We start from the raw sequence: 72089 nt of genomic DNA, 5'->3' as shown, positions 1-72089 counted from the left end.
TGTGTTAATCTTATTTGGTTCGAAACATTTAGGATTTGCATATAATTGGTGCTAGATTTAGGTTAACGATTCACCTAATAGTTTTGTAACCCTAAATCGAAAGTAGTAAAGGCTTTGGATAAGAGTCGAAATCAATTGAGGAGGATTGCAAGTAGATGAACTTATTCATACTAGGTTGTGCACTCAAGTTGATAATCCTTTCTATATGCTTATTGCGTTGAACATGTCTTGATTAGCTAACTTTTTAGACTTTGATTGCATGTTTAATAGGATTAATTTAGGTGCTATCACTCAGATTAATTTCAGTTTAGTACCCTGTGGTTTGGGGTTAACATCATGTCAGTCCCTGCTCTTTCAATTTGATCAGCAACACCCCTGTGCTTTCAATTTCAATCAGCTGTGCCCAAATTTTACTGTTCCGTCCAAATTTTACTTTGTCAATCCAGTCAAAGTTAACGTTCAAATTGGACGGAACAGTAAAATTTGGGCACGGCTGATTGAAATTGAAAGCACAGGGGTGTTGCTGATCAAATTGAAAGAGCAGGGACAGACATGATGTTACCCCCAAACCACAGGGTACTAAACTGAAATTTATCAAGGAAAGTAAAATATGGAAAATCGTTTTCTTTTAACGTTTCACATGATCAACTTCTCTCTCATGACTTAGATGATGAACTATAGGATTCTAATTGAATTCAATCGTATGGATTTGGTTTTGATCTTTGTACCTAACGTTCACCCTATCTTGTACATGTATTTTATATTTTTGTTTTATTTCTTTTCAATTTTCGAATTCCTAATCCTAAAACCCCCTTTGTTGCGTTTTCTTGTATATATTCTTGTTTTATTTTTTTGTAAATTATACTTATAATAATTCTTTATTTGTTTTACAATTACAGGTGTACCCTCAATCCCTGGTTTGAACTATCCCTATTTACCGCATACTCACGATGATATTTTACAGGGTTAAGTTGGGTGCTACTTTAGCATATTAGTCGACGTTTCAGTCCCTGACTTTTCAATTTCACTTAAAAACTCCCTAAACTCTCTAATTTCACCCAATAAGTCCTTGCTGTCAATTCTCCGTTGAAATGTTACGTCTCCTATCTTAATCTACCGGTTTACTAGCCATTTGGACGGTAAACGACAATTACTTTCACCTTTTACTTTGTTTCAATACTTTTAGTGGCCCTAAAAGTTGACTTTTTGTTCGGATCAGTTTTTGAGAAAATTTTCTTCATGAAAGTCGTAGAGGACATTAAACCGAGTCTGTACATAAGTGGTACGCAAAAATTAGAGTTTGTATGCAAAAGTTATAGATTAAAAACTAAAGTTACTGTTCATGGTAATTTGATTTAAAAAGGAAAGTTACTGTGGTAGGTTTTCATTTCCAGAAACCTACCCACTTGATAACTCTCCCTCTCTCTCTCTCTCTCTCTCTCTCTCTCTCTCTCTCTCTCCCCCCCCCCCCCCCCGAGCTCTCTTTCCCCCTCCCTTCGGCCTCTCGTTTTTCCAGCGTTTCTTCGCCATCCGGCCATCAATTGACACGTCACTAGAGTTTATAGGACCGCCTCCTTCTCTCACACACGTTCATAGTGGTGGTTCACGGCGATTGGCTGAATAATTGCAAATCGAAGCGAAATACGATCACTGTAGCAGTTTGACATTTCCGGCGATTTCTTCAGATTCCGGCCACCATCTTCGACGAAACCGGCCATTCTGGAAAGCCCATCCTCCACTGGTGAATCCCTCCAAGTTTCATCATCCAATTTGAGCTGTGAAAGGAGAATCGAAGGATTGAAGATTTCACTGTTCAAAATCGTGTTCTTATGGTTTTGCCCCAATTCCAGCCAACCAAGGCATTTTCAGACTTTGTGATATTGAGAAAAGTGTTGGGCTTGTAAAGATGCACTTGCAAGTGAAATTTGGTGGCCCAGTTTGAAGTTGTCCATGCGTCGCCACTGTTGGTGGCGTGTGGAGGCGTGTAGGGCAGGATTTCGCCTTCTATTTTTAGTTAGATAAATTACTTGTGAGTTGTAGAATATGTAAATGTAATTTTGGTGGAAATTGGAGAAGTTTGTTATCGATTGTGAATTTCCAAAGTTTGGAGTTTCGGATGTCAATTTATGAGAATCCGACCTTTCGGATTTCCCTTGTTCCGCTATGGAATACTTGAATCAACGGATTGATATTAGTGGTGAAGTTTGGGTTGAATCCGGAAATTAATGGAGATGTTGGTTTACGTGGGGTTTTCGGATTTCATTTTAGATTCGTATTTAATTGTCGAATTGTCGTTTACAGAATATAATTTTGTACAGGACGAGGTACCGACCCAACGCTCGACGAGGATCCTTACGCTTGGCCACGTTAGCTGGATACTGTGAGTGGACCTTTGATTTAAATGATGCATGCAAATATTTTTCTGAATTTGATTTATTCATTTATCGTTTCAATTATCGAGCATATATTTTGATCTCGGATTATAAATTGATCAATTTCAGAAATGAATTGGTTTCATATTAGAATTTTGGCATTGTTTTTCCGTATGAATTTCGGATATGAATTTGTTATGCTCGGATTTGGATGTATGATTTATGACGATTTTATTTTCCGATATGACTTCCGGAATTAAGTATATCTTTATTCATCAATTTTGAGATTTTTGGAAGAGTTTCAAAAATGGGATTTTCGATGGGACTATATCTATCTATTATTTCTCACTTATTGGTTTATGGATTCGTGAATATATTGACGTATGGGACACATCGTTGATTCATTTTTTTTCTCATGAGATTTTTCGAGTACGGTTGGGAATCGTACTTGTGATTTCATTTGCGATATTTTGGGGAAGCTTTACTTGCTTTCGGTTTTCTATTGTTTTACTCCACCATACCTGGTCGATTTATTTAGTTCTCCTCCTCACGTGGGTGTAGTCGAGCATTATTAGTAATCCTCCCTGCTTACTATGTGTTTATGGGTGAGTTGAGCATAGAGCCTGGAAGGCTCCAACCCGAGCCTGGGAGGCTCCCTTCATTGCATGGTGATATTTTCTTCTCCATATCCTTCTGTTACTTGACTAGTGGGACTAGTCCGATCTTGTTTAACCAGCGGGGCTGGTCTTATTTTCTTGAGTACCGGAGTTTCAGTCTTTTTACTTGGTTGTTTGTGACTAGTGGGGTTAGTCGGTTTTCTTGAGCTGAACATCATTCGGATTGTTTTTCCTTAATTATTGCATGCATCGGGTTTTTAAAGGAATAAACGTGGGAAAATATAAAATCTCTTTTTTTTACAATTACTTTTTTTTTTTGGTCCACTCACGCTATCGTTTTTATGTACTTTCCCCCTAGGCCCTTCAGTTTCAAATGCTCAGTCTATAGAATAGCTAGTTCGACATAGTAGAATTCGGGGCATAGCATCTGCTGCTGTTGTTTTCATATTGTAGGTTAATTGTTGAACCTACTTGTATTTCGAATTCTTTTCCTTTTAGACTGCTCTGATAACCTCTAGGACAATTGTTTTAAAGTTTGGAAGATACCTTTATGTATTTGGAATATATTGTATTTCAATTTTCAGTTTCTTTTGTGGAGTTGTTGTGTTTTGGGGAGCAGGGTGGCTCCAGGAGATTAAGGATGTTTGTTTAGAAGTGTAAATTTGTTTTAACAGGTTTTGGGTTGTCAACTTTTAGGGAAAGTTTTGCCGAAATTTTTTGTAGGATTTTTCTCAGAAAGTGGGCCCCGCAGGGCCACCTTGGATTTCAGGGTAAGATTTCGAGGCGGTCCTATCACGAAATCTCTGTTAAATAGCTGACGTGACATTCCTTACACGCTAAAATGTCTATTCTACCCTCACTTATTTGTTTTGGGCTAAATACTGGTTAGTACCATGTGGTATGGGTCAAACATCGATTCAGTCCCTCGACTTTCAATTTCATCAAAAACACCCCCACAATATCATCTTCTCATCCAATAGGTCCCTCCGTCGGGATTCTGTCAATTTCAGACGTTAACCTGCTGACATGACATTCCAACTCAGCAAAAATGAGGCCTACATGGAAGTCAAATTCCCAAAATGACCCTGGCCAACCAAAATGGAAAAATCCAAAATAAACTCCAGACTTTGAGGTTGGGGAGACTCAAACCCACCCCAACACATATGCAAATGAAAGCCCAACCACCAGACCACTTGCATGGGATCGGTATATTGTAAACAGAAATAACATATTTTGGGTGTTTTAGTAGGAATCGAAAATGCAGTCGAAGCATCTGCTTCTGGAGGAGCCGATAAGGATGGCTTCGATTCTGGAGTCGTCCAAGGCTGTGAGATTCTCAATCCCTAATTCGATTTTGGCGATGGATCTAAGACTGGAACCAATTTGAATTGATTTGTGGTTTGGTTTGTTTTTGCAGAGTTTTTTTCCTGCAATGACGAAGATTGTAGGGACGCTGGGGCCGAAATCCCGATCTGTGGAGGTCATCTCTTCTTGCCTCAATGCTGGAATGTCTCGTATGTAATTTTCGATTGCTTTTGTTTGGTTTGGATGAGTGATTGGGGGTTTTGATGGATTGAATATGTGTGGATTGGAATGGCCCGATTCGATTTCTCGTGGGGCGATCCGGAGTATCACCAGGAGACTTTGGACAATCTCCAGGCGGCTGTTAAGAGCACTAAGAAGCTTTGCTCGGTACGAATTTGATGTGGATATGATGAACTGTTTGAATTTCATGCATGGTTTTGTTTTTATTGCTATGGAAGTGTCAAGAACAGAAAAAGAAAAATATGAGAATGAAGGCCTTCATTTTTGTCTGCGCATTCCTTTTTGTTGAAACAAGATATTGGGTCAATCTTCTACTTCTCTTTTGTTTGTTTGTTTGTTTGATTTTTAGTTTTTGAGTGTCTTCCAGGTGTTGTTTGATTACCAAAAGAAACAAAGTTGTGTTGTTTGATCAGCATTTTGGATTTAGCCATGAAAGACCCAGAAACCAACGACCCCATCTCCCTCTCCACCTATCTCCTTATTTCCCTCTCTTCGGAAATCCCGCTCGTCCAAACCTTCAAGGGCCCAGCTCACCGACTTCGCCGACTTCCCCACCTCCACCTCCAAACCTCTCGCCCTCGACCTCCTCCTATCCGTCTCCCACACCCTCCGCGACGCTGTTTCGCTTGCCCGGCGCTACCAGAGCCCGGATTTTTCAGACGGCAAGCTCCGGACTCAGAGCGACGACGATGACAAAGTGTTTTTAAAAAAAACTATTATACAGATACAGATATATGTTATTTCTGTTTGCAATATACCGATCCCATGCAAGTGGTCTGGTGGTTGCAGCTTTCATTTGCATATGTGTTGGGATGGGTTTGAGTCTCCCCAACCTCTAAGTCTAGAGTTTATTTTGAATTTTTTCATATCTGGTTGGCCAGGGTCATTTTGGGAATTTGACTTCCATGTGGGCCCCATTTTTGCTGAGTTGGAATGCCATGTCAGCAGGTTAACGTCTGAAATTGACGGAATCCCGTCGGAGAGACCTATTGGATGAGAATATGATATTGTGGGGGTGTTTTTGATGAAATTGAAAGTTGAGGGACTGAATCGATGTTTGGCCCATACCACAGTGTACTAAACAGTATTTAGCACTATTTTTTTCTTTTATATTTATTTATTTTTTTCTCTCTGTTTTTTTTCTTTTTTTTTTCTTTTTTTTCTGTTTACCTATTCTTCTTCTAGCTCTCTCCTCCTCCTCTGTTCATCTCCGTCTTCTTCTTCCAAAAACAAACTCAGCTCTCTCTCCATCTCCAAACCTTCAATAAAGAAGAGAAAGATTTAGAATTTTCAGATCTCAAACACCCACCTTCTTCTTCAACATGATCACCCTCCATTAAGTTTTCATATAATTCCACACCTGCCCCTCCAGATCCTCCGTTGTTTTTACCCAAGAAGACCAATTCAGGATAATAACAAGAGACCCAAAAAGCATAGACGCCATGAATGAATTCTCAGGTCACCTAAAGCTCCGATTACAGCTTCAAGCCCTTCGGCAAATCGGCCCCAATGTCTTCATCTTCTTCTTCAAAGACCACAGCTTTCGATCTCAGATCTACCAGACCCTTCTCCAGAGCAACTCGCACCTTCAATTCCTTCAATGGGTCCTTCTCCGACAATCGCGACTCGATCTTCGGAGCCTCGAAAGCCTAAGCCTTTGAGAACATCTTCGGCGGCTCGGCCAGGTTCTCCAGCAATTTCGAAGCTCGAGGATTTCGGCCCGGTTTTCAACAAGCCGGTTTAGGACGACGTTGCCGGTCTAAAGAGCTCTGCTGCGAACGACATTTTCTCCTCGACGGTGATGTCGCCATCGCCGTCGTGGACTAGTGATAGCAGTAGTGGGTTTGATGACCTTGTTACCAGGGTTTGGAGCTAGTAGCAGCCCCCAAACTGAAAAGTATTGTTGCTTTCTCTCATTGCTATATGTGTTAGTCGAATTGGATTCCTTTACATGTACATGATGATTTTTTGGTTTTGGGCAGTACTAGTGTGGAGGTTGAATTGATGGTTAGTTATGTGAATGTTGGAATGTATATTGTGCCTTTCATGGGCTACGTGTGGTTGGATTATATCGGAACAAGAGTTGGGTTTATTTTTGAAGAGAGAGAGATGGGTTTCATTTTGGAAGAAGAAGACAGATAAACAGAGGAGGAGAGAGTTGGAAGAAGAAGAGGTAAAAAGAAAAAAAGAAGAAAAAAAAAATTAAAAGAAAAAAGGGAGAATATCACAAATTGTCACTCAACTTTTACCTATTCGACACTTTAGTCACTCACCTTTTAAATATATCACTTTGGTCACTCAACTTTAACTCTATTATTTACTTTAGTCACTTCGTTAATGTTTTTCATTAAAAAAAATTATTTGAGTAACCATTTGTGGAATTCTCTCAAGAAAAAATGAAGTGAGGGTAGAATAAACATTTCGACGTGTAAGGAATGCCACATCAGCAATTTAAAGGAGATTTTGAAAGAGAATTGACTGCAAGGACCAACTGGGTGAAATTGGAGAGTTTTGAGAGTTTTTAAGTAAAATTGAAAGGTCAGGAACTGAAACGTTGACTCCCTATAAATATAGGGAGTAAACAGTATTTTATCCATAATTATAACAACATATCGGAAAATGGGATAGATCCAACAGTCGGATCTTGCCAAATCAAAAATTGAATTTCTGAAACTTCAGAAATTCCTATCGATCCCAAAATGCATCATACGGCTACCAAATTAACCTACATGTCCGGAACGTCAAGCTCTATCCGAATCATCAAACCAGAAACCCTGAAGTGCCGGACGCGCCCCCACTCGCCGTCACCTCTGACCCCGAACTGGATATGAAATTTCATCATCATGATCCTCTCATCATCCCCAACAACTTCTCAACTAACACAAAGTCTAATTTTAAGCGTAGAACCCGGAATTTACCTCAAAAGGATTTGGGGCCAAAATCACTCAAATCCGAAACTCATATTCCTCGAGTTGAATTGAGATGTGAAACTTGGTGGGTTTGTAGAGCATTGCAAGACGAACAAAGCTTAGTTAGTCTCAACATCCAATTTGGCCGGAGTTTGCCGGAATTTCAAAAATACACTGGAAAAGGATCGTACCTTCTTTTCTTCAATTTGTCGTGTATGGTGAACTAGAGGATGTAAAGCTTATACGGTTGGAAAGATGGTTCGAAGACGAAGAGAATGGGACCGACTTCATGGCCTGAGGTGGGCTGAATCGTCGCCGGCAAGGCTGAGAAATTTGGGCATGAAATTTGGAAATTTCTAGGTTTTGGGGAAGGCTTTCCATTTCTAGAAGGTTCCCAAAATGGCTTCCGAAAATAGAAGCTGCCATTTATAGTATCAGAAATTCTAGAAAATTATAAAATTACCACTGATATTGAAACCTTATAACTTCTTCGTTACAACTTCGATTTTAGCGTGCTTCATGTCTCTAAACTCGTTTTAAGATCCTCTACAATTTTTCAGAATGAAGTTTCCTCAAAAATTCAAAAACTGACCCAAACAAAAAGTCAACTTTTGATCCCCTGAATGATCGAAACGAAGGTAAAAAGTGAATATAATTGTCGTTTATAGTCCAAATACTAGTAAACCGGTAAATTTGGTTACGAGATATGGAAGTAATGTCTTATGCAATTTATGTTCTGGTGTCTCATATGGAAGTAAGTTTATTGGGAAACCACTCCACTAAGAAGCATATTTTGAGAAAAAAGAATATTGAATTGAGAAAGTTGTCAAGTAGAAAGTTTGTTTAATATGTATTATGATTTTTTTTTCTTTTGAAGAGAACGACAACAAGTTATATTAATTGAAACTCAGGAGTACATGAAGCAATGCTGTCACGCACCTGATTTTACACACATATTGATGCCCTGAACCCTCAAAGTTAATATACACTCACTCCAAAGAGTTATATATTACACAAGCTTACGAATTAAATTGTCAACAACAAGATAAACGTAAATGCTCCTCAGAGCTCACTACAACGGAAGTCCAAATAACGATAAAGTCACAAAATTTGCTTCCTACCGTAAGGCTGCAAAGGCGCTACCTCAGCTTTAGCACGATTATCCTAACCTGCAGGATTAACCCCTACACCGTTGGAATGGTGCACCGGGTTGTCACACAACAAACCCGGTAAGCTTTTGCAAGCCCGTATGAGTAACTCGAAACAACTCACACCAAATCACAACCACAACCACACTTAAAATCAAGTTAAGTAAAATCAATAATCCCTGCATTTAAACTTAGTTCAGGAGATCACATCAAAAACAACAATCCAAAAAGCAGTAATCCCTGCATTTAACTTAGTTCAGGAGATTACATTAAAACAACAATCCAAAAAGCAGTAATCCCTGCATATAACTTAGTTCAGGAGATCACATCAAAACAACAATCCAAAAAGCAGTAATCCCTGCATATAACTTAGTTCAGGAGATTACATTAAAACAACAATCCAAAAAGCAGTAATCCCTGCATATAACTTAGTTCAGGAGATTACATTAAAACAATCGATAAAATCATAGTAATCCCTGCATAGAAATTTAGTTCAGGAGATTACATTAAAACAAACAATCTCAGTTTAAATATTACTCTCAAAACAACTCACACTTGAATTCTATCAAAATAACATAGAAAGCAACTCACACCTTGATTTCTATCAATCGTACCATAACGTACCATAGAAAACAACTCACACTTGAATTCTATCAAAATAACATAGAAAGCAACTCACACCTTGATTTCTATCAAAATAACATAGAAAGCAACTCACACCTTGATTTCTATCAAAATAACATAGAAAGCAACTCACACCTTGATTTCTATCAATCGTACCATAACGTACCAAAACGTACCAAGTCGTTAATAAGGAAAACAACTTACACCTTGTCCCCTTAAAAACCGTTAATAAGGAAGCAACTCACACTTTATTCCCTAAAAACACGTAATGTCATGAGTTATCAATAACCAATTCCCGTTACCCCATGAATTACCTAGATGGCAGACAGACTAGAGCTCTAACTGAACGTAACCACTCGTCCGGCCAAAGACGTGATTACCTGATATTCTGCCCAAGGTCATAGACCTTCGATCCTCGGGCCGCACTGTCCCTTGGAGCAAATCATTAAAACAGTCGCACAAGACTCAAAAACATTACACATATCTTACGCTTTTCAAAACAATCGAAATCGACATTTCCAAAATCATTGTTTTCCGAAAAGCCACAAAACAATAAAAAAACATCATTTCATGCATATTATTTTCATACACAAATCTCAACGCTTTTCAAAACAAATCGAATCAACAATTCCAAGTCATTTGTTTTCCAAAAGCCACAACCCAAAACAATAAAACGCATCATTCATGCCTATTGTTTTCATAAATCCACAACCCACTAAAACATATAATTTGCAGTTAAATCAATAACTCACAAAACGATAAGGTGTTCCGTTCCAAAATGAACCTTGTGAGATTACTCACCTCGAAACTCCCGCTGCGTCTTCTATACAGAACCGAACCAAAACTATCACCAACAACTCGTCGAATTCACCTTTAGAAGCACCTAATCACCAATGACCTCAAATCAGTAACGATTCACAAACGATTTAAGTCCGAAACCCCTGTTTTGAACTAAAATCCCCAAAGTGGTGCCAATCGAGGCAAAACCACATCCGAGACCTCCCAAAGTCTCCGGAATACGTCCATGATCGATGTGACCAAACCACATGTCGACCGGACGCTCGAATCCTCACGGATCGAATAAATCGATCGGTATGAAACTGCAAAAATCATAACAATTCCATACGAACTCCAAAATTTGCATATTATATATCGAAACGCTCGTATCAACGAGTAGAACATATATAATACCACAAACAGTTCCTTAAGTGGCCGGAACACCGCCAGAACGCCACCACAGACGGTGGAGCACCGCCACCGGCCAAAACTCATTATTTCACAAAACTCCCAACATCAAAAAGCTTCATCTAAGCATGCTTGTGGATTCTCATAACTAGCTCGAAGTCAGAAAACAAGCTTAAGGGATCGAAAACTACCTCAAAGCCGTGAACAGTAATCCCAACTGAGTTGATCGAAGTTTCACGTGAATCGATCCAAACAAACACCAAGGATCGATCGGCGAGGCTGCTCTGAGCTCAACCAAGAAAACTCGAAGCCTTGCCGACGTCGGAACAAGGATTTCCGACCGGGTCCGAAAACTCCAATCTGCACCGCCTTCTATCGCCGTCACCACCGAGAATCGGCGCTAGAGAACACCACAGGGAGGAGCGCACGGTGGAGGCGAACTGATCTGGAAAGTCTCGTCGCCGGAGATGGCCGGAGCTCGCCGGAAAAGTCGGGTCGGATCGACCGGGTTCGGGTCGGGTCAGTCGAAGATTTTCGTTTCTGAAGGCGCGGACGAGAGAGAAGAGAGAGAGGAAAATTATTTCCGGAAATGGAAATGAGGAAAATGAAATAAAATTCTGATTTTCCATATTTATACTAAAACGGAAACTTCTTCCGATAGCCATAACTTTCTCATACAAACTCCGATTGACGCGTTTCACATGTCCACGAACTCGTATCGACGCGCTCTACAACTTTTGTGAAGGAAGTTTTCGGAGAATCTCAATGCTTCGAAAGTCAACCTTTGCAACCCCCCCCTAAAGTCATACTTCCCGAATAAAAATTCGTCCGAAACACTTCCACTCCATCCACGAGCCACAAAACCGTCCGATAACCACAATTTAAATTCCGGAAAATCCTCGGAAAATAAATACGAATTTCCGGGGCATCACAAATGCAAAGTTGCAAACGCATCAAAAGAAAAGTAATGACACAAAACAAGATGCACAAACGCATCTAAAATTGAAGAGTAACTAGAACATGACTAAATGCCGAAAGGCATCGAACTGCATTGCATATGTCATTTGAGTAGTGCAAATGTAGTAGTAACCGTGACCGGGATCATAACTGTAGCCAGGGAGGTACACTCCAATAGAATTTCCAATACCAGAGCGAGGTGAGACTCTGAGAGAACAAAGGCGACCAAGGGTGTCAAAAACTTAGGTAAGCAATTGAACTCTCAAGAACATGAACTAGGAAAACGAGATCGTAACCCAAAAATGAACTGGAGACCGCTACTCAAGCAGAAGCCTCCTGGATCCCAAATGCGAACCCAAGATTCTTTTTTAATTTTTTTTTTATTTTTTTTATGGACCACAATATAAATCCTCACCTCACCCCTAATGTCAGTGAGATTTGAACCCATGACCTCCACGGTATTAGTTAGTCTAGCTAACCAACATGCCACGACTCACCAACTGCGAACCCAAGATTGAGTGAGCCTAAGAACAAAATCCACACCCAACAAAAGACTAGTATTATTTCTTCTATGTGTTCCATTAGTTATTAATTATATATTTGTTGGACCTAAATGATTTTAAGAAAAGACATTATCTTATACATTTGAGGGAAAAATTCTTGAATAGTACCCGAAGTAAGGCCTACTATTAATTCAGTACACCAAGTTCCAAAACATAAACTTTGGTACATCAGATTCCAAACCCGACCCAGTAAACATACACGACGTCAATGAAGCCGTTAATTGTAGTGACAGGTGTCATAATATGAAGGGTAATTTGGTCTCTTTAAACTTTTTGCTCAGAGCACCCATTTCTCTTCTCTTACTGTGGGCACCTAGCACCTAGTTCTATCTTTTCTCTTAATCTGGGCACCCAGTTCAATCTCTCTCTCTCTCTCTCTCTCTCTCTCTCTCTCACACTTGCTTGCACAATGCAGCACCACCACCCTTTCATCATCAGTTTCTCCAACCCCTAACAGAACTCAACCCACACCTTTAACCGCTGACCACCGCTCGACATTCACAACTGATCTCGAACATGATCGCCGAATGTTAGCTTCGCCGTGAATGTCAGGTCTGCCGGGAATATCATGACGCTGGCCTCCGATGCTGCAACACCCAAACCAAATGCAAAACCCATATAAAAAAAATACAATCTTGCGCAAGATTCAACACAAACAAAAACCCCCAATTGAAAGAAAAAGAAAACCCCTTTCTTCAATCTTGAATCAAACATACGAATCCCAACAAGAAACCCCATTATAACCAAATTGATCAGTAACCCATATCAGGAAGCCCTTGAATTGTTCAAAATCAACTATAATTTCAATTGGGTTTACTTGAAGCTTCAACGGGAACAGGGCCATGCTGCATTTCTTTGAGCTCATCTTGCTGCTGAACCATTTTTTGTTGCTTCATGGCTCCAGTAGCAGAAACTCATTTCATGGCTACGTTGATGATTTACTATTAAAGCAAAACCTTCCCTTCTCATAAATTAATCTTCTTCAATCTTCTTCCTTCTTCCCCCATCCCAAAGCTCTATGTAAAAAGATGTAAATCAGAAAAGATGTATGGATATATGTGGACACACAAAGCCATATGATCTTCTTTGTGAGGGAGGGAGGGAGGGAGGGAGAGAGTTAGAGTTTGGATGGTGATGAATAAATGAAGCCTGGGGATAATGTATGAGACGAGGACCAGCTGGGGGGAGTGAGGGAGGGAGAAGAGAGGGGGCTAAAAAATGAAAAACCAATTTTGCCCTTCATTATGTGTGTAATGGCATGCGAACTGACGGAGTCATTGACGTCGTGTATGTATATTGGGTCGGACTTCATATTTGATGTACCAAAGTTTATGTTTTGGAAATTGGTGTACTAAAATTAATAGTGGGCCTTACTTCGGGTACTATTCATGAATTTTTCCCTACATTTGAAGATGTTATTATTTTAGTGCACTGCCCGAGTTGAGATTGAAAGATTTATCATCTAACTGAGGTTTAATTTAGGGGAATGTGCAAGGAGAGTGAAATGCACACTCCCTATTTTACAATCTCCACTCCATTTTTTTTTTCTTTAGTATCATAACTCATAAGTTTTGTTCTTTTAGAGTGTGGATTACAAACATGTGATGTTCAGATATTAAAAAAAAAAATTGAGTGTGGATTGTAAAATGGGGAGTGTGAATATTGTGTTTGCTATTTCTTCTTTAATTATGAATTTTTTAGCCATCCACATTCAGTATTTTTTTTTTTTGGAGATTAAGAATAAAACTTATTAATTATTGAAAAATATTATACTATTGGAATGATCAATGATCAATTGTGATAACAATACCGCTACTCACTGTTCGATTATCATTTGTACTTATGATACTATCATTATCAACTAGCTATAGTTGCTAGCAATGTCGACTTTTGCTCTGCTAGGGTTTCTTTTGCCCTAGCCACCTAATTGATCTAGATTTGTGACGTGATGGCGGAGGAGAGAGTGATGGCCCCTCCTACGCTATCAGAGGAGGCCATTGTGAGCCTTGATGGAGGAGATGAAGCTATCCAAGACTCATTTTTCTACCTATGTGTTGTCAAAGAAGGTAGTGGTGATCCCGTTGTTCTCGGCGGCGATCTCCAATGTCTGGGGATTAAAGAGTTTAGATCCGGCAAGAGGAGGAGGATATCTTTGTCTTCCAATTGAAGGATAGGGAGGTGAAGAATCAGGTCCTTGCTAAGGGTCCATTATTCTACAATAACTCTATGTTGCTGCTAGCTGACTATGACGACATCTCTGCTCTCGATGTGGCGCCGCTGTACCTCCTTGAGGTTTGGGTGGCGATAAAGGGGTTGCGTATTGCTATGCACAACGAGAAGGCCTTAACCCTAATTGGACTAGCGTTGGGGTCCTTCATTAGGGTTGATTAGGGGGCGATGCAGCATTAAGGATTCGATTCAAAGGATCTGTGTGGTACAGGACATTCGGCAAAGGATTTGGGCGCGGTAGACATACGAATTCTCGCCGACAATCTCGTTGTTGGTTTATCTCCAGTATGAAAAATGTCACGGGCTGTGTTCGGCTTGTGGCTTCTTCGGGCATGGAGGGGGTATATGTGATGGAAGATTGGAGGTGGAGGCGCAAGTTTTGGCAGTGTCGAACCACGGGCTAATGACGGACCAAGAGGATGTCTCGACATTGAATTCGCCAGTTCCTATGGCGTTTGTGGACATTATGGAGCCGGAGATGGTGCATTGGTGGCTCTTGGAGTGTCGGACGCTATTAGTGCGCTGGAAGATGCTGGAAAATTGGTACTAGGATTGGGTTCGGCGGCTGTGAGAAGGGCAGCCTTGGCTATGGAAAATCAAAGAGGAAACCCTAACTTTGAATTAGGTTGACTGCTGGGTTGATTGGGCTAGGGCTGCATGGCTTTGCTAGGCCGGATTTCAATGCTGATGGGGAAAACTTTGAGGGTTTTGGGCCAACAGGAAGGCATCCACCCTTGGGTGTGAAAAAGAAGGTTTTTAAGCCTAGTTTGGCACTTATACCTCGGGAATTTCAGCTTGGTGAATTGGTGGAGGTCTTGATTTCTATGAGACCAGTTCCAAAGAAAAGGGGTCGTCCTTCTGGACAACGGATTAAGCATACTCCAGAAGCTAAGAACGATGAAGGCAATAATGCAGGTGCGAATATAAGCTCCAACTTGCAAGGGAATGAGCTGTCTATTGTTTGAATTGTTTTGATTAAGGTCTTAAGCATGTGTGAGCGTGATTAAGTTTCTATGAGTCTGCTATGACGTTTCTAGTTTCTTGCTTGTACAACAATTGCGTGACTGGCAAGTGAAGGATAGTTGAATGATTTCTTTCTGAAGGAGGCGAAGTTTTGTCATGTTTGGATAAGCTTGCTTAAATATGAGCCTCCTAATGATGTTAATTAGTTTGCTTTAGCTTTAATTTTGTTGCCGGAATTCTTATATAAGTTTTGTAAGCTATGGTCAATTGGCTATTGATTATTGAATAACAATCAACTTCTATTAAAAAAAAAAGGAGACTGATTAACGATGATGTACATGAGCTCAAAAGCATCAAAGCCCTAATCACCTTAACCACCCAACAATTGATCAATTTTGATAAAAATTTCATATCTTTATTTCCTTCTCAGCAAATCATTTTTGCTTCAGTTGTGAACTCATTATAGAACGTGCCAGGTTCTGCTCCCAATATTTCTTGCTAAGGATACTAGGAATAAGAATGTTTCTCATGTATTTTCATGAATTTTTTTTTATTTTAAATTAAAAACTCATGAATTCAATATGTTTTTATAGTTTGCAGAACTTATAGTAAATCTATACATTAGTTTTTTCGATTAAAATAAACTTTTTTTGAATCAGGAAAATATATATTCATCGCAAGCCAGAATAGGCCGTTACATACACTTCCGCTGTCATTAAACATAGATAGACAAGAAGCTAGTGGTAGTACCCACAAGTGGTACGTACATATAGTCTTACTCATTATACAATCAAATACGTAGAGGTAGCGGGAACCCTCCTTTGGTACTACTCTAGAGGCGCTAGAGATACATATAGTGCACACCCGTGCTTAGTGTCCTAAAAACAAGGACTTTATTGTAAATAGACAAGCTAAAAAAAAATAGAAGCCCAACAGGCCTGGGAAAAGTCAACCCAAGGCCCAAAGAAGTTTGTCAAGCCCAGTTCTCCATCCCTCCTCTTCACTGCTCCCTGCGCCGCAACCTTCCACCGCCGCAAAGCAGTCCGTCGTCGGACGACCCACCCTAGCAGCCAGCCGCCATGACGCGCCAAACAACCACCGCCCTGCCGTAAACACCCGGTTCACCGCTACAAAGCCACATCGCGACAGATTGGAAGCTCCCAGTCCGACCCCAAACGAAGTTGAAGCCTAGCCCGCAATCCACCAACGAATCTTGATGTCGGCATCACCACCGTCAGCCTGCCCGGAAACCCATGTCCTTGGTTGCCCCTCCACAGAGCGTCGATCCAGAGAACTAAGTTAACCAAACTCACTCAAAACCTCAAGCCGACAATCCCACAAGGCTATGGACTATATCGCATTCATCACCCGTCCGGCAACATCACGACGTCGACAAGGCGACGCCAAAATGTCACCGGACGAGAACGAAATTTTAGAGATTGACCGCCGCTGCAAATAGGGTTTTGTCCGCTCCTAGCAGTATAGACTTTCTTTTTTGACTTTTTTCCGATTAAAATAAACTTATACAGCAGTTCACAAAAAATAATAAACTTATCTAAGTATGAAATAGGGCATCTTGCCAATATATATAACTAGAAAGATTTGCCCGCGCTTTGCTGCGGGATTTCATTTGTTTACATTGTATTCCATAATATTTTACATAAAGGGTTTGGTTTGTACAAAATGGAAATGTTCTGATTACAATGAATAAATTGGTGTGAAACTTGGTGTATCAGAAGTCTTTGACGGCTGCTATTCCTTGGATGCATTATCGAATGCTGCAAAAGATAGTGTTTATTAGAGGATTTCAGTAATAAAAAGTAGCATTAAGAAACCAAGTAATGAAGATATTGTTTTACATTCAAAGACTTTTTTTTTTTTTTTTTAATACAGTTACCACCTGCTTTCAAGTTCTCATAAGACCTGCTCTGGCTAAAACAGTACCATCTCTTTTAATTTCTTTAATTCAGTTAAATATAAATCTCTATCTTATTACATGTTAAGCAGTTGAGTAAGACACATAAGCCATAAACTAAATCCAGATGTAGACATTCTCACTGCATCTATGATCCGTGGCGTATTCTATGAATCAATAGCAAATCATCCCCTAAATACAGTTATTGTTAAAACAATCAAAGGCTTATATTCTGATAAACAAATCAAAGTTAGTATGAAACATTAATTAGCAATATGGCCCAAAGCAGTGTGTTCACAATTCACCAAGAATGTGCACATTATCGATACAAATACTCAAAAGCTACCCACAAACAAATGAACTCCCTAAACAATTCGAAAGCAAAATTAAACTTAAAAACAAACCCATCCAAAACAAAACCAAAAAACAACAAAACAAAAAATAAAAATAACAAAATAATAAAAAAATAAAATAAAAAAATAAAAAACAAAAACAAAACATCAAACCATAACCACCAGAGCCCAATATACGCAGTGAACTTTCATTGAATTCAAACAAATATAAAACCAATGCTCATTTCAGATAGCAAATAACATAAGAAAATATACTCACTTCTTTTCCATCTCTTTGAATCAACTTGATCCAATTCATCTCCACGCAAAAAACATACTATTACATTTAGTCCCTCCAAACAATCTTTCCACTCGCTTCGTCCTACTCGAAGATGCCATCACTGCAGTGATACATATAATATAATCAAATTTTTTACAGCATTATATTCAATAACAAATCAACAGCACCAAAAAAACAGAAGCCTTTCTATTTTAAGGTCAGAAAAACCTAAAGAAAACAATAATGAAATTCACACACAAACCATAAAGGTAAATCCAGAGATATAATTAAATTAACAACAAAAATAAATAGAAAGTAACTGAACCTTGACTCAAGGGTTAATCAACTGAAGTTCGACTAACTTAGGAGGAGCTCTTTTGTTGGGCCTACACAGTAAAAGCAAATAGAAGTTTCATAGAATTTACGTTATGACCAAACTAATAAAGTAAGCATCTTCGTTGTTTATGCCATAGCTGGCGTCTGCTATTATATTAAAGTGCAAACAATTTTTGTTGTGCATTTATATCTAAGCAGCTTCTTTTACCTTGTTTTCAATTATTCTAAGTTTCTAACTAATCAATCCCATGTACAATTGATCTAGGACTAAAGGCATAAGAATCTTTGTCAGTGTCATTATTGGCTCGACTTCAAAATATATAGATAAATATAGACAACCAACCTGAGAAAGATAATTGGAATGTCAGCAGCAGCAGCAGCTTCACAATTGACAACACCTCAAATGCTACCTAATCTGCATACAATAAATTCAATTCATAAAATGAAAACAGAAAAAATTATAACTCAATATGAAAAATAGTTGAGTGCATATATATATATATATATATATATATATATATATATATATATATATATATATATATTCTGAGAGGACAAAATGATTGAACAATGGAATAGGACAAATCACATTAGTTAACAAATTAGGACATGTTACTGGAAGAAAGTAAACACCATTGTCCACAAAATCAGATTTCAATTTGAATGCAAGCCAACTTAGATTCCTAACATGAATAGTAGAAATAATATCAAATATTGATCAAATTAATGATGTATATGGTAGTTAACAAATGAAGTATGACATATTTTGTTAATACTAAAGCAGGTCTCGTTCAGGTTTTTCATTCAACCAACTAAATGAAAGCAATAAGATATAAAGGGTACAGCTGGAAGCTACTTTACTTGGTTCCTAGGATGTCAAACTACAAATCAGATTAAGTCTTTAGTTTATAAGAAGTATGTTTGATTAAAAATTAAAGGGAGCTAATCATATACTAAACGCCAGAATATGGGACAATTTGAAATGAATGCGACAGAAAACAGATTTTATAGCATGTCAAACTCAACTTGTCTGTGTTAGCTATACCCTTGTTTTTTGGTAGAGATACCAGATTGTTATTTTTCAACGTGTTAGAAAAAGAAACAGATTTTTTATGATTAGGAACAAACTTAGTGACAACAGAAATAAATCAATCATCTATTGGTAACAAAGAATACAGAAGTTGAAAACAAATTCGTTGATTGAATTAAGAAAAAAGCTTACCAAGCCTTGATTCCTATTGATTGTGGTGGATAAGAATGAAATTGCTAAACAGTGGATACCGATATCAGTGGAGGCTTCTCGAATGAGTAAAGCACTATAAACCACAAAACAACACCCAAACACATGGAAATCAAAATGAATACCCCATAGAAACCAAGATCAATTAAAACTTAAGCACAACAAAAACCACCAATTCAAAACCACAAAACCATACACATCAATAAAACACTATCTCCGATCACAGACCTCTTCCCTTCTTATTTTGATTCCAAGAACGCAAGACCTCCTATTGCAAGACTTCCTATCATCTTCGTCTATATGGTCTTTCTTTCATTTTTTCAGTTTATTGTAGAAAACTAATTTCTTAAAGATTGTGTCTTATAATAATAACAATGAGCAAAGCAAACTAAAAGCTTATTCTATGAAATCAGATAAAGCTTAGTCTTATTCTAAGATTACTTTCTAAATTTGTTGTAATAACAATTGTCTGTTATAATAAAAATCAGTCAATGAAGAGGGGAGGGGGAGGGGGAGGAGACACCAGAAGAAGAAGAAGAAGATGAAGAGAAAAAAAAAACCAATTGTTAAGATTAGAGTTAGAAGTATTATCTCTTGCTCATATAGATTAGAGAATTAATGATTGAATGAAAACGAAAGGTTACCCCAAGTTTTGATTGAGATTGATCGCGATGGATAATTCTGGAATCCTCAAAACAGTAGACGCTAAGATTGGTGGTGGCTTCTGGAATTGAGAAAACACTGGAACCACCACTTTTATACTTGTTAAACCGACCTCTCTCACAGTCTCTCGATCTCTCCGGATCCTTCTTGATTGTCAGTTGTTACAGGACCGCAGAAGGACGAAATGGATATATATCCATCTCAGTGGTAAAACTGCAAATAACTTTCAATCGAGGGCAAATGAGACAATTCACTATGAACAGTGTAACAGTGCAACCCAGCTTTAGATGTATGTATAATTTCTTTTATTTACAATCTTTCAACTTCAGCAGCTCAGCTGGCCGTGACCGTCGTATGTGGCCCATGTCCAACGGAAAGCGGTCAACCATTCCCGACTGTAGAGCTGCGACTGGTGGGACAATGTTTTTTTTTCTTTGGAATTGCTTCATTTCAAAAACTCGTGGATAAATAAGATGAAAAATCATGAGAACAAAACAGTAATTACGGTCCAAAATGCCCCATAAACAATTTTCACATTTACCCTAAAAAAAATTTAAAAAAAAATATATCATAAAGTTCTGGTTTGTTCCCATCAGAACAAAATTTTCTACTAAGAAAGCTTTATCCCAATGCAACTATGCAAGCATCCTACCTAATCTAATACAAGTCATTCTTATTTGATCAAAGAACAGAGCAATCTTTACCTTTACATGTTCCAGAGCATAGAAATTGTAGCAGAAACCCAAAATCTTGTTGATGATATTATCATTCATAACCTAAATCTAAAGTAACGAAGGAGAAAGCAGAGCAAAGAGCCAACTCAAAAACATGTTCTGAATGTTTTGCGTAGCAGATCAAGAATAAAAAGTATAGCAGGTAAATCAATTAGAAACGGATACTGACTCCCAACACTGAATGCGAAGCTGTATTTCTGACAAAAAGAATAAACAAATGTTGTAACAATCTCCAGCAACTACCAGACTAATCTATAGTCAATACTAGAGACAATGCGAAAACAAAATTGCATATGCACAATGCTCCCCCAGTTCAACATCAGATATATCTAATAAGAAATAATTTCACTAATTACACAAGTCTCGAATTGGGAAGATCAAGCCAGCCAACCATCCAGCCCGAACAAATATCAGCCACAAATGTGAATCATTCATACCCTCTTCAAACACGCACAAGAGCCTCCACAATTCAAAATCGAAATCTAACCTCTCAACCTCTAGAGATTTACTACATCAAACCTGCCAACAAAAAAAATGCAGTCCCTTAGTAATGTTGAAAATTCACAGAAATAAATGCACACTCAATGATCAGATAGCAAAAATAGTTGAACCATTAGACAATTACAATATAGCTTAAATACAGGCTTCCCAAAAGCAGATCAAAAATCTACACCATTATTATAATACCATACGGTTTCCATGAAACTCTGAGCATATACATGAAAACCCCAAAACATCGAAGCCAAGAATCTCAAAAAGCAAGTAGTCGGAGATCCAAAACCAACTCGCATCTAAACTAGACTCCTCTTTTCTACACTTGAAACTAACAAGTATCAAGGTATCCAATATAATGTAGCATTCCTGCACTAAACTAATATTATCTTTCCCAAATCCATGCTCTCTTTCAATGGTATATGCCCTGTTAGCCTATTTGGGCATCCTTAAGATGATCAACTTCTGATTAGTTAAAATGCTGTTAATAATGTGACAACCAGCATATCAAAAGCTAGACAGTTACACAGCTTACATAGTTATTCCTGGGCTAGCAGTTCACAATTCCAGTTACAAAATACTAGCCCATCGAGCTGTTAAAAAAATAAATGCCCCCATATATGAACTGTGCGTATATGACCTAATTCATTTAATTATTCTTAAACGCAAACCAATTCACTATGTCACACCAGAAACTGATGGGTAAAAAATTAAAAATGAGACATCTGAGACTAAGATGAAATAGATTCAAGCAGCTCATGCTAGCACAGAAAGCATGCAATCAAAATCAATGGCAGAGCATGACCTGGATATAACAAGAAGATGTTTTTTCTTTAAAAAAAAAAAAAAAACTATGCACTGTGCCTTACTGAATACTTATCAACTGCATGATGCTTACTTAGCATGACAATTTTGTTTAGTGACCTGTGAAGTGGCATAATAATAGAAAGGAGATAATTAAACCTTTAAAAGATCAATAATAAATTTACCTTCATTCACGAATCTGTCTTGGACTTCTTTTTTCCTGTAACGATCTGGAATATACGAAGACCCCTGCTGAATGCGTCATTAAACAGTATCCTAGTCTGCATAGACTGGAAACCGGGAAACCATGATAATACTGCCACAGGAGTCAATACAATCACCCCGAACAATATATCATACAGTCGAGCCACAGAAACAACAATCTCCCAGAGTATAGTGCGCTGTAGTAAGGGCCGGAATACTTGTGCTATCAATATCAAACCCCAACCAGTGGGAATGAATGCTAGAAGACTGGTGAATATATCCATGAACCTGAAGTTTGTGAATTCCAACAGGGCAATTATCACGAGTAGTGCAAGTTTAATGACAAGAAATTGGACCAGTCGGTAGTAAATGTGATCTTTTGCTGCATATTTTACCCGAGCATACACTATTACGATAAAGATGCCAAAAGCCAGGAACACATAGATCCAAGATAACAAGTAAACAAGTATACTTCTACTGTTATCAGCAATACCAAGCTGGTATACGATCCCATACTGGAAAAAGAAGAAGCGAAGGTCTAAAATTATCTCCAGCAACTTTCCCCAGATGCCGGTTGTCCTTAGATGATCCTGCTCCTCATACCACCATCTTTCCCAGCTCTGTTCAGCTTTGGCAAACACACTGCCACGATACCAAATCCAGTTCATAAAGTCATCAAAATCATCAACAGTCTTCAACCAATCAAAGCCAGAAGGATTGAAAACAAAGGGAGCCATAAACCAGGACAACACCATAAACCAACTTGTGATGGTCATTGCTATGTAAACAAATGTGTCCTTAGCCACAGGACTGTATGCCGCATAAACTGTAAGTATCAAACCAAGTTCAATTGCTTTCACAAAATGGCTACGGGCATAGAGTCTATAATTCTCTGCAAAACTCTTGTGCTGCACAACAAAGCCACGTCCAGTCGCTCGATATTTTGCCCCACCATGAAGAATGGTTCTCCCAAAATAGTGGGTACGAGTTCCCATTGAAAATGTGTAGAAAACTGAGGAAAGCTGGAGCTGCATTGTCAAGAAATCCCAGATAGCTTGGAGAAACCCATGCTCAAGAGAATTCTCCACTATCATTGGAAGGGCAGTGAACAGACCAAGCTGGATAATAAACTGCTGATTCAAGACTGTACCAAGTGCTCTGTTACTGGTATCATCCCCCAATATAGAGCCTTCAATACCACTGAGAGCCAGATAAAGTCGGCCCCATAGAAAGGCATACACAGTTAAAATCACCATCATTGTGTTGAAAAAGAAACCCACTGTAGTATAAAAGAATGACAACATCCGCAAGAAATCAAGCCTATGGCCCAACCTATACACATCTCTGCTCAGAACTTGCTCCCCGTTTCCACTAGCAACCTTGGCCTCAAACATGGAGATTTGATTAAACCCAACATCCCTTCCCTTGCCAACTTGGATGTATTCATGGTGGGTGACGTTGCCTCCACGCAAAGTGCAATTAAAGCCAGCAAAAATGTCTTCACTGATGTTGATCACCCTGGAAGCTTTACTGATGCCACCTCGAGTCAAGAACCAAAATCGGTCAAAGACATCTGGATGACCATAATGCATTCGAATTTTCAAAGGGTTTGCCAACACCCGCTGTCCCAAGGTGACAAAACTTGTTTCCTGAGCTGACATAAACCAAGCAAGTGATGAGACAGAACCAGTAAAGACATGCTCCCTAACTCCCAAGATCGTAGGCTTCCGGATACCATAATAGCGCCTGTATTCTTCCAATAGATTCCGCATTTTGAGTGCCTCCTCAAAATAATTGTCTTGGTTCATATCAATAGTCTGAACCGCATCACCACGAGTGAAGATAATGGCATGATTTTGATTCTCTGGTTTCCCCTCTCCGAGCTTCAAGGGACCAGGCAACTTAATGCGATAGATTTCCACTTCTTTCTCTAATTGATTATCATACTTGACAAGAACAGAATAATATTCCTTCTCATCCCTGCCAGTTGAAACCTCGTCAACATAGGCAATCCGAAGTGCTTCATTGGTTTTCATCAGATACAAAATTTCATCAGCATGGGGATCTTTCTTCGCCTTTTGTGTTCCATATATCTGGCATGCAACCACATATGTATATTTCATCAAAACAGTTCCCACTTCATGACCTTTGTACAACGAGTTCACACAACTGCTTGTTCTACTTAAACTCCTGGAAGAAGGTGACCTCTCCGAGGTCAAACCATCCAAACCAATGTCTCGCATCATAGAACCAACTTCTTGTGAACCTTCCCGAATGTCCATCTCTGATGCAGAATCCAGAAAAGCCAACATCTTAAGAGCCCGAAAATAATACATCATCCCCCTTACGGTTCGAGTAAGCGTCTGTCCTCTGTAAGATGCCCAAAGCCTGAGTTCCCTCAACTTCGTTGTCCATATCTCATCATCATTGGCTATTCCTTCTCGACGCATCCTCTCCATGAAATTTTTCCACTCATCAACATATATTGTCTGTAGATAGTACAGGGTAGAAATCCCATCTTCATTCTCAGTACGCAGTTGTTCTTTGCTGTACAATACTTCTTCACTGTAGTACGGGGTCAGAACACTGAAAGCCATCATTTTCTCAACCTGTGGAGCATGGGGTATGTTCATAAATAGGGAGTTACTAAAGAAGGCAATTCTGCGTCTCGCCTCAAGGTTAACTGGAATATTCTGCATCGAGTCCCGAGAGGTAAGTATTGTGTGCAGGCGTCGAACCTGCCGATAGAAGGATCCATCATTAGGATCAGGAAACCCAACAGCATTCTCAAAAAGCAGCCCTGCAGCAGAAGATGGGTCACGGAGAGCCAAACCGTCCTCAATGAGCTGTTCAGTACTTCTTTTCTCCTTGAAGAAATCTCGAATGGCAATCTCATAAAGAGCCTGAAGGGTATTCACCACCTGGTTTGTATCTTTCTTAGGTTTGTTCAACAGCTCAGAAAGTTTGATCAACTTGGCATGGAGTTGTGGAAGGGCAGTGGTTTTAAAAGTTTTTGTGAACTTCTCAATCTGAATAGAGTGATCAATTTCCTGAAACAAGACTGTCACAATTGAATGCTCTTCTGTGTTGGTTTTTATAATGGCAAGTATCAAGTGCTTGATGCAATCATAAGCTTCTATCACAGCACAGCGCCTGTACTCATTCTTGCAAATCTTATACCAGAGCCACTTGTCAGGAGCATCTATCAACTCTTTGGCCTGACTCAGTGCAAGCAGCAGTTCATTGCACAGAAGGAAACAAGGCCAGCGAATGACCCTGACATTCCAAGAATTCTGTGGTAGCTCTAACAACTCAACCTCGCAGTCAGAAATTAAATCTTCTTCCCTGAAGATCAATATTATCTCATTCCATATCAACGCAAACTTGGTTGCCTCGATCTGGTTGGACTCAAGCTTCTTATAAGGCTGTCCAAGCCCATACCTCAGCTTCAACCTGTGGATAGCATCATTAAACTTACTCCTCAGTGTCCCCCTTGCATTTAACATCTGCTCTTCTGGCATGAGATTAAACTGAATTGCACTTGCAAAGAACTGGAATCTCAGCCTCAATTGTTGGATATTTCGAATCTCACCCAAATGCGCAAGCAACCCGACTAATGCCCCCCAAAATGAGGAGTAGATCGCATACCAGATCTGCATGTCCATGAGGTATATCAAAACAACAGGAAGCCACAACAATCCCACTGACATTTTGTTGCTGTTTTTGAAAGGCTGATACCACTCATACTCCACATTATCAAGCTTTACGAGTGCTTTAGATGGGACAATCATGGGTTTAATCAGCATGAAGTAACTGAAAGCAAACTTGGTAGAAAGCACCAAAATCCAGAACAGAGTGTACTTGACATTGTCCACAAGGCCTTCCCTCAAGCCACGGCCAACAAAAGTTCTGCTCTGAAACCACCAGGATAAGGCATAAAATATCGGCCAGTTTGAGTTCTCCATAAAATTGCGAATCCAAGGAAGAATAAAGAAGGCCACAGCCAAAAGCTCGGGAATGATGAAAACCAATGCCACCCAGAGAAACTGCATAACCCGCCTGTCTGCCTCAGCAGACCACCGCCTATCAAGGTTTCTCTGGGACCATATCCTCCCATAAAAGACCCCGAAAACAATAATCCAGCATGCAGCGGCAATGCTCTTGCAGACCATCCTGACTCCGAGCCCCATAGTCTCCCTGGAAACCAGACTATACTGCATCCCGACATCAAGTACGGACTGCAGAAACCTCAAACCAGTCCAAGTGAAAAACACAGTGAGCACCCTGACCTGGACATCCCTATCCTCCAAGGCCTGCCAGGGATACTCCCTCTCCTCCCAAGCAACAATAATGGCGGCCTGAAGGAACAAGAACAACATGATCCAGAGCTTGTCAAAGCTCCTAAACAAGTTCCAGAAGGACCTCTGCTCCACAAAACCAGTCTTCCCCACATGCTTGCTCTTACTATTAGTCACAAAGAAGTTGCTGCCAATATCTAGAGGCCACTTGAGCTTTTCGAAACACCGCTTGCTCCAAAAGTACTCATTGATATCATCATAGTTCCTCCAAACACTGTGTGGGGCGGTCCCATTCTTGCTGCCCTCAACCTCCGCCCTAATGGTCTCATAAATGGGCTTGACAACACAATTCAAGAAGGCATTCTCCCCCGAAACGGAGGGCATCACCGCCTGCCCCGTACTCTCATCAATATAATCCTCCAGAATCTTATTCAACTCCATGGCCATGTTATGAAATATATAGCACAAGCACTCGGGCACGAACCTGAGATTGGCGGCCTCGCCCCAGATAAGGAGATAGAGGCCGACGTAGAGGAGCTCGCGGCGCTGGTCAGCGGCGGCGTCGCGGCGGTGGTGGTGGTCGGAGATCCAAATGTTGGACTTCTTGCCGAGGTAGGAGCACCAGTTGGAGTAATTGAGGAGGAGCTTCTTGCGGAACTTGCGCAAAACGGCGCCGTCGAGAGTGTCGATGTTGTCCGGCGGAGGATTCAGGCGCATCTGGGCGTTGGCGAGGTGGAGGACGATGTGCTCCCGCTGGTTGCGGACGTTGTCGTATTGGAAGCCGAAGAACAAGGCGAGCCAGTCGAGGAGGTCCATGTGGTCGCGCCATTGGGCGTAGGGGGGCCTGCGGAGGTTGCCGACGGCGCGGAGGGCGGCGGCGGCGGCACGGACCTCGGGGAAGCGGAGAGAGGGGTGGTCGGCGAGGAGGTTGTGGACGGGGATGATGTTGTAGGGCTCGGATTCCGGGTCGGGGGCTTGGGCCGGAGGAGTACCCTGGCGGATACTCATGGCATGGATCCCGGAGGCTCTAGCTTTAGATTTTTGGTATAGGTATAGGTATGGGTCAAAAAGAAGAACAAGGAAGAGAGAGAGAGAATCGGAATGGGATGCGGGAGAGAAAGAAGGGGATTGTAGTAGTCGGAGAAACAAGGAAGAGGAAATGGAAAAGGTAACGCCGTTTCTTGCCCTTTTCCCCACTCGTCGTCTATTTCGAATTTTTTGCCTCTTTTCCTTCCTCTTCTTTATGGACAGACAGAGACAAATTTTTTATGACGACAGAGACAAATCCGTTGCAATTTTCAACTCCCGTGTTTTGCAATCTTTTACCGGGGGAGGGGACGATAATGACTTTCTTTTTTCATTAATTATTATTATTATTTTCTGGTTTCTGATTTGGTCTTTGCAAATTATAACAACAGCTTTTACTCTTTTAGAATTTAGACTAGTTTTTTCCCCTGCAAAGTCGTATTTAGCTCAAAACGTGTTTAGATTTCTTTTATGGGACCAAATCATGGGATGACCAAATCTGACAAATCATGTTCAGAAATCAGAAATCAGAAATCAGAAATCAGACGGGTCATAACTTTGCTTTTTCTTCTCTTTTATTTTATTTATTGTGTTTCCTAAATGTGCTTTCCATTCTTATTGTGAGATGTAGGTCTTGGCGGCATTGTACTGTTTTTAGTCTTATTGCTTCATTTTTACGTTGTTGGTTGGATCAAATAAGTCTCTACTTTGTTGAACTAGGGTCTATGAGTCTTGGTCATGTTGTTGTACCTTTATTATGACGTTATTTTCGTCAACTATGTGATCTAATTTCAATTCTTGTATCAACGCAATGGTAAATTGCCCTTACACGCGATCTGGTCATTTTGATATATAGAACGGAAGAGGGTGAAGTGGTTTGTCTTGATGTTGGTTGCAAAGTTGTATTGCGACAATTGGGATCGATTGACTTTCAGTCGCCCATAGAAAATAGAGATTAGAGTTATGGGCTCATGATATGTAACTGTCAGTTCTATAATAAGGATACAAGTAGTTCTATTAGTCCATTTGAAGTAGTTGAGAATTCGCGTCGTCATTACTCTTGACATAATTTTTTTTTTTTTCTGAATAATAAAGAGATTTATAAACCTTTAAGCATGGCACCGATGCAAATCAATATTTTTCATTTATGAAAATTTTGACAAAAAAATTTGAGTATTGATTGAAATTTCCATAATTATTGGTGAATAATAGTATTTCAAAATTGTTTTGAAAATATTATCAATTTCGCTCAAATATCGGTATAGACGGATTAGGAAATTTCGATAATTTTGAAGAACTTTAAATTCTTGATGCAAACACAAGTTCAAAACTAGCATCCCAAATGGTTCAAACAACTTTACCAATGACCAACTTAGGAAAGAAGTAATATATATGTCCACCTAATTAGGACTCCCTCTCTTATTTTTTGCCAGTACATAAACCATATATCCAAATTTTCTAACTAGATGTGATCTGTTAAATTAGAAAATCTAAAGCTGAAAAATGTACAAAAATCTAATACATATTAGAATCAGAAATTTGACCAAACCAGATCCCAAATGTAATCGTATAAACCTGTACAGGATCCCAAACTCGAAATCAAATTTGATCCAAAACTCAAATATAGATCTTGTTACAACTCAAATCCCATATTTCAATATCAAATTCATCAAGATTCAAGATTCAAATATGGAACAGATCAGCTAAAATTAACATAATTGAGTACTGCACCACCAGACCACTCGAAGACGGTAGACAATAGAATTCCACAACCAAAAAAGAAAGAGGCCGGCTAATGAGACTAATAAACCGGAAAAAAAAAATTATTATTGTACCTGCCGGCTAAACTTAATCGAATCGTAACTATATTGTTGTTCTATCTGTGCCTAAACACCCAAACAATAAAGAACATTCATCTGTTTTTGGTAGGCGTAAAACGGGTAAAGAACGAAGGAAAAGGAAGCTTCTCCATGTGTCAAAAGTAAAGAAAATGTTAATTTCCTTCTTTTGAGGGTTTCCCGACTCGCAAAGCCGCAATTGTCTCTGTCAGAATAATATATAGTACAATTCTTTGTCCCGGGCCCCTGTTACCGTTTTTTCTTTGGACATTGCTTAACGTTTAGAATGGATCTACATCTACTCCTGCCAATACCCCCAAATCCCAATACAAAGTCAAACGCGCTTCTTTTACTTAGTAACTAAGCAACTTTTGAATTGATTGGGTTTTGGTGCGCTTCTCAACTCACATGTACCCAACGTGTTCAACTGGAAACCCTACCATTTGGGGGCATGACAATATTGTGACCTGCATTGGAAGATACATACGTATCTTCAATCGTCTTGGGTGCGCTTCCAGTATATATCTGCATTTGAGCAATGAATACACTAGCTATATCTACTGATAAACTGAACCTAACAACGGATCAACCTGGATCATATCAAACACTGCTCTTACAGTCGATATAGTAAATAGAAAACTGGACACAGGAAGATGGGAAATTTACAGGGAGCACATCCTTTCTAGGACAAAGCTCTGTCGGAGTTCGGAGAGAAGATGGAACGTTGATTTCAAATTGCTCTTTTTATATCTGGCTGAGTTCAAAGTCAAATTGCACATCACAAGACTTCATGGTTAAGGGTTTTAAAAACTCACAGAACAAGATAACAAAAGAGTAGACGAATCCAGAGGCCTTCAACCAATAACTCAGTCGATGAACACTACACACTGACAGTCCATAACAATTCAGTGCGATACACGTCCTGCATAACTTCCCAATATCAACAATAGTGCACAAATAAGAAAAGCCTCATAATAGAAAAATAAAGCAGCCATCAAAATAGGCCCCAACACTAATACAACAATGCATATAAGAAAGCAAAGGAGAACAACCACCCACCATTGACATAAATTAAACGTTAACATCTTGCAATGAAGTCACAGATATACAATAATATCCTTGTATCTCTCAAACCATATGAGGACACCATACACCTATCATCAGTCTTTATTCAATGCGTAATAAAAAAACACACGCAATGATTGTTACTCAACTGGGATTTTTTTCTTTCTTTTCTTTTCTTTTTACCCTGACCATCCTCTCTGAGGAGGAGGAGGAGCCCCAGATGAATGTACATTCAACCTGTCAATCACAGCATTAAAATCGATGGTTTGGCCACTTTCCTCCATCCTCTGGATTACACTTGCAACATGATCACCCCTAAAACCCATGTTCACCAACTTCTCAATCAACTCATTGTAAGGATGGTTACGAATGAATTGCGGATTCCGAACCATATGATTTGGAGCTGTTGTTGGTTGTGGAGTCTGAGAGGCACTTGCTGGAGGATATCCACCTTGACTGTAATGAGGCACCTGAGCAGAATAATGATTTCTACCTCCTTCACTATCATACATCATATATGTACTCCCTGGGGGAAGTGCAGGGTGAGGCCCAGCAGAGGCATACGCATCACCTTGTTGAGCTCCAAAAGCACCCTTGATCTGCTGAGGTGGAGGCTGCTGTGGCATTGTTCTACCAGCTCCGCTATATCCAAAAGGCATGGCATCAGAACGACCAGAACCAGGTTGAGGAACACTCGAATACGATACTTGCATTGGCATGCTGTTTGGCAGAGTCTCTGGAGGAGATGGGTTCGTCTGTTGACCAGATGGGTATGGTGGGTTCGCCTGTTGACCAGGTGGGTATGGTGGGTTTGCCTGTTGACCAGGTGGGTATGGTGGGTACACAGGTGTTGATGGGGGCCTCATCTGGGGCTGCACAGAGGGCTGTTGTGGATACTGCACCTGCTGAGGCAACTGCTGTGGTAATTGCTGTGGATACTGAGGGAACGGTTGGACTTGTGGTTGATTTACTTGAGATTGTGTTGGCTGTGGTGCCACTCTAGGGTCTTGCAGTTGCGGGGTTCGATACTGAGGATCCGAAGCCAAATATTGACTCTGAGGATGCTGTTGTGGGGGTGGTGGATTTGATAGCTGAGTTTGAGGTAAATAATAGGGTTGTTGTGGTTGGGTCACATTCTGAGTTGGCGCCTGTGGGGGAGGTGCCACCGGCTGTTGTTGTGGTGCTACTTGATGGGGCAAGGCAAGAGCTAATTGCTGGTTATGTTCAGATGTGTTGTCAGTCTTCTGACCATCTGAGGTAGGTGGTGAAGCTCTTTCCTCATTAGATTGTGAATGGGTTGATGAAGAAGATCCTTTCTGTGCAAGCTGAAGCTTGGCTAATTCTTTTTGAGTCTCAGCAAGTTCTTGCTTGTCTCTCAGGATCTGGACAGACCTATGGACCTGAAATGGGCATCACAAAAGTTCAATAATTGTAAATCAATTATTCCTACTGTAAGAAGTAAAACTAATAAACAGTCACAGAGAGAAAACAAAGGTCTGGGATGATTGATGCTCTGATTTCCCATTCATAAAAACAAATCCCAACTTCCAAAGTCCTTGGCTGCATAGTAGTAGAATCAAGAACTGAAACAAGAGGCATGGAGCACAAAATTTTCTTTCAAAACCCAACTTCTAAGACCACACATTCTATGCATCATACTTCATACGGATTACAATAATCTATAGCCAAAGTACTCGTTAGAGTTGCGTTAGAAAAGATCCTCCAGTATCTGCCAAAGAGAATCCTTATACAACTAAGAAAGCTTCTATGGAGCAACTTAACAAAATGCCAATACTACCATTCCAGTGCAATAAATGGGTGTGTAAAAGGACTACTACGTTCTGGTACAAAAGCAAGGCCTATAAATCATATTCCACCCTGGACATATAACCATTCAATGTAAATAAGGAATTAAGTGCTGCAACTCACTTCTTGCAGATGTTTCTCAAGAGACTTGAGCTTTGAATCTGCCTCCCCATGATCACGATTTAAATCAGAACGCATCTCACCGATTGACTTATCAACATTGTAGCAATATAATTCCAACTGTGACAGCCGTGAACTAATTCCTTCAAGGAAGCGCATGAGATTGTCAGCATATTTTTTCATGCTCTTTTCAACAGTAGCAATTACTTCTTGGTTGAGAGAGTCTTCAGGCTGGCCATAGGCAGCAGAAGTGTACATTGGTGATCTTGCCATTCTACTTTTGTGAAAATCCTGGTAAAGGTAGCACATAGCAGTCACTAGTCAGCAAACAGAATAGTCTCTACTATGCTTCTAATCTAAAACATTTGGTCGCTCACGAACAAAATGTGTACTAGGCCAAACTCACAATATAATGGCAGGACATGTGAAAGACTCTTATGAATGGTTAGATATAAAAAAAAAAAAAAAAACTGGGGAAAACAGAATTCTCAAGGAAAAAGAAAACTAAGTAAGGTTTGTCATGTGGTTGAAGAAATAATCTTGTTAAACAAAACCCGTAAGATAATATTTCATAGACTTCAAGGCAGTAGGAAATTTCCCCATTCCATCTACGTATGAGACCTAATTCTTAGCCTTTGCACTGGTTCTTAGATTTAAAGAATAAGCTTGTTCTTACAAACAAACACTTTTACACAGATCAATGAGGGGAAAATTGATATACTAACAACCCATTAAATACATAGCTAAAGCTTTTATACTATAAACTTTAGTTCTTCTTATGGACTTCGTTCCGGCGATTAGCGGAATCAAACTGAAGGCTCTAGTTCTTAAGTAGGTTATTTCTAAATCCAAATCCAGGAGCACCCAAAAAACATTGATTCACTCCAAAATCATTCAAGCTTTTTTTATTAGATTTTATTTATAAATTTGAAGCAGCAGCAACCCTAATGAGCAGCCTGCTCTTCAATTTCAATTACAAACCCACAGGAAATTTCAGTTTCTAATAAATAAATAAATATTGCGAGCACAAAGTTGGGGTAAAAAAAAGAAAAAAGAAAAAAAAACCCTAAAACGATAATAACTGGATTTATTAACATGATCGGAACCCTAATTAAAGTTGAAAGGAAATTAGGGCTCAGAACCTGGGTGGAATTGGTACCCATGGCTGGGTCGTTGTGGCTTCCATTGGAGGAGTCCTGGTTGCTGCCAAAGTCTTCGTAGGAGCAGAGAATGTCGTCAGACGCGAAATCAAAGCCCTTGGAGCCCGGGTTGGCCCGACCCGACGATCCGGACGCCATATTGCAAAGATCGGAATAAGGTTTGGTCGGAGGCAGAGAGAGAGAGAGAGAGAGGAGGATGAAAGAGAAAGGGTTTGGGGTCCGTTTGCGTGCAGAAGCTTATTGCTAAAATAGGAATGGGATGAGTTACTACTGTATTTTCATTTAAAAATAAGAAACACGAGGAAGATTGTGCTGGAGTTTTGGGTCAGATAAGGATGAGCTTCACCGACCATGCTTTTTGTTTTTGCAGAGATAACCTTCTACAACTTGTCCTATTTTCAAACAAGTGTGTCCAGACAAGGACATCTACGAAAATCAAATATCTGAGTTTTTTATTTATATAAACTCATCATCACATAAACCATGGTTTTATTTTATTTTATGTGGGTGTCAGTCCATTTTAAAATAAAATTGAATATGGTTATTGCATAATAGTTCGAAAAAGCTATGTCATAATAAAACTCTTCGACAATCTAACTGTAACGCCCCGAACTTCGAATAAATAAATTCAAATCCGAATCGCAATAACTCAACAAATCTTCCAAATGCTTAGAAATTCTTTTCAATTAAACTAAGCAACAAAAATAAACTGAAACCACAAATGTTAATACAGACTCAAACACTAGAATCAAATATTACATCACCAAGTGTTTACAAAACTCGATGTATCAAAATACAAGTGCAAACGCTCACTAAGAGCATACTACGAACAGTAGTACAATAACAAACCTAACACTGCTGCACTACATGCCGCGATCTCAACCCTGGTGGTTCTGACCTGTAGGAATAACCCCTACACCATGGAATAGTGCACCAAGTTGCAAACAACAAACTCAGTAAGCTTTTTAAGCTCGTATGAGTAAACTAAAAAAAAATGACACGATCACCACATGCTTAACAATTCCTCAACTTATGAATAAATTAAGCAACCAAAACCACTCCACAAATCAATAAAATCCCAAGTCCCTCATGGACAATAAAAGAAAGAAACACCTGAAACTCTCTTTTATAAATATATACTCATGAGCACGATAACACAAAGTTATCCTCCAAGCAGTGTAATGTACTCGTGAGCACAATAACCCAAAGTTATCCCCCAAGCAATACATTGGCAGACAGACTAGAGCTCTAACTGAATCGTAGCCCGTCACCCAGCCAAGGTTATAACATCTGATATAGTCTCGATCACCAATGTGACAAAAGATCTTCAGATCGAAACATTTAAAAAGTCCACATGACTCAAAATGTTACACTCAACCCAAGATACTCTTTAACACAATCACATGATATATTGCATTCCCAAAATAGTAAATGCGCAAAATAATAATCCGACTAAAATCACAATTATTATACTTCTCACAAAGTCACACCATTCAGATATATTTTCCACGTAAATATATATATACGTAGTCATCCACTCAGGGATACTACTAATACCAACTATAGTTCACAATCACAAAACTCGAGAAATCATTTTTATACTTAAAATCTCATTTTACTTACCTATGAACTGTTGCTGAATAAGTTCATATTATTTAAAAATAAATCTTTATTTCCATGAAACAATTTCACGATTTAGCGATAAAACTGACAATAATGTAATTCGGTTCATAAACGAACCGTGTGAGGTTTCCTCACCTCTAATTCCAGCTGCGTCCTCTCTAACAGCCAAGATCATACAAAACACATAACGTTAGCCCAATACAATTCCATCAAGTACCTAATCAGAAATGATCTAAACTTAGCACACAAATCACAAAACACAATTATACGACTATCCAACTGTCGGATCCTCATCCGAGACCATCCAAGGTCTCCGGAACACTTCTACGATCAATACAATAAAACCACAAGTCGATCGGACGGCCTGATCCTCACGGATCGAAAACCAAGATGATCGAAACTGTAAAAATCCTAACATAATCATACAATCTCCAAAAATTACATGTTGTATATCAAAATTCTCGTATCGACGAGTAGATCGTATACAGAATTAGAAATTGCCCCTAACATGGCCGGAACCTACGCCAAGTGCCGCCGGCAACCGCCGAATTGGGTGGCGAGACCTATGCCAAAATCTTCATCTCAACACATGTACAACAACTTTCACAACTAGCACAAAGTCTGAATCAAAGTTAATTGGCTAGAAAATACCTCAATAGTGGGTGGAACAAATATTTTTCCAAATTTTTCAATTTGCTTCGATTCTCCCTCCACGCTTCAAATATGTTCAAACCTCTTGGAGAGCATGATCACCATCTTCTGGGCTTCAAGAAATGACCTGTGGCGAAGCTTAGGGTGGCCGGACGGTGAAGAAATCAGCGTTGACCGAAAACTGGGCTTTGGGTCAGGCTTTTCTTGCTCCGCCACGTAGACGCCGAGTAAGGCTATAAAGCTACCACAAAACAGTGGAGGAGGAAGAGGTGAGTCGATTGCGACCAATGGCGGGTCCAAAGGCGGCCAGACGAAGGGAGGAGGCGATTTCCGGATCGGGGATAGAGAAAAGGGGTTCGATTCTATTTTCAGAAATTTAGAGTTTTTTGAAAAATTACCCAAATTTTTCTATTTATCCCAAAATGGAAACTTTTTCCGAATGCCATAACTTCTTCATACGAACTCCGATTTTTGTGTTCCACATATCCACGAACTCGTATCGATACGTTTTACGACTTTCGTGAAGGAAGATTTCACAAAATCAAAATGTATAAAAAGTCAACCCTTGAATCGAAGCATTCCGAGCGAATAATTGTTTGAAATAATTTCTAATTCTCAGTAAATAAAAAAAAAACAAGGCATCAAGACTGTAATTTGTACCAATTGGGACTTTCATTAATTCAACGCAAAATACAAGAAATTAAAATGAAAATCCAGGTCATTACACTAACATAATATTACCATGAGATAAAACAATACTAAGACTAAAAAGCGTCGAATTCAAGTCATAGTCTCAAATTATTCTTAACCTGAAAAAACCACCGTACGTAGAGGGGGATATCCTCCAGCATCTCTATAGACTTTGACATCATCTATGCATCAAGCTTAATGATCACCTCTGCCCTGCCTGAAGTATTCAAAAACTTTTTCTTAGGCTTCTTCGTTTCCAAAGACAATGGGAGATCTTCTCCCCCTAGGCTTATTTTTACTATCCAACTGACATCCTACCCTGGCCTTTTTGGCTGGAGAGACTAGCACCACCTCCTCCTTCACAAGAAGAGACGGGTACAGGCCACCAATGCTGTTCTTTTTCCTCCAATGATAGGCGTTGCCGCCGTTGTGTTTTTTGCCCCTACACTCGATGAAGATGCCACCACCACAAGTTTGAAGTGAAACCTACCTCCGTTGATGTTCCCGAAATTGTGAACATCATAGGTTTAGGCGTTGGCATGAACAAGCTCACAGCTGGAGCCCGAGCAACCAATTCCTAAAGATGCTCTGCCGCCTTATGGGCTTCAGTGCGCACCTCTGCCTTCTTCAAAGTCACCATTGCTCCTCTTGAAACCTCATAGTAGGGGTTGACTTTCGACCACTGAAAAATGAGAAATCTATCAAAACCGTACCGGACCGACGCAAAGAAACTAGAACTGGACCGAATCAGACAATTGGTGCTGGAAACTACACTGAATTGGGCAGACCGGTGCCAATTTTCGATTCTATGCATGTACAAAACCAATTCAACCGAACCGAACCAAGATATATTGTATTTATAATTTTTTTTAAAATTCCATATATATGTGTCCATTTTTCATTGGGTCTTGGTTTTCATTTGATAGGCTAGCATACATTTGATTCTCGTTTTTAACCTAAAATGATGAAGACTCTCATTCATCCTTGGTCCTCCATTCTTCAGATTCAGTCTTCATCGCTTTCACTCTTAGATGTGAAACACAGTAACACACAATTTTCGCACTGAACTCAAACCCATCTCTCTTCAGCTTCAGTCTTTATAGCTAGTCATCATTCACTACTCAGTCTTCGCTTTCAAATCTGAACCAACATCTCCTCTATGTTTCTCATTCTCCAAAACGAACTTCTTCTACTTTACAGAAGCAAAATCAATTTCTCCTCTGTAATCACCGAGGACCACAATTCAAAGCTTCTTTGTTAGCGCATAAAGTACGATTAGCTCTTTCGTGTCGAAGTGAAGAAGTTCAGTCACGAGCCCAAAACCACTAAATAAAAGCCTGTTGAGACTATTCTATTATGGTTATATATATATTTTCTTCTTTAGGTTCGTTGGCCCCCTTCTTGTTTTGTTCTACACAATTTCTTGATCTCAAATTGAATGGAATAATAGAATGGACTGCATTAATTAAGTCAGGATAATGGTAAAGCGTATTCGTGCTTTGAGATTCCCAATATTCTTATTATGCTTGGTATCATGGAATCAAACTTTAATTCCAAATGCTAATTTCTACAAGATAGCGCTGTGTCTTTTTGATAGCTTATGGAATCAAACGGCAGTACGGCTTTGCCAACTTCAAGCTCTGTTCCAGATCATTCAATACAACCTCCATACACTACAAACCCCTAGAACCAGAAGATGTAGGCAACTCAAATAAGAAGATCAAAAAATGTCTAGCTTGACAACATTATACAATGTTGAAGAAAGAGGATGGTGTGACTGATATGAATGATAAAGTCATTTGCAAGTATTGTCTCACATCCATAACTTGTGACTGTGGGAGAAATAGAATCAGTGCCATTACATCTCATTTTAAGAGCTGCAAAATTCTCTATTATTGGAGAAATGTGACAAAAGGTAGAGGACATTGGCTTATCAAGTGAAGGAAGATGGAGTTGAGTTTGTGGCATGGAAATTTAACCAAAACAGAGCTAAGCTTATGTGTGTGAAGATGATCATAAGAGACGAGCTTCCATTTAGTCACATGGAGAAGGAGAGATTTAAAGATTTTATGGCAGAAATATGCCCCCACTTTAAAATCCTCAAGCGTAAAGCAATTGCCAAAGCAGTATGGAGACTTTTTCTTAATAAGAAAATGAAGCTAAGGAATATGCTATGAGCAAAGAAGTAGAGGGTTTCAATCACTACGGATACATGAACCTCTATTCAAAATGTTAATTATTTAGTCCTTACTGCTCATTTCATGGATGATGCTTGGGAGTTGCACAAGCGTATTATTAACTTTGCTATTATTGCAAATCATAAGGAGATAACATTAGCAAGCTCATGGAGGGCTGCTTGATGAGTTGGGGGATTGACAAGGTTTTCACATCACCGTTGATAATGCTACGCTTCATGATGTGGCCATTGAGTTCATGAAAAAGCGATTGGCAGCTTGGTGGCCACTATCTGCACCTAAGATGTTGTTGTTATATTTTGAATTTAATTGTACAAGATGGTATAGAGGAGTTGATGTTAAAACCTTACATTACAATCAAGTAATACTGTTAAGCCACAAAACATTTAAACACAACAGCCATTACAACCAATACAAAAGCAACTCAAAATATCCAAGCTTAAGCCTAAGGTAATAGAAGCAAACCTTGAAGATCCATTATGATGAACTGAGGCAGCTAGCTAGGATGAAGACTGGAGCTAGTAAGAAAGAAGATCTTCTGCAGAATGCTTAATGTGAACTCTCAATGGGAAGAGTGCTTAACTCACGTACTGAAGCTACTGCAGGGACCCCCTTTATATAGTGCTTAGAGTATGTCAATCCACTAACCCATCAAAAGTGTTTGAGTCCTACTCTAACTCTATCCCATAACCACATTACCTATAACTGACCTGATATTAAGGCCATTTCAAGTTACCTTATCCTGCATTCTATCCAGATAACACAAGACTTAGTCAAGGTCCAAAATTACAAATCGATCTCTTAGTAACTTATTCTGCTTAGTCACAATTACTGTCAATGCTTGAGGTAATTAATTTGCTTGTCCAAATTACTTCTTACAGTTGAATGAATCTATTCAAGGGATTCAGAATGCTGTTAGGTACATTAGACATTTATATCAAAGGTTGGATAGGTTTAGAGAAATGGCTGTTCTTGAAAAAATGGATCCAAACGCCAATGTGGATCTAAATGTGGTGACAAGATAGAATTCTACTTATCTGATGTTGCCATGTTAGTAGGAGCTAAGAAATATCAGAAGGTGTTTGAAAGATTAGGAGAGGAGGATGCAAGTTATATCAAAGACTTTGCTGACACAAAAAATGGAAAGAAAAAACTGATTAGGCCTCCAACTGAATTTGATTGGGAAAATGCTCAAGTATTCATTGATTTCTTAAAAATATTTTATGAAGCTACGCTGCATCTTAATGCAACAAAAATAGTTATTTCGAATAAAGTCCTCCATGAAGTTGATTAGGAAAATGCTCAAGCGTTCATTGATTGATTACTAGTATTCATATGCATTTGGATGAACTCATTAACAGTATGCAGGATGCAGTTTTGTGTAGTGTTGCAAAAGTAACGAAGCTGAAATTTGACAAGTACTGGGGTCGGTTTGAGAAAGTGAGAGAGTTGAGAGAATTTTGGCGTTGGAATTTTCTGGGGGAGAAGATGTGAATGATGTCCAAGGAGTGAGGCTATATATAGGGGACGACATCTTGATCTCCAAGGTTCTGGATCCTTCTTTTTATTTTCTAAGAATTATCTGCTTGCGCCACATAGCCTCAACCAATTAATTCCACGTCAGTGTCATCTAACCAATCAGAAGCCTCCAAAATAACACCTTGATTCTTCAAAGAGATATTCTTGCCGAATTAATAAAGAAATAATCTGATTTTTCTCTCCAATTTTCGGCCAAAGAAGCTTAAATGCAATCAGGAATGTATCTGGACCTGTTTTCACATTTTTTTTGTTGCACACACTTTGCAATCCCTTAAAACCCTCCATGCCGTCGTTATCTTCTAGATTCTTCTATGTATAACGTCAAAATGTCCAAATATTTAGCTAGGAGCTCTCTTTTGACGTCAAAGAAACCCAAAAAGATTAGGTTTCTTCCTTTTGCCGAAATTCACAAAATATCTAGAAGGATCTGAGCTTTCTTTAAGCCACGTGGTCTCCTAGTGCCTTCAGGTTTCCTAGCCCCATCAGGACTCCTCATGTCTTCAGGACTCCTAGTCAAACAAGGATTCTTCATGTGAGACATTCTTGATCTTTTCAGAATCTTCTGTTGCTTTCCTTGTTCAACTGGGACTCCTTGTGTCATTAAGATTCATTTTCCTGGTAGGAGTAGATTTCCTAGTCCAACTAGGACTATGCATTTTTTGCCATTTTTCTTCATTTCTCCGATCATGTTTCCTAGTTGCCCTAGGATTCTTGCTTTGACTGAGTTTCCTAGTCGGATAAGGATTTCCTGGTCGGATCAAGATTTCCTGGCTGGACCAGAAAAACTTCATTTCTTCGTTTCAGCTCATTTCTGCATCCCTCGTGCCTTACCTCTATCAGTTCCAACGTTTCCTATTGCTTCTCAAGTGCCTTTAAGCTGATTTCTTCTCCATTTGCTCCAAGGTACCTAAAAATAGAAACTTTATTAAAATTGATTTATTTAAGGAAATAACTAAGTAAAATATGAGAAAATAACTATTAAAACATCGCATTAAAATGCTCCTATCATTGGATTGCCTTAACAAATTGTGTGAGGGGAACTCAGACAACATATTTTTTTTTATCAACCATTGTGTGAGCATTATAAACCAGTTGTGTGATTATTTTAGGGTCTGTTGTCTGAGTTTGGTTCTCACAACTTTTTGTGAACTGTTGTTTGTTCAATCATTACCTAGCCAGATAGCCTCGAACAATTTTCCAGAAATAATGGTGCATATATGTTACCACAAATACAGTCATATTACCAAATGAACAGTACATATAAAGTCACACTGATCCTTATAATTAGTTAACTATATAAGTTGCATTTGTCAAGTACAACCAAACATCTAAACTAGATAATTAAACTACCAAAACAAAGAAAGAATTCCTAGTCTAGGTAGACCCATGCATGCATGAATCAAAAGCTGATAATTGTTTCATGTGATATCTATCAGCATAAGCAAAAATTCACCATGCTTTCCAAAAACATATGTCATGGCTCCTACATGCATCTATTAACCACAAACCTAGCCCACTCATTCCTCATCTCATCAATATCCACTTGGGTATAAAGATGATTGCTTCTCCTCTCTCACTGAAACAAAAAATTTCAAGTAACCCATGTCAAAATTACCATAAAAAACTCATTCGAACATAAACTTTCTAAACAAGTTTTAATTGTACCTTGTTAACAAATGAAAAGTCTTCATCCTTAATGATGTCTCTCATGTATCGCATGACAAAGTACCCACACTCCGTATTGTTCGGTTGAGGAGGAATACCCTAAAAGCAGTGAATCCAAAATAGCCAAAAAAAGAATCCGAATTAATAGTCATGGGAACCTAATCCAAATATGCTTCCAGAATCCAACATATATATAGCAAATTTCATAATCCAACATATAGCAAATTTCTAAACATTCTAGGATCCAACATAGCAAAAATGTACATACCGTCAAATTTTTCTATAATGGTGAAGTTCGGCCTTTCCTGCCTTTGTGTGCATTATACATGGATATTGCACTAAAACAGAACAAAAGCACACACTATCAGGCTTCAAGAAATAGCCATTGTACCATACATGCATTATTCAAACTTGTATGACTGTAACTTACCTATCAACAATTGAAACCCATTCCAGTGGGTAACCGCCTCTTCATGGGATCCATAAAATAAATAGTTTCTTGTTCGGGATCCACAATAGTCAGCACCTAATGTTTACTATATAACAGCATAATAAAATTTTAATCACTGGCCCATATGTATCACTACAAGCAAATTATTACATATATAACAATAGCTAGCATTCAGTTATCGAATTACTTACTCTGAGTTATACGGCAGCATGTATATCTGTCTAGGTTTTGTAGTTATCAGCCTCTCCTTTATATGTTGGGACCTTTCCTGGCATTTCCCACACCCAATTGCACCAATCATCGCAGGGTTAACAAAAGCAACCATATCCAACATTTTATATTCACTGAGGACATCATAGAGGTACCTAATTACAAGCATATACACCAATTTGAATTCAGCAGCAGATTATTCACATTGATACACCAATGAGAAAACACATGGTACTTACTAGAAATAAATCCATTTTTATTTACCTTTGGTATATCACTATACAGTTCCCAGTTATTTCACTCATGGTTGCAATTATGAGCACATCTTGTCCTAGTATAAATGTTTTCCGTGCACGCCCAAATACTTCAGGCTCAATTTGAATGGTGATAGTCTTCCCATCTTTGAATCCGACCTCACCCCACGTGCACAACATGCTCAATGAATTTGGTAAGGAAGCTGCCAATGACTGTAGGCTAAACTCAATCCTTAGAGAGTTCGTCGTCCTATACCACTTTCTTTTTTCTTCTCTTCTCAGATTTCTACACAGGTACACATACATATTTCAAATAAGATTTTGTAAGCAAATAGGAATATGAACAGATCAAGGTCCGGATATATTACAATTATTATGAGAATTTACGTACCTTCACAGGTGACATTATGACAAGCTCTTTCGGCCATGCCACCCAACTCTCTATGGCTTGCCTAACAGTTCGTATTTCATCACCCACAGGAAACGGAACTAAGGCGTTCTCCTCAATTGCAACAGATGGATAACCATGACAAACTTAGGAGGGGTCATCGTGTTCCATAACAGTGCCAAGAGCTGCAATATGATCAACTGAACCTATTGCGAACTTGGCCCCAATCTTAGTTCTTTGTACCTGAAACACCCAAGAAAGCTAGAATTTTAAATTCAAACACACACACACACACACACACACACATATATATATAGACACACACACATATATAAATATATAAAGTTCACAATCAATAAAAATTATACTACTGTGCAATAATATAGATAAATGTTTAAGTAACTACCACATTCTCTCCATCTAACTGTCCCTCAACTCCATGATCAACCACCTATATTTTGCTCACTCAACTTGCTTAGCTCATCCTTTTTATTGGAGTTGGGAATAGATTTTCCACCACACTCCTTCCTCTTTGAAACTTTATTTTTACATCCCACTGCCCTTTCCTCAATTACATCTAAAGCTTCCCGAATTGATTTCCCATCCACAAGATTCACTACTTCGTCTTCCACTTGAGCATTGGGTGCTTCCTGAAATGTTGGACCTATGGTTTGTGAACAACTGGCTTGCCCAAATCCATGTGGAATGTATTTCTCTAGTGCTGCTGGAGAACTAGCTACTTTCCCAACCTCCCGAGCTTCTAGCTTTGCTTCTATATGTGCAAGCTTATCAACCCAAAATGCCCTCTCTTCTTTAACTACCTGCTGCTTTGCCTTTTCAATGATCTTATCTCTTTCCTCTTCTAGTATTTTTTGCACACTCATCTGAATCGTCTCTTGGATGCTCTGCCTTCTACGTTTAGAGAGGTGAAAGTAAGATGAGGGACTCACACAAGCTCCTACCCCTCGCACTCTACCACCATGCTCAGGAGTGCCTAAAGTTAAGGTTAACACATCATTACTTCCATTAGTACTTAGTTCTTCACTAGCAACCTTCTCGTTCAAGTTCCTCTGGTCACATTTACAAAATAGTGATAAACGTAACAATTAACAAAAGGTCAGCTCTAGACATTGAACTTCACAAAATTATACTCACAATGTTGTCAGCACACTGCTTCGTTGCTTCATCCTTGAAGGTTTCCTGCCTGGTTTGTCGTCTAGCAATCCATAGTGTTACTCTATCGATTTCATCCTCCTCCTCCATTGTTGCAGACTACCAAAAAGATTTATTACTAAATTTGTGGTGATATATAAATTAATAGCCAGGTTAACAAATTACCTAACCAATACCCATAACTTACCAGCTCTTCCTCCAACCCAACCCAACATATCCCTTACGAGACATTCGGTGGGGATACTTATTATTCTCACGCTGCGCCTATGCCATCCTACGCACTTCCTGAAAAACATATGCACTCACTTCATATACCTCTTTAATATAATAACTTAACACAACAACCTTAATGTAAAACTTACAAGAAATTTTGGATTTGTCTGTTCAGCCACAAATTGGGTCCAATGATCTTTATTGATGAATCTATAATCATATGGAGGAAACTTTAAGGATTCAGGGTCATCCAAGTAAGGCATAATGTAATGCCTTGTGAGCCGAGATTTGAATTTCCTCCATTTTGATACAGCTAGTTCCAATACGAGTTTTTTTTTTTTTTTTTTTTTTTCAGGACCAATCTCAAATGCGCCCTGTGTAAACAAACATAGTTCTTGTAAGTGATAGGAAGACAAACAAAAGGGCCAAATTCTATTATCATTCATAATTAACAACTAGAAACTTAAGGTCAGAAGGTAGAAGTACTTATAGGAATATAAACCACTATTAATAACTTCATGAATAGATAACCTGCACACGTAACTAGATTTTCTCTTTCTCCTCGGCTGTGAGACCTCCAAGTTGGTGCTTGTTGGTTCTCCAAGTTGTCATTATGATTGGTATCTTTCTACGGGCTAAGACACCAATATATGATTGCATTTCCTTCGCTACCTTCCCACACAAAGTCCCTTTTACGTTGAAGAGAACCACTTTCTTCTACCTTAAGCTCTTGTGCCTTGAAATACGTGACATTGTCACAAGAGCTTAAGGTAGAAGAGCACAAGAGCAAAGTCAGGTTCTTCAAACCTCTGGTCTCGATCTTCATCCTTCTTGTTAGATTTGCCATTAATATTGGAAATGGATGCATCAGCTGATGTCGAACCTGACTTTTTTGATGAATTAGTTTTGTTCAGTTTGAGTCCCTTATCCTTTGACTTCTTCGGTGTTGAGGCAGATTTTGATGGTGTCATTATCTGCAACAAAAATATGAGACATTGATTAGCCACTTGAACACCAGAATAGACATTAATCAGTAATCAATGTAAGAATGATATAATGCATACAATAAAGACACTCATATTATGTAAAGCAACTAAAAACTTTGCCATTTTTAGTAATCACATGACATATAGAAAGCTTCAATCAGTTTCATTCAACAAATTGATTACAATTACATGGTCCGTACCAAATGACATGGTTAGAGAAAAAATCAAAGCACTGATCAACCAACACAACATAAACCACAAGGCATTGATGTGGGATAACAACTTAAACTAATAGAAAATAAACTGCTTATATTATCCATCAACAACTATATCCTCCTCCCCTTCCCTCATGTAACCCACTTCATCCTCGTTCGGTAAGTTACTAGGTAACTCAATAGATGGCATAATAGTGGTGATGGGATGGTGAGCAATAACAGTGTCCCCAAGCTCATCTTCAACCTCAAAGTCATTGTAATCCCTAGCAAGAATTCTTAGAACTACTGACCACATTGGATCTATAGGGTTTTGAACATAAAAGATATGCTGAACACAGTTTCCCACACAAAAATGTCATTTAAATGACATTTCTTACTCAAATTCACCAATATGAATCTAAGCTCATCTACCTTCACACCCCTTCTATTTTCTACCCAATCACACTTAAAGATAGGGATCCTAAAAATTTTGTAGTTGAGCTCCCATATTTCAATAATCACACATTAGAAGCTCATGTCATCAATAATTGACATTTTATCCCTAGCAGTAACTACTTGCAGTGTCTCAGCAAGCAAGTAGACACTACTGTTTTGCGTCGATCTAAGATCATCGCGCTTATTTGTGTTATACTGAACTCCTGCAATTCGGTAACCACTGAACGTTGGTACTTCATTTCTTGGTTTATCTGAAAGCCACCTGATAATCTGAAGGATGTTAGCATTTGGTTCACTCAGTTGAACAGCAACCTGCAAAAAATGATAACAGTTAATGTCCTTATTCAACAACTAATAACAGTAATATGGAAACTGAACAATACATATTCTCATCAACATTGTTATTGTTAGGACTTACCCTCTCCTTCAACCAATCTGTAAATGTCTTGTTTTGCTTGTCCGTAAGTCATTTTTTATTCCTTTTGAATTTTGGAAGCTCCGTCTTCAAGTATTCCAAGTGTTCACTGCAATTACCAATAAAACAGTGACACAATGAGTGAAGATTAGGGTTTACTTTACATGAAGTATTAATAGAAATCACAAAATAGCTCCTGAATTCATCCGTGTTTTGAAGCACGTAGAGATGAACTTGGTCGAATATCTTGCCGTAAATACTAACAATTGTAGCACCTAAGGTAGGCTTGTCCTCTTTGTGAGTGTCAGATGGGATCCCAACAATTTTTTCATAGATAAAAAGTTCTGCTAAAAACTCAACTGTCTCTTCAGCAATACAACACTTCGCAATGCAACCTTCTAGCCGATTTCTATTTCGAACATATCCTTTGCAAATCTTCATGTACTTCTCGAAGGGATATATCCATTGAAAGCAAACCGGTCCAAGTAACTCCACCTCTCTAACTAGGTGAACCGTTAGATGAACCATTATGTCAAAAAAGGATGGGGGAAAGTACTTTTCCAGCTCACACAATGTTTCAACAAGTTCACTTTGGATTTTCTGCAGCCTTGACACATCGATAGTCTTTCTGCAGATTTCATTAAAAAATAGGCATAACCTGATCACAACAATTCCGACCGACTTTTCAAGCACACCTCGGATGGCAACTGGGAGGAGTTGTTGCATTAAGGCATGACAATCATAGGATTTAAGTCCACCAAGTCTTAAATCATCCATGGAAACCAAGTTTGATATGTTAGAAGAATAGTCTTCAGGAACCTTCATACCAAAAAAGAGCCACACACATGCATCTTTTTTCATTTGTCTTTAGGTTCCAGCTTGCCATTGGCAAGCGCTCCTTGGGACCTTCGAGATCAGGCCTTAATCCTAATCTAATACCCATTTCTACCAGATCCAACTGAGTTTTCACCCCATCCTTTGTTTTTCCAGGAATATTCAACAAGGTTCCTATGAGACTATCGCATACATTTTTCTCTATATGCATCACATCAAGGCAGTGCCGAACAGGGAGAAACTTCCAGTATTCAAGTTCAAGAAAGATAGACTTTTTCTTCCAGCAAGGCCTGGTTTCATTGTCCCCACCCTTATGAGGAGGGGGATTTTTTTTTCCCAAAATGCCACTTTGGAACTTCTTGCTCCACCCTTTCTAGTACTTCTTCCCCACTCAAAGGAACAGGTGAGGGAGAATGTTCTGGAAAGTTGTCGAAAGCAACCTTTTGCCTTCGATAAGGATGGTTTCTTCCTAAAAATCTCCGATGCACGATGTAGGCCATTTTCCCTCCATTAACTAGTCTTGTTGGTTTTGTTTTTTCAAGACAAATATGGCATGCATTATACCCTTTAACTATACTCCCAGAAAGGTTACCATAAGCTGGAAAATCGTTGATTGTCCAGAATAGTAAACCTCTAAGAGTAAAGTATTCACTTTGTCTTGCATCGTAGACACCACTAACTCCTTCCCATAATAGCTTCAAGTCGTCTATCAAAGGTTCCAAGTAGACATCGATGTCATTTCCTGGTTGTTTTGGCCAAGAAATCAATAGAGTTAACAACATGTGTTCCCTCTTCATTATGAGCCAGAGGAAGATTATACGCGACTAGAATAACAAGCCAACAACTGTACTTGCTGCTTAATGAACTATGGGGATTGAACCCATCTGATGACAATGCAAGTCTTAGGTTTCTAGGGTCAGAACCAAAGTCCGGCCATTTATCATCTACTAACTTTCACGAAGCTGCATCGGTCGAATGACGCATCAAGCCATCGCTTTTTCTATCAGTAGCATGCCAAGTCAGACTCTTACATGTATCCTTTGACTGAAACATTTTCTTAAACCTAGGAATAGGGGGAAGGTACCACAATATGTTTGTAGGTACACCTTCCATCTCTTTGGAGTTTTTACCTAATCTCCACCTTGAAGTACCACATGTAAGGCCCTCAATTGCATCAGCATACTCTGTTCTATACAAAACAAAATCATTTGGGCAGACATGAATTTTAGTGTAATCCATTCCTAAAGAACTCAACGTCTTCTTGACCACATAGACAGAGGCAGGTATCTGATAGGAGAATTTTAAAGTGGTATTTTAATAGTTAATTCCTCACATTTTGCTTAGTTAATTCCTTAACGAATCGATTTTTAACTCAATTTCTATTTTCTTAGGTACATTGGAGTAGATGATGATGAAATGAGAATTAGGTCCATAATTACCTATAAATGATGGAGAAAAATGGAAATGTACTAAAAGGTCAATTTTACACATTTTCCTACTCCGGCTAGGAGAAACCAAGCCAAGCAAGGAAGAAGGAGCGGCCGCCTGACCAAATGAACTCCAAATGAGCTGAAAATTTCCAGATCCATTCTAGACATCCTAAGGATCATTTCTTATGAAGAGTGCCAGAGCTAGAATTGAGTGGAAGGCCTTCAAACAGTCAGCCCAATTTCCTGCAGAAGCAAAACTGAAAAACTGGACCCGTAAGGAGTCCAGCAGAGATTCTGGCCCAAAGACATGGAAATAAATTCTGAAATTTTACCAAAATGATCTACACTCATGGTAGATCATTTCATATGAAGAAGTCAAGAGCCAAAACTGAATTCCTGTTGGAGAATTAATTGAAGGAATAAAGGGGCAGAAATTGACCTAAAAACAGCTCAATATTCACATGTTCATGTTTCCTACCCACATGAAGAAAGCTAGATGCTTTTCTCTTTTTCCTTGGATATATTTTTCTGCTCCAAAAGATCATCATCACTTCCATACTTCTGCACATTCATGCCTTGCTTTCATTTCATCATTACTCCATCTTTTCCATATTTTACAAACCACTTTCATTATTTTTCTTCCATTTATCATTTCACTCTTCTTTTTCTTCCCTATATAAACACCTTCTCCTCTCACTCTAAACACATTCCTTCATCCATTCCATTTTCTTTGTCTCTCCATTTCCTTTCCATCCTCTAGTTTCAAGTTTAGTCATCTCCACGAGTTCAAGCAAGGCCAAAGAAGAAGAAGAGAAGCCGTGAGCACTTCCATCCATAGCCATCCTTGAAGCTTGCTTTCGAGTTTCAAGAATCCACAACGTGAATCATCCATCTCATCTTCATCCACGGTGTAATCCGATTCTCCTTTGTAACCTTTGCTTTGAATTTCGTTGGTTATGAACTAGTTGACATATATGTTTGAACAAAGTATTATTTCTGGAATTTTTATGATTAATTGAGAATTTTCAGATTCATATATTGTGATTCGAGAGTTGCTTATGTGGGTTTGTTTAATTAAATTTGCGTTATAGATAACTTTTGTATTTTAATCTTATGTGGTTGCAAACACTTAGGGTTTCGATATGAATGGTGCTAGGTTTAAGAACATGAAATCGACTTTTCGTTTTGTGTAAACTTGAATCAAAGTAGTAAAGGTTTTGTACAAAGATCGAATTTAATTAAAGAGAATTGCAATTAGGTGGACTTTTCCATACTAAGTTGTACACTTGAGTTGATAGCCTTTCTCTATGTGTAATGCGTTAAAAATGACATGATTGACTAGCTTTCTAGGGTTTGATTGCATGTTTGATAGGATTAATCTAGGTGCTTTCGCTTAGGTTAATTAGCATTGAAAAGTAAAAAATGGGAATTCATTTGCTTTCGAATCTTTCACATGATCAACTCCTTTCTCATGACTTAGATGAACAATATTAGGGTTTGAATCAATTTTAATCATAAGTTTCGGTTTTGATCTTTGTTCCTTCATTCCATTCGTATTTTTATGTTTTTGCATTTTAATTGTTTTTGTTAACTTAGTTTCATTTTCGAAAAAACCAAAAACAAAATCCCCCTCTTTTCGTGTAAAATGTTTATATTTTGTGAATACATTTGTGAATATTATACTTTGTTTTAATTTTAATTGTTTAATTGTTTGACAATGACAGGTGTACCCTCAATCCCCGGAATAGAACGATCCCTATTTGCTTATACTACTAACGATCTTTTCAGGGTTAAATTATGCGCTTGCCAAAAGCGTGTCAATTTTTGGCGCCGTTGCCGGGGATTGAAAAATCACTTGTTTTTGTTTATAATTGTTGTATATAAATTGTTTGAAACGTAGTGTAAATTAACTAGGTTGTTTTTTTTATTGTTGATTACGAGTTTAATTGTGAGTTGTAAATTAAAGAAGGAATAGGTGAAGTCGTGTTTATTAATATTGGCCTAAACCCCTTATTGGTACCTAGTTCAGGTCCCTTAAGGTTGAGTGCGGCCTTTATTAACATTCATTGAACTGTCTAACACACTTAGGACCTTTTACATCCTAGTAAGAATATCCTATGTGAGATGGTGTCTAGGAAGGGGACAACGTTCATGACGGGTTTTTGAATCCAGAAGTGCTTATAAATGGGCTTAGCTCATGCCAAAATGGATTTTTCCTCTCGTGTTCACCCTCCCCTACCTGGCTATTTCAGTAAGGTTGCCCAACGGATGTAGAAGGGACTTTGTGTCTAGACGACTATACTTGGGCCGCACGTCCACTTGATTTACCGCTTGGAATTAGATTTGATATCAATAATATTTATAACATTAGAAAATGTTGTGATACACTAAGGTAAAAAAAAAAAAAAACATTTGTGTAAATATTTTTCATGTTTTTTTTTTTTTTACTCACTTGTGTACTTAACTTGTGTCTTATGTACAATGTACTTGTTAATTTTACTTGTAGTTTGTAATTCATAGTTACTTGTTTGTATATTTTGTATTTCTTAGTTAATTATAGTTACTAACTTTCTAATTTCCATTCCGTCTGGCTGAAAGACGTTAAACTCAAGCGCTGCTTGGGAGGCAACCCAATTCAGAAGTAGCTGTGAAGGAGTCTACCTACACAGATTTGCTTTATCTTTCCCTATCTCTTTTTATTTTTTAATTTTTTTTCTTTTGTTTTTATTTTAGGATTTGTTTTCATAAATGTCTTCTATCTATGCTTATTTGTTTCATTGCATGCTTATGATTGATTACATTGAGGACAATGCAATATTTAAGTGTGGGGGAAGGGATTTATATTTGAGTCTTTTATTTTTGAGTCATATATATGGAAAAATACAAAAAAAAAAAAAAAAAAAAAAATCGAAAAATGTCAGAAAATAAAAAAAAATTTGTTGCTTTTGTTTTTGTTTTGAGTCTTAGGATCCCTTTTAACTGTCTAGGATGAGCTTATATCTCTGAAACTAAGGCTAAAAGAGGATCACAAGATTGGGATAATATTTGATGATATTCTTTGGTTAATTATGATTTATGAAAAGCATATGAATGTGTAGTAGATATGGTGCATGCGTAACTTTGGTACAGAATATGAACATGTGGATGATAAGTTATGATTCATAATAACCCTTGTGAGAATTTGAGCCATGTGCCCTTTCTTTGTTGAGTGATTAATGAAAAAAATGAATTATACTCTTAATTTCTTGGCGATGATTCTGTTGATCTCATTATTCTTTCATCTTGATTGATTACATGCCATAGATTAAGTTTAATGGACTAGAGAATGCTAGAATTCGCTCTTGTGCTTGTTGAGACGTTTTGTCAATACATGGCCCTGATTCTGGAAAGGATAGAGGCACCTAGGAACTACCACCATTGTCAAATAAGCCTGTGTCCCTATTTGTGCCCGTCGTGGAACCCCCTTAGATAAACCCCTTTGAGCCTACATTAAGCATTTTCTTTCATCACCCTAAAAATCCTTAACCCCTGAACCTTAGTATAGTTATAATCCTACCCTTTATTCTAAAAACTTAGTGGAGCTATCTTTTGAGACTTACTACATGATGGTGACAAGGATTGAGAAGAGGTGAAAGTTCAAGTGTGGGGGTAGACTTGTCCATAAAAAAAAATATGTATGTATTGCCGTGAAAAAAAAAAAAAATGAAGGAAAAAAAAAAAAAGAATAATCCTAAAAACTTAGCAGAGCTCATGTTGATGTAGAGAGACTTCTAGAAATCCACCAAGGCATAACGTCATACCCATTCTAAACTCCCTTTGATTCTAGTGAATTGGACAAAGACCAAATTTTTCGATAGTGGGCATTCAATTCAAAACAATCTCCAAACTCACCAAGTATGGGGGACTAAAATCCATAAACATTTTTTTTTTCTTTCTTTTTCTTTTTAGCCGTACACAATTTTTCTCTTTTCTTGGCAACGGCGCATAATTTTTGCGCTTGCCAAAGTCCTATGCTGCCTACTATGATAGGTTCAATTCCTTACTTGCACAATGTCCTCAACATCAGATGAAGGATGAGACCCTACTCACATGTTTTTATGAAGGACTCCTACCTTTAGAAAGGCAGATGCTTGATGCTGCAGCTGGAGGAGCTTTTGTGGATAAGTCACCTGCAGTTGGGAAGGAACTTATAGCAAATCGTGCCCTAAACACCCAACAGTATGAGGGTATAGGACATCCCATTCGTAAGGTACATGAAGTAGGGAGGAATACTGCCATTGAAGATCAACTGAATAAGCTCACCCTCCTTATGAATCAAGTTATAAGTTCCAAAGGACCAAGTGCATCAATAGCTTGTGGAGTATGCTCTATGCAAGGGCATGTTACAGATCAGTGCCCTCAACTCAATGAAAATGGAGGATGGGAATCTGCAAATGCTATTGGAGGATATCAAGGAGGATATCAAGGAGGACCTCAACGTCCTAGGCATGACCCTTATTCCAATACTTACAACCCAGGATGGAGGGACCATCCCAACTTCAAGTGGACCAACAATGAAAACGTTCAGAATCCTCTTGGTGGGAACTTCCAACGTCCTCAAGGGCCATCATTTCAAGGATCATCTTTTCAAAGGCCTTACATGCCTCCTCCTCAACCGAACTCTGGGAATTCAAATTCCCATTATGATAAGACGTTGGAGGCCTTGACTAGCTCTACACAAGCCTTGACAAACTCTACTCAGGCTTTGATTCAAGGACAACAGACCCATACTAAGGATATTGCAGACCTTAAGAAGCAAATGGGCCAAGTTGTGGACTTCATGAGCAAGATTCACGAGACTGGGAAGCTCCCTAGTGTCACAATACCTAACCCTAAGGGTAATATAGAGAATGCATCAGTTGTGACTACAAGGAATGGAAGACCATTTGTGGATCAACCCAAGCCACCCAAGAAGGCCCAAGCAAATGTTGAGACTGCAGAGGAACGAGAGCCCACCAAGTTGGGACTTGAGAAAGACCCTGCAACGTCCAAAGAAGAGATTAGGACATCCTCATCTCCTAAGGCAAATCCGGAACATAAAGGTAATAATTCCAACTCATCAAATTCGGTTATTGCTAACAATTCTTCTTGTATGCCCTTCCCACACAGGTTTGCCAAATCTAAGAAAGATGAGAGTGACCAAGCTATCTTGGAAACTTTCAAGAAGGTGCAAGTAAACTTACCCCTCCTAGAGGCCATCAAGCAAGTCCCTATGTATGCCAAGTTCCTCAAAGAACTTTGCACCACTAGGAGAGTAAACCGTGAAAAGGAGGTGGTGAAGGTAAGTGAGAATGTCTCTGCCTTGATTCAGAGGAAAATTCCTCCAAAGTGTAAGGATCCTGGAAGCTTTACTATTCCATGCACTATTGGTAATTCCAGATTTAAGAATGCAATGCTAGACCTAGGTGCATCTGTTAATGTTATGCCCTATTCTGTTTATGAATCCCTAGGTCTAGGTGAGCTTAAATCTGACAATGTTATCATTTAGTTAGCTGACAGATCCAATGCATACCCTAGAGGTTTGTTGGAGGATGTGCTTGTACAGGTTAACCATCTTATCTTCCCAGCTGATTTTTATGTGTTGGAAATGGAGGACTCCCCTGTGAGTTCCACTCCATTGCTTTTGGGACGTCCTTTCTTAAGGACAGCTAGGACAAAGATAGATGTGTATGCAGGCTCTCTCACCATGGAATTTGATGGTGAAGTTATTGGCTTCAACATCTTTGAAGCCATGAGGTATCCTCTTGATGTTAATGATTGTTATTCTATTGACATTTTGGACGATCTTGCACAGAAAATGTTTGATGCCATGCATGAGGATACCTTAGCCACGACGCTTGAACAAGGAGTAGGATACACAAAAGGTGGCATCACTATCTCAGAGGATGAATTGAAGGACACTTGTGAAGGAGAGATCATTGAAAACGTCTCCTTCCTTGAAGCATCCCCTTATGTAGGTAAGTCTAACTCTCCTTTGTCCATTCAGTTATCTACTAACAAGACTTTACCTTCAGTGGTCCAGGCCCCAGAACTTGAGCTTAAACCTCTTCCAGACAATTTAAAGTATGTCTACTTAGGGGACAAGGAGACCTTACCAGTGATTGTGTCCTCTGCACTTACGACTCCACAAGAAGAGAAGTTGGTGGAAATGCTGAAGCAACACAAGACCGCCATAGGATGGACATTGGCGGACATCAAGGGAATCAGCCCTACAACTTGCGTCCATAGGATACTTCTAGAGGAGGGGTCTAAACCCACCAGAGAGGCTCAACGTCGTCTCAACCCTCCAATGATGGAAGTTGTGAAGAAGGAGGTTATCAAACTCCTAGATTGTGGGGTGATCTACCCCATTTCAGATTCCAAGTGGGTGTCCCCAGTTCAAGTTGTGCCCAAGAAATCTGGGGTAACTGTGGTGAAGAATGCTGAGAACGAACTGGTGCCCCAAAGGACAGTCACAGGCCACAGAGTATGCATTGACTATAGGAGGCTCAACGCAACAACAAGGAAAGATCATTTTCCCCTTCCATTCATTGATCAGATGCTTGAGCGCCTAGCTGGACATGATTATTACTGCTTCTTGGATGGCTACTCAGGCTACAATCAAATTGCCATAGCCAATGAAGATCAAGAGAAGACAACTTTCACTTGCCCCTTTGGGACGTTTGCCTATCGACGTATGCCCTTTGGACTTTGCAACGCTCCAGGTACCTTTCAGAGGTGTATGGTAAGTATCTTTTCAGATTATATTGAGAAAATCATAGAGGTATTCATGGATGACTTTTCAGTTTTTGGAAAGAATTTTGATGATTGTCTTAATAATCTGGAGATAATTTTGAAACGTTGCATGGAAACTAACCTTGTATTAAACTGGGAAAAATGCCATTTTATGGTTAAACAAGGAATAGTTCTAGGACATATTGTCTCTGCTAGGGGAATAGAGGTTGATAAAGCCAAGGTGGATATTGTGCGTTACTTACCCTCTCCCACTTCTGTGAGAGAGATTCGTTCTTTCCTTGGTCATGCAGGGTTTTACAGGAGGTTTATCAAGGATTTCTCCAAGATTTCAAGACCTCTATGCCTACTTCTCCAAAAGGATGTGACGTTTCACTTTGACAAGGAGTGTCAAGAAGCTTTTGACAAGCTTAAGGAATTGTTGACGTCTGCCCCCATCATGTTACCCCCAGATTGGTCCTTGCCCTTTGAGTTGATGTGTGATGCCTCTGACTATGCAGTTGGAGCTGTTTTGGGGCAAAGGAAGGACAAACGACCATATGCCATCTACTACGCCTCAAGGACTCTAAATGATGCACAGATGAACTATTCAACCACAGAGAAAGAGCTCCTTGCAGTTGTCTTTGCCCTTGAGAAGTTTCGTTCTTACTTACTTGGTACCAAAGTTATTATCTATACTGACCATGCAGCTTTGAAATATTTGATGACCAAGAAGGAGGCGAAACCAAGGCTCATTAGATGGATACTACTCTTGCAAGAATTTGACGTGGAAATCAAGGACAAGAAGGGTAGTGAAAACGTGGTAGCTGACCACTTGAGTCGTTTGGTGCATGCAGAAGACCCTCTCCCTCTGGTGGAGACGTTTCCAGATGAGCAACTCTTTGGACTTCAGGTAAGTGAACCATGGTATGCAGATATTGTGAATTACATTGTTTCTAGACAAATTCCTGATACCATGTCACGTGCTCATAGAGATAGGCTTAAGAAAATTGTTAAGCAATATGTTTGGGATGAACCTTATCTATGGAAATATTGCTCTGATCAACTGATTAGGAGATGTGTGCCTGAACATGAACATAATGCCATACTTTCTTTTTGCCATTCTAAAGCATGTGGGGGTCACTTTGGGTCTAAAAAGACTGCATTTAAGGTGTTAGAGTCTGGGTTCTTTTGGCCAACGTTATTTAAGGATGCATATGCCTATTGTTTAACATGTGATAGATGCCAAAGAACCGGAAATCTAAGTTCTAGAGATCAAATGCCATTATCTAATATCATAACTGTTGAAATATTTGATGTCTGGGGTATAGATTTCATGGGCCCTTTTCCTTCATCTTTTGGATGTCTCTATATATTGCTTGCTGTGGATTATGTTTCGAAATGGGTGGAAGCCAAGGCCACTCGGACTAATGACTCTAAGGTTGTTGCAGATTTTATCAAGTCTAACATCTTTAGCAGGTTTGGAATGCCTAGAGTTCTTATTAGTGATGGTGGCTCCCACTTTTGCAATCGGACGATTGAAGCTCTCTTGAAGAAGTATGATGTGACACATAAGGTTTCTACACCATATCATCCCCAAACAAGTGGGCAAGCTGAAGTCTCTAACCGTCAGATTAAGGGGATCTTGGAGAAGACTGTGAACCCTAACAGGAAAGACTGGTCTTTGCGTTTGGAGGATGCTTTGTGGGCTTACAGAACTGCATACAAAACTCCCATAGGTATGTCACCATATCGAATTGTCTATGGCAAACCTTGCCATTTACCTGTGGAGTTAGAGCACAAAGCTTGGTGGGCTGTGAAGCAGTTCAACATGGATATTGATGCAGCTGGGCTTCATAGGAAGTTGCAGTTGCAAGAGTTAGAGGAGATTAGGAATGATGCCTTCGAAAGTGCTAAGATTTACAAGGACAAGACTAAGACATTCCATGATAAAATGATTCGAAGGAAGACTTTTGTTGTGGGCCAAAAAGTTCTTCTCTTCCATTCTCGTCTCAAACTCTTCCCAGGTAAACTTCGTTCTCGTTGGATTGGGCCTTTTGTTATCACTAATGTGTTCTCCCATGGAGCTGTGCAGATAAAGAGTGAACAAACAGGTAACGAGTTCAAAGTGAATGGCCATCGCTTGAAGCCTTACTATGATGCGTTTGTGGAACATGACTTGGAGGTTGTACCCCTCCAAAACGCCCCACAACCAGAGGATTAAATGGAGGTACAAGTCTAGGCTGAAAGACTATAAACATTAAGCGCTGCTTGGGAGGCAACCCAATTCAGAAGTAGCTGTGGAGGAGCCTTCAACGCAGATTTGTTTTTTCTTCCCTACTTCTTTATTTTGTAACTTTTGTTTTTCTTTGAACTTTATTTTTCGTAAATTCCATCTCTATATGCTTAAGTGTTTCATTGCATGCTTATAATTGATTACATTGAGGACAATGCAATATTCAAGTGTGGGGGAAGGGATTTACATTTTGAGTCTTTTATTTGAGTCATATATATGGAAAAATACAAAAAAATCGAAAAATGTCAGAAAAATAAAAAAAATTTCGTGCTTTTATTTATTTATTTATTTTATTTTTTTTTATTTTTTTTTTATTATTTTTTTTTTTATTTATTTTTTTTTTTTTGAGTCTTAGGATGCCTTTCAACTGTCTGGGATGATTCTATATCTCTGAAATCATGACTAAAAGAGGATCACAACATTGAGATGATTTTAACATGGTATTATTTGGTTAATTGAGATATATGAAAAATGTATGCATGTGTAGTGGATATGGATTGCATGACCTTGGTACAGAATATGAGCATGTTAAGATGAGTTGTGATTCATAAAACCCATGTGAGATAATTGAGCCATGTCCCTTTTTCTTGGAGTGAAATGAAAATATATTCTTAATTTCTTGGCGATGTTTTGATGATCTCATTATTCTTTCATCTTGATTGACTGCTTGCCATAGATTAAGTTTAATGGACTAGAGAATGCTAGAATTCGCTCTTGTGCTTGTTGAGACGTGATATCAATACATGGCACTGATTCTGGAAGGAATAGAGGTTCTCTAGGAATTACCACCATTGCCAAATAAACTTGTGTCCCCAATTGTGCCCGTCGTGGGACCCCCCTAGTTAAGCCCCTTTGAGCCTACATTAAGCCTTTTCTTTCATCACCCTAAAAATCCTTAACCCCTGAACCTTAGTATAGTGATAATCCTACCCTTTGTTCTAAAAACTTAGTGGAGCTATCTTTTGAGACATACTACATGGGTTTGGTGCTAAGGATGAAGATTGAGAAGAGGTGAAAGTTCAAGTGTGGGGATAGACTTGTCCATAAAGAAAAAGATATGTTGAAGCCGTGAAAAAATGAAAAGAAAAGAGAAAAATTGTGTACGGCTAAAAAGAAAAAGAAAGAAAAAAAAAATATATATGTTTATGGACTTTCATCCCCCATACTTAGTGATTTTGGAGTTTGCTTTGAATTGAAGGCCCACTACAGAAAAATTTGACCTTTGTCCATTTCACTAGAGTTCAAAGGAAGTTTAGAAGGAAGGTTGGGCCCAACATGAAGACATTAGCCCTTTTATTTTACCTCTATGGGTGTGGCGTTTTGAGTTGGTGGATTTCTAGAAGTCTCTCTACATCTGCATGAGCTCTGCTAGGTTTTTAGGATACTTTGACATTCCATACCTTTCATTTCTGAAAACTTTGAGCCTTAGCCCCATTACAACCCTTTGAGAAGACCTTCTTGATCCTTAAGATGGGACAGCCTTTGATGTGGAGATGAGTTACAAGAGTTGAACCTATGGCTTGGGTCCATTCGTGCAAGTAGTTGATATCCTTCATGAGATCTTTTGAAAAAAAAATTATATTCAAAAAGTGCTTTTCGTTTCTTATATATGTGAGCTATTTGACTGCCTTAAAATATGTTCTCTCACATATAAATGAGTGATTATAAGCTTTTAAGCATTGCCTTGATCTGAGAGAAGAAAGAGTGGATATACCTTGTGAGGATATGAATCATACTTGTCTGAAGCATGCTAAGCTAAACCCCATCACCATTGTTACAACCAAGTCCTACTTGTGTATGTGTGGATCATATGTTTTAATTAACTCTCGAATGCTTAACATTGATTCTTGGTTGAGTGCTAATCTTGGTGTTGTGAAAGTAAGAGATTTCTGAGACAATATGTTAAAGGGCAATAGAGGTCTTTGTGATGTCAACATCTTGGTCTTTGTCTTTGAATTTACTCTTTTATGTGTGACATTTTTTTTCTTTGTGTTTTGCTTTGTGTTTTACGTTTTTGGTTTCTTTGAGTCTTTGTGTTTTTGTTTCCATACTTAGTCATTTTTTTCGTTGGTTTCTTTGTTTTGTGTCATAGTCTTTTTGGTTTGTTAGTTTTTGATTTTGCTAAGGGACTAGCAAAAGCTAAGTGTGGCGGAATTTGATAGGAGCATTTTAAAGTGGTATTTTAATAGTTAATTCCTCACATTTTGCTTAGTTAATTCCTTAACGAATCGATTTTTAACTCAATTTCTATTTTCTTAGGTACATTGGAGTAGATGATGATGAAATGAGAATTAGGTTACCTATAAATGATGGAGAAAAATGGAAATGTACTAAAAGGTCAATTTTACACATTTTCCTACTCCGGCTAGGAGAAACCAAGCCAAGCAAGGAAGAAGGAGCGGCCGCCTGACCAAATGAACTCCAAATGAGCTGAAAATTTCCAGATCCATTCTAGACATCCTAAGGATCATTTCTTATGAAGAGTGCCAGAGCTAGAATTGAGTGGAAGGCCTTCAAACAGTCAGCCCAATTTCCTGCAGAAGCAAAACTGGAAAACTGGACCCGTAAGGAGTCCAGCAGAGATTCTGGCCCAAAGACATGGAAATAAATTCTGAAATTTTACCAAAATGATCTACACTCATGGTAGATCATTTCATATGAAGAAGTCAAGAGCCAAAACTGAATTCCTGTTGGAGAATTAATTGAAGGAATAAAGGGGCAGAAATTGACCTAAAAACAGCTCAATATTCACATGTTCATGTTTCCTACCCACATGAAGAAAGCTAGATGCTTTTCTCTTTTTCCTTGGATATATTTTTCTGCTCCAAAAGATCATCATCACTTCCATACTTCTGCACATTCATGCCTTGCTTTCATTTCATCATTACTCCATCTTTTCCATATTTTACAAACCACTTTCATTATTTTTCTTCCATTTATCATTTCACTCTTCTTTTTCTTCCCTATATAAACACCTTCTCCTCTCACTCTAAACACATTCCTTCATCCATTCCATTTTCTTTGTCTCTCCATTTCCTTTCCATCCTCTAGTTTCAAGTTTAGTCATCTCCACGAGTTCAAGCAAGGCCAAAGAAGAAGAAGAGAAGCCGTGAGCACTTCCATCCATAGCCATCCTTGAAGCTTGCTTTCGAGTTTCAAGAATCCACAACGTGAATCATCCATCTCATCTTCATCCACGGTGTAATCCGATTCTCCTTTGTAACCTTTGCTTTGAATTTCGTTGGTTATGAACTAGTTGACATATATGTTTGAACAAAGTATTATTTCTGGAATTTTTATGATTAATTGAGAATTTTCAGATTCATATATTGTGATTCGAGAGTTGCTTATGTGGGTTTGTTTAATTAAATTTGCGTTATAGATAACTTTTGTATTTTAATCTTATGTGGTTGCAAACACTTAGGGTTTCGATATGAATGGTGCTAGGTTTAAGAACATGAAATCGACTTTTCGTTTTGTGTAAACTTGAATCAAAGTAGTAAAGGTTTTGTACAAAGATCGAATTTAATTAAAGAGAATTGCAATTAGGTGGACTTTTCCATACTAAGTTGTACACTTGAGTTGATAGCCTTTCTCTATGTGTAATGCGTTAAACATGACATGATTGACTAGCTTTCTAGGGTTTGATTGCATGTTTGATAGGATTAATCTAGGTGCTTTCGCTTAGGTTAATTAGCATTGAAAAGTAAAAAATGAGAATTCATTTGCTTTCGAATCTTTCACATGATCAACTCCTTTCTCATGACTTAGATGAACAATATTAGGGTTTGAATCAATTTTAATCATAAGTTTCGGTTTTGATCTTTGTTCCTTCATTCCATTCGTATTTTTATGTTTTTGCATTTTAATTGTTTTTGTTAACTTAGTTTCATTTTCGAAAAAACCAAAAACAAAATCCCCATCTTTTCGTGTAAAATGTTTATATTTTGTAAATACATTTGTGAATATTATACTTTGTTTTAATTTTAATTGTTTAATTGTTTGACAATGACAGGTGTACCCTCAATCCCCGGAATAGAACGATCCCTATTTGCTTATACTACTAACGATCTTTTCAGGGTTAAATTATGCGCTTGCTCAAAGCGTATCAGTATCTCATTGCCTACTGGAAGAAACTCCGCAAAGGCAATCAACCACTCAGAGAAAGCAACATCACTCATACCGTGCTTCGCTTTCAAGTTATAAAGTCTTATTAGAACATTCAACCGTGTGTGCCTATCACAACCATGATATAACTGTTTATTGGCGTCATCAACAAACTGTCTAAACTCATTACACTCATTACACTCATCACTTTCCATCTCTGCGTCACTACCTAACCCTACTTCATATTCAGGTATCACATTTCCATTCACAGAGTGAGAACTGTGTGAATCTGAATATGCAACTGCATCATTAGCAGATTCCTCTATTCCTGAATCCAATATGGCCTCCCCATGCTCATTCCATATATCATAACTCGCATCAACTCCATTCACAAATAGATGGTCCCTTATTACAGAAGCGGAAAAGTAGCCAACATTTCCACATTTTGTACAAGGACATGGAATATGGTTAGGGTCTCTAGCATTATCCAAGGCAAATTTACAGAACTGTGTCACCCCTAATTTATATTGACGAGATCTCCTATTCGCAACCATCCATGTTCTATCCATTTATACTATGCAGAAATAGAAAAGCAAACAAGAAGACAGACTTAATTGTAGATATATCAACAGGAACACACATTTAAATTTGTTAGTTTCTTTTAATCTGATAGGTACTGGAACAGGGAATCTCAGTGTGCAATGGGCTGAAACAGCTACCAATCCAAGATTATGTTTTATCCAATATGCCTTCAGCATATAGTAATATGCAAATGCACCCAAACAAGAAGACAGATGCTTCTGAAAAAGCAATAATTGCTAGCTGTTTTTTATGCTTTACAATGCTTCTAAAATTAACAGAGGCAAATACAGAATATTTTTCGCCGCAACATGTTGTCAAAAGCAAGCAAGTAAAAATAACATGATATGCAAGTACCAACCATATATCAGCAGCAAGCAACCAAAAATAACATGATCTGCAAGTATTATGCTGTCATCATAGAGTAATCCCCAAACTGTAAATGCAGCAATTCAATAACAAAAGCATTGCAGGGATAAGAACAAAATTCAATGCAAAGATAATTCAATTAGAGATGTACCTTTAACAATATAATCTTCTTTATACTTAGTCAGTCAACCGCTAATCCAAAGCCATCAGGTGGCCATACCTAATAATAACATGAAAGAAGAAAATTTCAGATCTTCCTAAAAGCATAAAAATAGGCCATAAATATTACTTAATGTGCAAAGTATATACAAAAGTAGCGAAGTGGATTACTTATTCAATAATAATGCTTTTAAAAGAATACATGATAGAGAGCAAAACAATGAGTTGATTAGGAATCCATGCCCAAAGAAAAGAATAAAACTAGTGTCAAGTCTCTTTCTATGTTTCACATGACAGAGAACAAAACAAACACAACCACTATGAAACAGCACTTCACTCCATATATCCCCCCCTCCCAGCAAACAAAGAAAATAATAATAATACATGCATGTGTTTCACACAATTCATACTACCTGCTTAGAAACAATCTAGCTATCGTAATTAACACATATGCTACCATACATATGCTTGTCATGTTTTCCTTTACACATGATCTGCTATTCTACTTACTTGATGCCACATATAAATAGCATGATAACACTTGTCTTCTCATACACTATTCATTCCATACATGAGTGGCTACTCAACACTACATGGTGCATGTTTGTAGCAGCATGCATTTGATTCATGCCACCTTGAGTGATTTATCAGGCATGATCCCGTACACACTCACACAACACATGCACACCAATCATGCACACTTACTTTATTTACATGTGGTCTCGCCACACTGTACAAACACAAATTTAATTAAGCACATTCGCTTTATTTTTTTATATTACTTCTTCAAGTACTTTCATCTGGAAAATTGTATACTCAATTTTTATCGAGCATGATCATGATCATTCCAGCATGTCGTAGGCGGGACTAACCATGTCGCGGGGGCCACCTACGAGGTTGTTGCTTATGCTTGGCGGTATATAAGTGGTATCAACAATAAGTATCCTTAAGTCGAGGTTTGAGTCAAATTTCATAGGAGTCATAGGAGGTACCTAAAGTGAGCATCTTTTTGATGAAATTCAATTATTGAAGTTATAAATCCGATTACAGCGGGTATACATCCTCTGCTTCTCCATGAAAATAGTATAAACAATATCAACTATAAAAGCATTGCCTCACTTTGAATCAAAACGCAGTTAACCACAAAATAAAACCATATTTCTCTTTTCTTGCCATGATGATCAGTAGGTGGTAATGCAGAAAAAGATGCTACAGCAACAACATCGATTACAAACAAAAGTGAATAACAATTGTGGTTTAGCAAGAAAGTACCTAATTTGCCTCGTTTGCTATAAAAGATCACTTAAGCTTTCAGAACTCCAAATCTGCTCCTTGAATGAGTGGTCGGCCCTGCCCAGTTTTTAATAAGATGCCTTCTATTGGTCCCCACTCCTTAATTAGATCGTACCATATTTCCTGACTATTCCAACCTTCTTCGTTCTTTTAGTCTACAACAAGAAAATCACCATTTCTTAGAAATACACAACTTTTCAAGATACCAAAATCCAAAGTCTGCAAACATGAACAACAAAGGGATTGGGTAATCAAACATTAATTACTACTAGTAGCACTTACCTGTGTAAAACCCAATGAACTAATGCATTAATCGTTCATCCGCTAAAACTACCTACTTTGCACATTTGAATCCGTCATTGCTTTCGAATCAAACGACACATACAGTGTTGATATTTAAAGCAGAACTAAGAACCCAACACAACACAATGCACTGATAAACAATCAAGCCCTAAAATCTTAGCAATACAAAATGGCAAGAAACTAAGAATTCAATATTCATCTAAACGCAATACTGCAAGTACCATTCGAATTCGAAATGAGGAAACCAACAAAAGCATAAGATGAACAAATCAAGCATTCATGAAAGTATATAACTTTACCAGATTTCAAACAAAGTAATAAGGACCCAGAAAACCCAGAAGAGCCAGAGAGAGATTTGAATACAGAAATTGATAGAAAGAAGAATTATGGGGAACCCAAAAAAACCAGAATCAAATACAAAGAGTGACTAGTATCTAAGTGCTCAATTAGCAAATATAAGTACCTTAATCGTCCGCAAAAACCCTAGTGCCTCTTGGCATGGTGACAACGTCCTCATAATACTGAAGAAAATCGACCTTGGTTCAAACGAAATCCTAGAACAACAAAATCAAAATTCAAATCGAATTTGAATCCAGCTTAATGTGTTCCCTTCGGTAAAGAAACCTTAGAACAATGAAATCAAAACCCAATCACAAACCTTTTGTCAAGTGAGATAGACCCAAATCGGTCGCAAAAGAGTGTGAGAGAGGACTGAGAGAGGGTTTGTAAAAGATTTAGGATTGAGATTTCATTTACAGTGGAGAGAGAGTGCCGAGGGTCGGGAGAGATGAGTGTTGAGTGTCGAGAGGAAGGCTTTTTTTTTTTTTTTTTTTTTCTCTTTTGGACACAATCTATGCATTAAACCTAGCAAAAAATTCATAAGTCACTCACAACATAAATCTCACTAATTGTTGTATTAGTGCACCACATAAAATCAAAATGCGGAATCATAGAGGAAAACATGGCGCCATAGCATTTTGGCTCAAAATATTGGTGCCTATGTTCCAAGTTCACACAACAGAAAATCTTAAAACTGTTGTACAATCTTTATAGCTTGCACTAGGTATACCTTGTAGAAGACATTGAAGCAAGCTTCCTCAAAATTTGGTGCTTAGTTTTTCAATCATACAACGGAAAAATCTTATACCGTTGTACCTAGTCATCTAATTTCAATCAAAGACTTCAAAGTGGAGGGAAAGCTGCCATTAAATTTTAGAAGACTTAAACAACGGACAATACTTAATTGTGTTGTGCAAGGTAGTTCCGAGAAAAAAGTTATCACTTTGTTGACATTCACACAACAGAATATCACTAATACCGTTGTACAATAAAGTTTACTTAAACACACAACAGGTGATTTCTGTTCCGTTGTGTGATTATTGTTATGTGATTAACTTTTTATAGTAGTGTTAACCGAAACCGAACCGAAGTGAAGGTTAACCAACGAGATCGATTTTCATTTTTCTTTCGATTCCGATTTTGAAAAATAGAAAACCGAAGCCATTGGTGTTAATGCTCAAGTTCTAGCGGTAGGCAGACCTTGATAATGTTGGCCCAAGTCTGAGCAGTTAGAAGAGGATGAACAGTGCTAGCGTCACCTGTCAAATGAAATATAAAGGGCGTCAGGTAGGAGACCGCGGTTGGCGGTCTTCGCTACTCTGATGTCTAAGTCAGTCAATGTATTTATGTTGACAGCGTAACGTTGACGAGTAATTAATGCATAATGAATGAATAGAGAGGAATGGACCTAGACCTTTTATAGGTGAAGAGGAGAGTGAACTCCATTTGGTTTCTGATGTGGGATTGATATGCATAAGTTTGTGCCTTCTGATGCTTCAGCGAGGTGATCCCGTCAAAAGTGATCTTGTTTGAGCTCAGGCGATAGCCCGCCTGGTGGTGTTCCCGAAGGTCACAGCTACGACGGCGCTAGCGCCTCTGGTAGCGAACTTGGGCTAACCTCAACATAGCTAATGTGTAAGTACAATCGGTTTGGTTAGAGGTTAGTGCCTCTAAACCGAACCGTTCACACGGAGTCCACCCCTACCTAATAGTAGAGTTAGGGAACCACGATTCCAAACCTCCATATCTTGTGGCCCCAAAGTGCCGATGGCCGGATGTTACTCCCTGTACTTAGATTTACCAGTTTACTGGTAATTTAGACTGTAAATAATTGAAATTTTTACCTTTACTTTTATTTTTACCAGTTGACTTTTTCTTCAATTCATTTTTCGAGGAAACTTTCTTCATGAAAGATGTAGAGCATGTTAGATCAAGTCCGTGGACATATGGCACGCTAAAATTTGAGTTTGTATAAGTAAAATACTGTTTACAAAAGTTTAACTATTTCATCGGAGTTTTTTTAGAGACTTGTAAGGGCAAAATTAACATTTTCTCGTGATCAGTATAAAAGGAAGGAGACCTAGCACTTTAGGGCACCTCTCTCTATTTCTCGGGTTGTAAGCCTAAAGAGAGGCACGACCTGTTTTCAACCTGTCCCGAATCAGAACCCGCTGCAACATCGACCTGAATCGATCTCCCTTTTCTGGCCGTTTCAAGCGGCAATACCACATGGGTTTCGTAACCCTTCAATCACTTATCAAAATCCCTAATGTTGCTTAGTTCGATGTGAATTCAAAATTTTGAGATTTCCTGCAAATCGCTAAATAAGGGATTTTCGACGAAACGTTTAATAAGGGATTTGGTGTTTCGTTTTGAATCTCAAGTTCAGTCAAATTTCTTTAATTTCCAACGAGAGCGTCGAAATGAGTAATAATTATGATTTGGATTTCTCTGGATTTGATTTTAAATTTGATTTACGATATCGGATAAATATTCGGATTTGTGTTTATTGTGATTTGTGATTCTCGATGATTTAAGTTTGAATGTGAATTGTAATAATGCTCTGGATTGATTATTTGTTATGATTTATTGTTACACCATGTACCCAGAATTACCTGTTTACTAGTTAATTTGATGGAAAACGGTTATTGTTCTCTTTCTACCTTCGTAAAAATCATTTAGGAGGTTATAGAGTTGACTTTATAATTGGTCACATTTTGCAGAAACTATCATCACGAAAGTTGTAGAGGACATTAAACTAAGTTCGTGGACACACGATACGTTAAAATTTGAGTTCGTATGAATAAGTTATAGTCTACAAAAGTTTATTTCTATGTCGGAGTTTTTTGAATTTTGAAGAAGGCAAGAAAGCAAATATATCACGAAAAATCCAAATATTCGTAGAGTAATCGCCACCCATACCATGGAGCATTGAACCTCCTTCCTAGCACCACCGCACCAAAACTTCTTCCCCTGACCCATTACACCAAAACTTCTTCCCTGCACTTCAAGTCTGGACACCTAAACCATCATTTTCGTTCTTCTCCATCCATCCGCCCACCCTACCTGCAACCCTCTTCGGACCTTCTGCTCTCCACCACAATACCGACCCTTGAAATATGAGTAATTCGTACCCCAGCGTCAAACTTAGGCATCCTTTATATATGCCCTCTTTTCATTCCCCAGTGTTGTATGACACTGCTACTGCCACTATAATCATCATCTCATTTCCCAGAATTTTAGTATCAATTACACAATCATCCTACTCAAGTCATGGACCCAAGAGACCGTATAAACCACGCAGTTCAAACAACGGGGAAATTACTGCTATGAGTTGATCAATACAGTTGAAAATATATAATCTGCAAATTCATTTTTCATCGTTGGAGCAGTATATAACAATTGGAAAGCGACTAGGCTAACAAGTGTTCTGAAGTATCACTAAATTTATCCGATCTTCCATTAAGCAAGCAGTATTGAGAAATACATCAACTATCTAAAAAATTAAAAACTAAAACTAAAACAGACACAAACAAACCCAGCTGTTGAGTGTGTGCGCGCGTGTGCACACGCATGTGGAGATGCCAATTAGGAAGAAGTATAGGCTTGATGATATCAGAATTGAAAATTGATGCAGCTTGGTAGTCGAAATTGGAATATACTCACATATGAACTGATATATGCAAACCTTGAACAAAGAGAACACAAGGTGTAGAAGTCTCACATTATGGTTACTAGCCAACATACAATTACGTAATATGCAACAGAAACAGGAAGATCAAACAAGAGAAGTAAACTGACAAGAAAATTGGAATATGGTTTGATAAGATTCTGATCTTACTGTATCAAGTACCTTCATGTTGTATATCACTATCAGTCAGCCAACCGCATACTACAAGCACAATATGGACTCACAAATAAGGTCACAAAAATGGTGTGATTGCCTCACATTTTAGAAAATCTTTCCTCCAGGCAGCAGGGCAACCATTAGACTTTACTTGGTTAGCTGTTAACCAAAATCACTCGTATGTCTTACTTTACGACTGATGGACCTGCCCATCCGAAGTCGTCTATTTGTTAGAGCCTCTAATAGTACAACTAAAGCATCCTCTACAACTTCAGCCTGCTTATCAAATCCATGGGACCTGAACTCTGGAAGAACGTGCAGCTCGGAGAGGAGGCCAATAGCTGCTGCTGCTGTACAGGTACGATCCAATGATGGTTGGGGCCTGCCCACACAATCATTTAACAATTAGATTCAATAAGGCAGGTATTTGGGAAAGGTGGAAGAGCAAAGAAAAGCTCAACAAGAAAAGAACAAAAAGAACTGAAAGAAAAGCCTCTGTAGAGAAAACTGCAGAAGTTAAATTTTAGTTCTACCGAAGTTTATGCATCGCAGAAGCACCAGTGGCCAGGGAAATACAAGGAAAGTCCTCTCCTCCCCATACTAACTTTGCTTGATCCTGCACATAGAGATAGTTTTATGAAGGGGAAAAAATTAAAATTAAAATCCCCAAGAGCAGCTTATAAATGCTTTTTTTTTTTTTTTTTAACAATAAGTCTAAGGGATTTATCAGTTAGGTCATCACCACATATTCTGATATCTTCATGCAAGCAAAGCAATTGTGTCAGTGTACCAATGGCCAAATTATGAGGCTGTTAATATTACTAGACGATATTCTAGACATTTTCACAATTTGACTAAATAGGACCTTGAAGCATAATCCCAGTTGTTTATTCCACCTTCATATTTGGTCAGGTTTCCCACTTTTCCTAAACTCCCTATTGATATCCTAGAAATTGATGCCAAAAGATGCCAAAAGCTGTTCTTCTATATGTTCAGAACGGACATCTAGTGTCTAGGGCAAGTTTCTCTTTCAACAAGGCAATGAGCTCATAAGTACACACGCAGCTGAGATTCCAAAATCATGGTGTTTTTCGCTTTGCACAAGCACCAACTTCCTAACACTAAAATGGCTGTAGTGTCAAATATCTCTCCAGACTATTGGTTTTGAGCAATTACTTCTGCAGAAGTTCTTGTGAATAATTCAGCTCATGAACTATACAATTATAGCCAATTACCTTCCTACTGTCTTCATAAAATGGGTCTGTTTCTGTAGCATGTCTGTTTAAAGTAGGATTCATCCTTTGTTTTTTTTCCTTTCCATTCACTTGGAAACTTACCTTTTTATTCAGGGGAAAAAGGATAAAAAAGGAAAGATGAAGAAAAGCTGATTCTTGCAAGTATAAACGTTGACTTTATTGTAATCTACAGCAGAGAGCAGAGAGGGGCTTTTAGAGAATAAATACTGTTAGATGTCCATTTGTTCATGTTCAAATTGACACATAAATTCCAATTCACAAAATAAATTTGTATTTAGCATCTTACAAATGATAATGAAAACCTACAAGAAAAGCGTAGGAACCAATAAATGACAGAAAGTATTACCTTCAGACGACGGAATATCGCAACAGAATTGTTCCATGTTCCATCAATCAAAATGAAATTCAGAGTTCTGTCTTCATTTATCTGTGCAGCAGTCAAAATTGGAATTTATATATTGTTGAACTTGATGAAGGCATAAGAGATTTCTTGTTAAGAAACTGAAGCCTGAAACTGCCCCTTAGCCAATTTCATGGTTTCTTAACATGGTCAGTAAGAATCAACTAGCATCTGAATTGACACTAGGTTGTGTATAAGAGTGCTTCTGGATGCCAAAAGCACCTTCAGACAGCTAAAAATGTTTTCTGGTTTGGATGGAAAAAAAAAAAGTACCTAGAGTGATTTTGGTGAAAAGAAACACTCTTATTTCTTTTGAAAGAAGCACTAGTTATGGCTCTTCTTCAGGAAATGTAATGGGATCACGATGTAAGAAGCACATTGACATTAGAAATTTGTTTTTATGTGTCATTAAAAAAAACGACTAGCAAGAGTGGTACTTAGCAAATACCCCTCATACAAAACACCCATAAACATAGCACTAAAACAATAATACCTTGGTATATGGACCTTCCAGATCAGCTGAAGATTCTTGGCCAAAGACATCCTGAACAGAAGTTAACACAGCATTTTTGTTGGGATAGAGGCACCAAACATTGCTTTTTCCTGGATTTAATGTAAATTTCAAAAACAAGTTAATGATGCCACAGGTGTAATATCCATAAAAGTAAACCAAAGAACGTAAGAAACTTCCAAATCTAACTGCCAAAAAAAAAAACTCTGACAACTTCACCAAAAATAAAAATAACACTGGCAACTTAAGTTCATCAATTTAGCTTGGTAGTGTAATGTCAAGTACTAAATTTCAACACGCAGTTGCCAGTGTCTAGTGCAAGAGCCATTGGCTACAAAAGATAATAAATTAAAGCATCTGTTTTATATCAGTCAAAACACTTGGTAAAAGATTTTTTCTACAGTATGGAAAGTGCTATGTTTCCCAAAAAATAGCTTAATATCTAAAGTCGCAAAATACCCGAATCAAAATAAAATGGCCGACAATTTAAGGACACCACATTTAGTGGCCCTTTCAGTTTAAGTAGGGAAAAACAAGGGAGACCTGCTAGCTTAAATGCATCCCACATTATTTCTTCCTGTTCAGCGATGCCGAAGAGGCACAAAGTTGCAGCTTCAGTGCCAAATACTTGCCATAACAACTTTCCAGTATTGTTCTGTCTTAAGAAATCCTGCAAAAAGCTGACGGCTCATTTCAATATATATAATTTTTTTTTTCTCAAAAGTGACTGGTTCATAAAATGACAAAAGTGACAACCTTTGGATGCATATACAACCAGAATCGCATTCGAGGCCAAAGAGGGCACTGTACCACTCTTGAACACATACAATCTTCCAAAGGAAGCCAGCACTGCAAAGTAATATAATTCCTATAAGATGTGATGAACATGAAATGGAGATGAAAGGCATACCGCCTTCTACGAATTAGGAAAATTTAGGATGCAATATTACCTCAGTACGAGGAAGAAGTTAAAAGCCAAAATGCACACAAATATTTTTGCAAAAGAACAGCTCAATACCTTTTGACAAAGGTAGCCTCTACTTCCAAGCAAGCGGCATGCTATTTGTCTAGCTGAAAAAAACTGAATC

The 72089-nt window shown here is 38.5% G+C and overlaps 4 protein-coding genes, 1 long non-coding RNA gene and 1 other non-coding gene across 9 annotated transcripts in view; all 6 read right to left on the bottom strand.

Annotated features, from left to right (window-relative positions):
• Positions 1 to 16703: 16703 nt before the first annotated feature.
• Positions 16704 to 20029, bottom strand: LOC133724774 (uncharacterized). Of its 4 annotated transcripts, none has more exons than XR_009853989.1 (6): positions 19860 to 20029; positions 19198 to 19291; positions 18319 to 18390; positions 17965 to 18025; positions 17640 to 17760; positions 16704 to 16890 (listed from the first exon to the last, which is right to left on the bottom strand). It is a non-coding gene; the product is annotated as an uncharacterized LOC133724774 (long non-coding RNA). The 4 variants fall into 4 exon arrangements; XR_009853992.1 differs by lacking the exon at positions 19860 to 20029 and adding an exon at positions 19776 to 19790; XR_009853990.1 differs by lacking the exon at positions 19860 to 20029 and adding an exon at positions 19412 to 19720.
• A 748-nt stretch (positions 20030 to 20777) lies between these two features.
• Positions 20778 to 27642, bottom strand: LOC133724773 (callose synthase 12-like). Its single transcript, XM_062151621.1, has 2 exons — positions 22094 to 27642; positions 20778 to 21131 (listed from the first exon to the last, which is right to left on the bottom strand). The coding sequence occupies exon 1, from the start codon at positions 27416 to 27418 to the stop codon at positions 22100 to 22102; it is 5319 nt and encodes a 1772-aa protein (XP_062007605.1). The 5' UTR covers positions 27419 to 27642; the 3' UTR covers positions 20778 to 21131; positions 22094 to 22099.
• LOC133727568 (small nucleolar RNA J33) lies at positions 24383 to 24462 on the bottom strand. The gene has a single exon (XR_009855250.1). It is a non-coding gene; the product is annotated as a small nucleolar RNA J33 (small nucleolar RNA).
• Positions 27643 to 30304: 2662 nt separating the features above from the next.
• LOC133724772 (uncharacterized) lies at positions 30305 to 33744 on the bottom strand. The gene is made up of 3 exons (XM_062151620.1): positions 33408 to 33744; positions 32269 to 32556; positions 30305 to 31739 (listed from the first exon to the last, which is right to left on the bottom strand). Exons 1-3 carry the CDS (start codon positions 33561 to 33563, stop codon positions 30519 to 30521), a joined length of 1665 nt encoding a protein of 554 aa, XP_062007604.1. The 5' UTR covers positions 33564 to 33744; the 3' UTR covers positions 30305 to 30518.
• Positions 33745 to 45775: 12031 nt separating this feature from the next.
• LOC133726869 (uncharacterized) lies at positions 45776 to 48159 on the bottom strand. Its single transcript, XM_062154512.1, has 5 exons — positions 47719 to 48159; positions 47412 to 47603; positions 46688 to 47347; positions 46234 to 46425; positions 45776 to 46006 (listed from the first exon to the last, which is right to left on the bottom strand). Exons 1-5 carry the CDS (start codon positions 48157 to 48159, stop codon positions 45776 to 45778), a joined length of 1716 nt encoding a protein of 571 aa, XP_062010496.1.
• A 20517-nt stretch (positions 48160 to 68676) lies between these two features.
• Positions 68677 to 72089, bottom strand: part of LOC133736233 (uncharacterized) — a 4430-nt gene continuing 1017 nt past the window's right edge. Inside the window, exons 2-8 of the mRNA XM_062163675.1 lie at positions 72020 to 72089; positions 71758 to 71850; positions 71545 to 71671; positions 70984 to 71093; positions 70437 to 70517; positions 69368 to 69450; positions 68677 to 69216 (exon numbers count right to left, since the gene is read on the bottom strand). The exon at positions 72020 to 72089 is cut by the window's right edge and continues 71 nt beyond it. Of these exons, the coding sequence (XP_062019659.1) occupies positions 68997 to 69216; positions 69368 to 69450; positions 70437 to 70517; positions 70984 to 71093; positions 71545 to 71671; positions 71758 to 71850; positions 72020 to 72089 (784 nt within the window). The 3' untranslated portion in view covers positions 68677 to 68996. The remainder of the gene's footprint in view (positions 69217 to 69367; positions 69451 to 70436; positions 70518 to 70983; positions 71094 to 71544; positions 71672 to 71757; positions 71851 to 72019) is intronic.

Source organism: Rosa rugosa, chromosome 1, assembly GCF_958449725.1.
Source record: "Rosa rugosa chromosome 1, drRosRugo1.1, whole genome shotgun sequence".
NCBI lineage: Eukaryota > Viridiplantae > Streptophyta > Magnoliopsida > Rosales > Rosaceae > Rosa > Rosa rugosa.
The sequence above is the reverse complement of the archived record's forward strand: the minus strand, read 5'-3'. Positions and strand labels throughout refer to the sequence as shown.

Excerpts from the sequence above, each read along its gene's own strand:
- LOC133724773 (XM_062151621.1), bottom strand. The coding sequence starts at position 27,418 with ATGAGTATCCGCCAGGGTACTCCTCCGGCCCAAGCCCCCGACCCGGAA.
- LOC133724772 (XM_062151620.1), bottom strand. The coding sequence starts at position 33,563 with ATGGCGTCCGGATCGTCGGGTCGGGCCAACCCGGGCTCCAAGGGCTTT. Across the intron at positions 32,557-33,407 it reads TGGGTACCAATTCCACCCAG|GATTTTCACAAAAGTAGAAT; the intron begins GTTCTGAGCCCT and ends TACCTTTACCAG. Across the intron at positions 31,740-32,268 it reads TTGAGAAACATCTGCAAGAA|GTCCATAGGTCTGTCCAGAT; the intron begins GTGAGTTGCAGC and ends TGCCCATTTCAG.
- LOC133726869 (XM_062154512.1), bottom strand. The coding sequence starts at position 48,159 with ATGAAGAGGGAACACATGTTGTTAACTCTATTGATTTCTTGGCCAAAA. Across the intron at positions 47,348-47,411 it reads CCAAGGAGCGCTTGCCAATG|GTTCCTGAAGACTATTCTTC; the intron begins GCAAGCTGGAAC and ends TTTGGTATGAAG. Across the intron at positions 46,007-46,233 it reads TGCTTGCTGAGACACTGCAA|CATATCTTTTATGTTCAAAA; the intron begins GTAGTTACTGCT and ends AACTGTGTTCAG.